The 59125-nt window shown below is 49.4% G+C and overlaps 3 protein-coding genes across 3 annotated transcripts; 1 reads left to right on the top strand and 2 right to left on the bottom strand.

Moving 5' to 3' along the window:
• Positions 1-15645: 15645 nt before the first annotated feature.
• KRT18 (keratin 18) lies at positions 15646-19547 on the bottom strand. The gene is made up of 7 exons (XM_004274284.4): positions 18823-19547; positions 17954-18036; positions 17513-17669; positions 16796-16960; positions 16565-16690; positions 16159-16382; positions 15646-15817 (listed from the first exon to the last, which is right to left on the bottom strand). Exons 1-7 carry the CDS (start codon positions 19234-19236, stop codon positions 15697-15699), a joined length of 1290 nt encoding a protein of 429 aa, XP_004274332.1. The 5' UTR covers positions 19237-19547; the 3' UTR covers positions 15646-15696.
• Positions 19548-28726: 9179 nt separating this feature from the next.
• LOC117202988 (cytochrome c oxidase subunit 6C-like) lies at positions 28727-28998 on the bottom strand. Its single transcript, XM_033436213.2, has one exon. It carries the CDS (start codon positions 28965-28967, stop codon positions 28740-28742), a length of 228 nt encoding a protein of 75 aa, XP_033292104.1. The 5' UTR covers positions 28968-28998; the 3' UTR covers positions 28727-28739.
• A 21735-nt stretch (positions 28999-50733) lies between these two features.
• On the top strand, positions 50734-57864 carry KRT8 (keratin 8). The gene is made up of 9 exons (XM_033436214.2): positions 50734-51168; positions 53537-53745; positions 54357-54417; positions 54909-55004; positions 55590-55754; positions 56030-56155; positions 56738-56958; positions 57097-57155; positions 57451-57864. The coding sequence occupies exons 1-9, from the start codon at positions 50824-50826 to the stop codon at positions 57636-57638; spliced, it is 1470 nt and encodes a 489-aa protein (XP_033292105.1). The 5' UTR covers positions 50734-50823; the 3' UTR covers positions 57639-57864.
• Positions 57865-59125: the final 1261 nt, after the last annotated feature.

The raw sequence follows: 59125 nt of genomic DNA, 5'->3' as shown, positions 1-59125 counted from the left end.
CCAAGAGCAGACTCAGATTCTCTGGGACACTATGAACATGTATTTATTGAATACCTACTATGTGCTAGGCACTCAGTTGACCTTGGGGGCTGTGTTCTTATTATTCTCTCAGCTGGAACGCACACTTCTCCCAGTGCACAAGCCCTAGTATCCCTTGGATTCCACTTGTGCATGAATCATGATCACCGCCTTTCCTCTGAACTCCTGTAGTGTTTACTGCCCTGCCATTCCTTGGCTCTGAATTTAGCTCATGACCTTTCTTGAATCCTTGTCTCATACTTCGTTGCTTGAATTTTTATTTGAACACTTTCTTGTTTTGAATCAGTTAGGGCTAAGGTCTCCACCTGGGTTCAAGCTATCCCCAAAGTAGGAACCTGCCCCTCCTTCCCCTCCCTTGAACATGTGTGGAATGCAGGATTGACCCCAGGGGAGAACTGCAAAGCCCTTCAAAGGAGAGGTGGAAAATGGTGCCTGGGGCCTGTAAACATTTGCACTGAGCATTCCTAAATGACAGCAAGATTTATAGTTTTAGCACTTCCTATTACAAAGGTTGTTTAAGTGACTCAGGGAGGCTGTGTAATTTCTGTACCTGGAAATTTAAAACAATGGTAGCAACTACCTTACATGAGCTTAGTATTCATTCCCCATGCTTTAATATTCACTCTAGGGCTTTTGTAACATACAGGATTTTCCTCTGGCTAGGATGGCTTAGGTTGGGGCCTGTTGGAAAGCCCCTGAGGTTTCCTGAGAGTCTGTGGCTGTGAAGTGGGGCCACAGACTGAGGAAGTTCAACTATTCTCCCACTGGGTTCTATTTCTTTGTACAAAGAGGAGCTACAAAGGGAGAAAGATGACTGTTAACAGCTTAAAAGATCCCCCTACTCTCCTTATTACTCCTTCCCTTGAGTGTTCTGCCTGTAGAGTCCCATCTTGGTAGGTTATTCACTCATTTATTTGTTCATTCATTCACTCATTCATTCAAAAGGTAGTGAGAGGGCAATACTGCATCATTTGGGTGTGTTATGGATGCAGAATCTGAGGCGGAAGCTGGCCTTGGGGCTTTTTCATCTCACAGCATTTTACTCCAATCACATATCCACACAAGTGCTTCTCTTGAGATATCTCGAAAATGGGAGAAGAATAAAATTGTTTATCCTCCACAACTGCCTGGAGAAGCTCAGAGATCAGCTGGACTTCCTTGGTGGTACAGTGGTTAAGAATCCGCCTGCCAGTGCAGGGGACATGGGTTCGAGCCCTGGTCTGGGAAGATCCCATATGCTGTGGAGCAACTAAGCCCGTGCGCCATGACTACTGAGCCTGCGCTCTAGAGCTGGCGAGCCACAACTACTGACCCCGCATGCTGCAACCATTGAAGCCCGCGTGCCTACAGCCCGTGCTCCGCAACCGGAGAAGCCACTGCAATGAGAAGCCCACATACCACAACGAAGAGTAGGCCCCGCTCGCCGCAACTAGAGAAAGTCTGCACACAGCAATGAAGACCCAACGCAGCCAAAAATAAATAAATTCTAAAATTACTGAACTCCAGATTGTTTAAAAAAGAAAACAAAAAAATAAATAAATTTAAATTAATGGAATTAATTATAATAAAAAATATAATTTCCTCAGTCACATTAGCTATATTTCAAGTGTTCAGTAGCCCCGTGTGGTTAGTGGCTACAATATTGGACAACACAGATATAGTATACTTCCGTTACTGCAGAAAGTTCTCTTGGGTACTGTCTAGAGGCAGAAGGAGGAAGAGGAATGGGTAAGGCAGACGGGTCATATATTCAGACCCAGATATATGTCATCAAAATGACAGAACCAACTGCTCTAGGCTGTGGCTTTTAAACTTTTTTGATTAAAATCCAAAGTAATATATATAACAGATCTCTCCCTCTGTCTCCACGTATACATCAAGGGTTTCATGAAACGGTATAACAGTATTCACCCTTACCACATGGGATGCACTCTGATTTAGTTTTTTAACCTATTCTATTAATTTTATTTAAAAAATATATTTAGACTTCCCTGGTGGCGCAGTGGTTAAGAATCCGCCTGGGGATTCTGCAGGGGACACGGGTTCGAGCCCTGGTCCAGGAAGATCCCACATGCCGCGGAGCAACGAAGCCTGTGCGCCACAACTACTGAGCCTGCGCTCTAGAGCCCGCGAGCCACAACTACTGAAGCCCGCGCGTCTAGATCTCCTGCTCTGCAGCAAGAGAAGCCACTGCAATGAGAAGCCCACGTACTGCAAGGAAGAGCAGACCCTGCTCGCCGCAAGTAGAGAAAGCCCCGTGTGCAGCAATGAAGACCCAACACAGCCAAAAATAATTAATTAATTAATTAAAAATATATATATATTTATATGCTGGTTAGTCAACTCTTCTGCTGATACCCTTCCATTTGAAAAATACTGCTTTAGATGTTAGTGAGGGTAGGGCAAGGTGATGGGGATAGAGACGTTTAGACATCAGTCAGGGTAGGGCAGGGTGATTGGGATAGAGAAGAGTGAGGAAGGTTTCCTGGAAGAGACTGTAGTGGCTTTTGGAAGAAGAGGGAAAGGAGCGATATGTCTGGCCAAGGGAACTAACTTGGGGTGTAGGACATGGGCCACAAGGGACTGTAATTCATTCCCCAAACCTAGAAGGCTTCAAAGCCTCTCCCTGCTTCCCTCCCTTCCCCCTGGCCTCCCAAGCCCTTTCATCTGGCCTTGAGTATAAATCATTAGCTCTAGCTGGGGACACAAAGCAGGACTCTAACACAGGTATGTGTGGGAAAGGCCTGGAGGAAGTTCAACAGTGTAAATGAATGTCTTCAGATCCTGACAGGTTGGGTGGTGGAGAAAGGTCAGTTAATTTGGCAGGCACCCACTCAACCCTGCTGCTTGGGGTGGGGTGGGGGAGAGCTCTGTGTGCTTTAGGCCCAGGGCATTGCAACGCCTGAGAATCCCTAGCAGCTTACCCTAAATCCCTCCTGTTGCAGCACCCGCCACTTCATCCTGTTCTGATCAGGGCCTTTGGGAGAAACAGCTTCCCAAGACCTGAGGATCACTAAAACCATTCATTCATTCATCCATTCATTCAGATTCCTTGAGTTGTTCTTTTGTAGAACAGTGCTTCCCCAGTTCAGCCCCAGGCAGGTGGGGCTGAGGCCAGCAGTGGAGCTAAATCTGTACACAGTGCTTGGGGCTCCCTCTACACAGGTTAAGAGAATAATAATCACTCACAGATAAAATCTCATGGAGGAGGGAGTTCTGTGTAACTTCAGCAGGCAGAGCTGTGTCTAGAAAGTTGGAAGGAGGTAGATTTCAGCCCAGTATAAGTAGAAATAATATTTTTGGAATCAGAGTGCGCAACAGGGGCACTATCTTAATGTCACTTACAGGCTATCTTTAAAAAATTTTTTTTAATTCAAGTGTAGTTGATTTACAATATTGTGTTAGTTTCAGGTATACAGCAAAGTGATTCAGTTATATATATATATATATATATATAATTTTTTTTTTCAGATACTTATAGGCTATCTTAAAGTCTTCACACTGAAGCCAGATGTCCGGAGGGCTACAAAGAAGATTCCTACCCTGAGAGGCCAAATTTGAACATTCATTCATTCAAACATTTATTGGCCACCTATTATGTGCACTGTACTAGGTGGCTGGGGTCATTTCTGAGGACAAAGCAGATCAAAATCCCTAATCTCCTGGAGCTGACATGGCTGGGATGTGGGAGGAGCGGGAAGTCAGGCACTGTGTGACCTGGCAGGCCTCCTATAATTCCAGGACTGTAGAATGTGTGGAACTCTATGGAACCTCATGACTCACTTCCGCCTGTATCATTTCAGGTAATCCTCACCACAACCTTTAAAGTTGTTAGGGCAGGCCAGGCCAGTGTCTACCTCATAAACGCGTACTCAAAAAAGCAATATCTTTATTCCACTCAGGAAAAAAATCAGGCCCGGAGGGTGGCTGACTCAAGGTCATGGAGGTAATCTGGTTGGGACAAGGATTCAGATTTTAGAACCTCCCAGCTTTTCACACTCTGGTCCGTGACCCAGACCAGGTGGGGCTCGAAAACCTCCCTCCTTACCCCCCTTTCCCAAGGAGAGCTGAGGCTTTCCCTAGGGTGGGGAGAGGGGAGAGGGACCTGGGCCGGGGTGAGGGGACTGACTGGGGGGGTGTGTGTGCGGGCGTCTGTGCACCACCCTTCTCATTCCTGGTGACAGTAGGCATAAGTAGATTGTGACAGGCCTTCCAGAGAGGGAAAGGGCAGGGGCAATTATGGAACCTGAGAAGAGGACATGGGAATTCTGGTGCTCAACTACCTGTAATAATATCAAGCCTTACATAACGCTTACTATGGGCTGGGCAGGGTCCTACAAGCTTTACACCTGTTGATTCATTTATTCCCACCACAACCCCAAGAAGCATGCACTACCCTTAGCCCTATTTTAGGAACAAGGAAACTAAGGCATTGACATAAGGAAACTGCCCAGGGTCACCCAGCGAGTGAGTGGTTCTCCTGGGGTTCGTGGCTGGGCAGCCCAGCTGGAGGGCTAACCTGGGTCCGGAGCCGTCCTTGCTCCCGATCTCCGTCAGCGGGCACCTGGCCAACACGCTGCCCTGGCACCCGCTGGCCCTGCTCAAACCAGACCACATCCAAGGCCTCCTCCAAGGTGGCAGTCCTCGTGGGCGGGGCTGAGGGGCAAAGAGGAACTGGGAGAACAAAAAGAAGCTTTGTGTCTGGGGTGGGGGGATTCCCCTTAAAGCCACAGGCCTGGTGGAACAGATGGGGATGCCGGGAGAGATGGAGAGGTGGCGCCAGAGCCCGGGACGGCGGGGAGCGAGGGGCGTGCGGACGGGCGGCGAGGGGTGGGAAGCGGGACCCTAACTCTCAAAAATTCGCCCTAAAGGACTCTCTGGAGCTGGGAGAGCTGCTTCCCGGCTCTGCGCCGCCCGCCGTCTCGGGTCGTGTCCCGAGCAAACCGCGTGGGGAAGTCGCATTCCGGCCCGCGCCCTCCTTTCTCTCGCTCAGTCCCCACATCCTCGGGTCTGCCTCTCCCGCCCCCCTCGCGTCCCCCGTCCCCAGTGGAGTCAGCGGGGGGCGCCTGGGTGTCTGCAGCCCCGAGAGCTCAGGGCAGTGCCGCCTGTCCCGTGGCCCCGCCGAGGCTGGGTTCGCACCTGGGGCAGGGTCGCCGCGCTTCCTGCCGCCGCTTCCCCAGCACCCCCCCCCCCCGCCCCGGGAGAGTCTCCTGGTTTCCAGTTTGTCCTGGGGCTCCTGGGAGCAAGTCCCAGGGCGAGTCCTGTGGCACCTGCAACCAACCCTCAGTCTCCTAAGATAAGAAGGAGGAGAACTTTCCTATCGTAACACATAACACTCAAAGGGAAAAAAATCTCGTGTGTGTGTGTGTGTGTGTGTGTGTGTGTGTGTGTGTATTCGCGCGCGCGCGCTGAACGCACGTAAATGTTTAGGATAAGGATTGAATATTAAAAAGCAACCTTAATTTTTTGGGGGGAGAAAATAAATGCGAAACATTTTACATACCCATTTTTTAAAAATTAAACTTTTTAGTTTGAGATAATTGTACACACGTGCAGTTGTCAGAAATAACACAGAGAAATCCCATGTACCCTTTACCCAGTTTCCCCCAAGGGTAGCATCTTACCAAACTATAGTACTATAGTACTATGTCACAGACAAGATTTTGACATTGATAAAGTAAAGATACAGGACATTTCCATCACCACAAGGATCTCTAGTGTCGTCTTTGTTTGGCCACGCACACTTCCCTCTGGCCCCATTTCCCCCTTAACCACCGCCCCCCCGCCCCCATCCCATCCCCCGCAGTTACTAAGCTGTTCTCCATTTCTATAACTTTGCCATTTCAGGAGGGACTTGCCTGGCGGTCCAGTGGTTAAGACTCCGTGCTGCCAATGGAGGGGGCCTGGGTTCTAGCCCTGGTCAGGGAACTAGATTCTGCATGCCGCAACAAAGACTCAGCACAGCCAAATAAATAAATATTAAACAAACAAACAAAAAGGAATGGAATAGAAATGGAATCATATAATATGTGACCTTTTGGGATTGGCTTTTCTTAGCATAATTCCCTGGAGATTCATCTGGGCTATTTCATATGTAGCTGAGAAGTATTCTACCACATGGATGTGGTACCCCAATTTAACCATTTACCTGTTGAAGGACATCAGTATTTCTTCTAGTTTTTAGCTATTTTAAGTTTATTTTTAAAATAAATTTATTTATTTTATTTATTTATTTTTGGCTGTGTTGGGTCTTTGTTGCTGTGAGTGGGCTTTCTCTAGCTGCAGCGAGCAGGGGCTACTCTTCGTTGCAGTGCGCAGTCTTCTCATTGCAGTAGCTTCTCCAGTTGTGGAGCACGGGCTCTAGGCACGCAGGCTTCAGTAGCTGTGGCACACGGGCTCAGTAATTGTGGCTCGCGGCCTCTAGAGTACAGGCTCAGTAGTTGTGGCGCACGGGCTTAGTTGCTCCGTGGTATGTGGGATCTTCCCGGACCAGAGCTCGAACCCGTGTCCCCTGCATTGGCAGGTGGATCCTCAACCACTGCGCCACCAGGGAAGCCCTTAAGTTTATTCTTTGTTGTTGGTTTTCCTATACAGGTTCTTGTATGAAGATAAAGTTTTTATTTCTCTAGAATAAATGCCCAAGAGTGCAAATGCTGGGTTGTGTGTTTAGATTCTTTTAAAAATTAATTTATTTTATTTATTTATTTTTGGCTGCTGGGTCTTCATTGCTGCGTGCGGGCTTTCTCTAGTTGTGGTGAGTGGAAGCTACTCTTTGTTGTGGTGCAGGCTTCTCATTGTGGTGGCTTGTCTTGTTGCAGAGCACGGACTCTAGGTGCGTGGGCTTCAGTAATTGTGGCATGCAGGCTCAGTAGTTGTGGCTCACGGGCTCTAGAGCACAGGCTCAGTAGTTGTGGCCCACGGGCTTAGATGCTCTGTGGCATGTGGGATCTTCCCGGACCAGGGCTCGAACCCGTGTCCCCTGCATTGGCAGGCGGATTCTTAACCACTGCGCCACCAGGGAAGCCCCCGTGTGTTTAGATTTTTAAGGAACTGCCAAACTGTATTTCAAAGCAGCTGTGCCATTTTGCATTCCCACCAGCAATGTATGAGTGTTCCAGTTTCTCCACATCTGCTCCAGCTTTTGGTGTTGTCCATTTTTAAATTTTAGTCATTCTAATAGGTGTGTCGTGATCTCTTATTGTGATTTTAATTTGCATTTCCCTAATAGTGACATTGAACATCTTTTCATGTGCTTATTTGCCATCTGTATATCCCCTTCAGGGAACTGTTTCTTCTGGTCTTTAACCCTTTTTCTAAGTGGATTGTTTATTTTTCACTGTTGAGTTTGAGAACTCTTTATATATTATAGACACTGGTACCTGTAGGATGTATGGTTTGCAAATATTTTCTCCTAGTCTGTTTTTTCATCCTCTGAACAGCTTCTTTCACAGAGTAAACACTTTTAATTTTGATGAAGTCCAACTTAGCAATTTTTTCCTTTTATAGAGCATGCTGTTGACGTCAAGTCTATGAGCTCTGCCTAGCTCTGGATCTCAAACATTTTCTCCTATGTTTTTTTCCTTATAGTTTTATGTCTTCCACTTAAGTTTGTGATCAATTTTGAGTTAATTTTTGTATAAGGTGTAAGACATGGGTCAAGACGGTTGTTGTTGTTTTTTGTTTGTAATTGTCTAGTTGCTCCAGTACTGCTTGTTGAAAAGACTATTTTTTTCTCTATTGATTTATTTTAATGCTTTTGTCAAAAATTTGGGCCTATTTGTGTGGATCTATTTCTGGGTTCTCTATGGTGTTCCATTGATCTGTGTGTCTGTCCCTCCACCGATACCACACAATCTTGATTACTATAGTGATAATAATGTCTTCAAATCATGTAGACTGATTTTTCCCACTTTTATGTAATTGTTTTAGCTATTCTTGTTTCTTTGCCTTTCCATATAAATTTTAGCATAATCTTGTCTCTGTCTACAAAAAAAAAAAAATCCCATTTCATTGTTGTTGTTGGCAATTTGTTTCTTCTTTCTTTTTTAATTTGTCTGTCTTGCTAGAAGTTTGTAATTTTATTCATCTTTTCAAAGAAGTAGTTCTTTGTTTCACTGATTTTCTCCATTGCTTTTCTGTTTTCTGTGTCACTGTTTTCAAAATTTCTGCTCTCCTTATTATGTTCTTCTTTCTGCTTGCTAAGGGTTTATTTTGCTCTTCTTTTTCTAGGTTCTCGAAATGGAAGCTGAGCATAAATTTCTCTCTCAACATTGGTTCAGCTGTATCCTACCACTTTTAATTTAATTTTTCATCTGTATCCTACCATTTGTAAATTTTCATTCACTTCAATGTGTTTTTAAGTTTCCTTTGAGACTTCTTTGACCCATGGATTACTTAGAAGTGTGTTGTTTAGTTTCCAAGTGTTTGGAGATTTTCCTGTTTTCTTTCTGCTGTTGATTTCTAGTTTGATTCCATTGTGGTCAGAGAAAACATTCTCTATTATTTAAATTCTTTTCAATTTTTTGAGGTTTGTTTTGTGGCCCAGGATATGGCCTGTCTTGGTATATGTCCAGTGGGCACTTGAAAAAAATGTGTATTCTGCTGTTGTTGGTGGAGTGTTTTATAAATGACAATGAGGTCTTGGTTCATGCTGTTTTTGAGTTCCTCTATAGCTTTGCAGATTTTCTGTCTAGTCGTTCTATTAATTAATAAGAGAGGGGTGTTGAAGTCTCCAACTATAATCATGGATTTGTCTATTTCTCCTTTCAGTTCAATCAATTTTTTTACTTCACAAATTTTACAGCTCTGTTGTTTGGTGCATACACATTAGGATTGCTATATCTTCTTGGTGAATTGACTTTTCATCATTATGTAATGTCTCTTTCTATCTCTGGCAAGGTTTCTTTGCTCTGAAGTCTACTTTATCTGATATTTATATTGCCACTTCTGCTTTCTCTCGATTGATATTTCATGATATATCTTCTTTTTTCATTCTTTTACTTTTATATCCTTGACTTGAAGCGAATTTCTTATAGGCACATTTATAAGAGAAAAACAAAAGATGACTTTAATAGACCGCCTACTTATTTTAGAACTAGAATCCTATGACCAGGTAATTACTGCCGAAGATTCCTGTGGGTCAGACCATTCTGATTATTATGCTGGCCCGGTTGCCTTTTAAGGTAACCAAACCTACCTTGCCTCTGGTGGTCAACTGCTGCCCCTGGCTGTTCCATGCTGGGATCCATCATTGCTATCGAAATCAGGAAGCCCATTTCCATAGCAGCCCGTCCATCTTCATTCCTGAGTGCAGAGAAAAATCAGCACAGCCCTTTTTAAGCATGCTGTGCTTCTCTTACCAGTATATTTCTCAATGCCTCAGTGAAGGACTTTTCCCCTAGGCCCTCTTGGGGGAATTATTTAGGGATGAGTGAGTGGATTGTACATGATAAATCCGCTTCAACATTCCTCTCTCTTTAAGTCTTTGGATTCCTTTCTCTGCATTATGCAACAGAATTTCTTGCATTGCAGCTTCATTTGTTGTACACCACTCCTGAATCCAGATTTTAACAAATTAACTAAGGAAAGAGATAAAATCATTCCTAACTGCTGGAGTTAGCACACCGAGCTTGGAATCTCTGAACCCATATTAAAAACTTCAGCCCAGGGAATTCCCTGGTGGCCCAGTGGTTAGGACTCTGTGCTTTCACTGCCAAGGGCCTGGGTTCAATCCCTGGTCAGGGAACTAAGATCCCGCAAACTGCGAGGCGAGGCCCCCCCTGCAAAAAAAAAAAAAAAAAAAAATCAGCCCGATTCTAAAACTGTGTTCCTTCCTCTCTGGTTTAGCATCTTTAGAATCCCACCCCACCCATATTCCCCAAGTTTATGTTTAATAATATAGCAAAAATCTTTGTTAATCTTGTGAGTCTTTTCCTCTAGGGTCAGATTTTGTACTTGTCCCCCTAGTTACGTGTCTGAGGCGCCCATTGCACATTGACCACCTCAGGTGAGCCTTTTACAGAGTCTCCAAGCAAGACAGGACCAGCCTCGTTAGACGGAGAAGGAAGGGCTGCCTCTGCCAGACAGTGAGATTGAGTGGGGCCTGGGCGTTCAGCATCCTCACACAGATCCCAAAGCCCCTTTGCGCATTCTTAGGATTCCTCCTTAATCTCTCGGCTTTTCCCATGAGACCTGGTAAGGTTTCAGCGGCATCAGCCCTGTGGCTACGGGAGTTAAGAGATTCATCTGGGAAGTCTTTCTTAGGAGCAGCCCGGTCCTCTTCAGACAAGAATTTAAAATTTAAATTTAAAAAGAATTTAAAATGTCAAGCTTGCCATTTCCTTTTCTTAGGCTCAAAGCAGCCAGACCACACCAGAGTCCTCGATCTCCTTTTTCCTTTCTGTGAGGAAAGGAGGGAAGGCCATGGTGCTGACCCTCGGTACAACTTGGGTCTGACTCTCAACACTGCTTGCCCAATGGAATCACCTAGGGGCTCTTTTAACGTTTGCCTGGAGGCCTGCACCCCAACCTCAGAACAACTGAGTCAGGATCTCTGGAGATGGGACCTGGCCTTGGTATTGTTTATAAATCTCGCCAGGTGATTCAAATGTACATCCAGGGCTGAGAACCCCTGGGTTAAGTTGTAATCCACACAGGAAAGAGTTTGGGACTGGGAATCTGGAGATGTGTTTTCCTGCGTTAAGCTTCTCGCTCTGTAGCTTTGGACAAGTCACATGATCTCTGCGAACCTCTACGCCCACGTCTCTGGGCCAGAGCCAGTAATAACCACTGCCTTGCCTACCTCACAGGACTGTGATGAGGATCAAATGCATAAGGGCCCTGGGAACTGTGAGACATTGTCCAGTGGGAGAGCTAGTCATACCCCACGCATCATCTCGGGTTACTTCGATCAACTTAGTTGCAAACGCTGCTCAGCCTCTGCCAGGGACTTTCTGCTTCATCCTCGGGCAGGTACACATCCCATAATGTTGGCCGGGGTCAGTCTAGTCTCAGGCCTGTCTGCTCACCGTACCACATCAGTCTCTCCTGGCTAAGGGCCCGGGTAGATAGATTCCTCCTGGCTAAATTCCAGTGGTGGCCAGCCAGGGCAGCGCAACCCTTTGTAGGGGCTCATCAGACTTCCGGGGCACCTATGTGGTCAGAGGGAGCACATGCCATGTCATACTTACACATTTGGAAAATGGTATGGCAGATGGGGCAAGAATACTACCTCGATGGCTTTCCTAAAACAAACGTCAGAAAGTAAAGCTCTACCATCTTGCCCCAAGGATTCATATCCTGTAGACTCCTGCAAAGACTGGGGTCGGGGACAAAGTAGGGGTTGAAGAGAGATTGGGAAGGAAGGAGCGGGATAGGTGATTGTTATGTTTATTCAGGGAAGGTAGGTTTAAGAAGGATGAGACGCGCCTCACTAGGGCGCCTTGCTTTCAGGTAGGAAGTTTTCCTCCAGGTAGTAGAACCCAGGCACCCAGAGGCAGTGGGGTTCCCTGCCTGCAGAAGCTCCCAGGTGACCTCTCGTGGGGCTCAGGAAGAGCAGCCCTTGCTCTGCTCGCTTTGCAGCCTCTCTGACTCATCTTCTCTTCGGGCCTCACAGTGATAAAGACGCCCACCCCCTCCCTCTGGGGGCTTCCCTGCACCCTTAGGGGCTGCCTGTCCTGGCCTCATCCTCCTCTGGATCTCTCAAGAACAAAGGGGCTTGAACAATGCTGTCTTTAGCTTTTCTCCAAGGACCCTCATGTTTTTAGAGACTGCAGAATAGACACACTGTATTTTTTAAGTAAAAACTCAGTTTTCCATTAGTTGAAGATTCATTATCCTGGGATCATCACCTTTTCACTTTCCTGACTACAATTCTCCCTTCCTGCTCTATCCAACTTATAACACTTGTCATCTGTTAACATGCTATATCACATTTATTATCTGTCTCCTGTCACCAGAATATAAACTCCATGAGGATAGGAATTTTGTCTGTTTTGTTCACTGAAAATCCCTAGTGCCTAGAAGAGTGGCTGGTGCATAATAGAGGCTCATTAAGTTTTTGTGTGAGGAATGAATAAAAACGCAAATACTTTTGACCATTAGGCTGTGACCTCCACGAGGTAGAGGCAATACCAATTTTCTTTACCACGTATATAATCACAGGGCCTGGCACAAAGTAAGCACTTCATAAATATTTGTTAATATGGCAGTCCAGCATACCATTTTAGGAATTTATAGATAAATTCCTAGATATGCTCACACAGGGCATATTAATTAACATTAATTGCAGCATTTTTGCGAAAGCAAAACTACTAGAGACCAAGACGTGCATCGCTAGAAGACCTTGGTTAAGTGAATTTGCACTCCACACACCAGGCAGCTATTAAAAAGAATGAGGTATATGTGAAATTAAATATAATAGCTCCCTTCCCACCAAACAACAGTTTTCTTTTTGGTTGTTGTTGCCGAGACCTGAGAGAAAATTATTGAAGTTCCTTCTAAAATAATAATCCTAGGGAATTCCCTGGCGGTCCAGTGGTTAGGATTCTGTGCTCCCATTGCAGGGGCATGGGTTTGATCCCTGTTCTGGGAGCTAAGATCCCGCATGCCACATGGCGCGGCCAAAAAATAATAATAACAACAAAAAAAATAAAATAGGGACTTCCCTGGTGGCACAGTGGTTAAGAATCCTCCTGCCAATTCAGGGGACACGGGTTCGAGCCCTGGTCGGGGAAGATCCCACATGCGGCGGAGCAACAAAGCCTGTGCGCCACAACTACTGAGCCTGCGCACCTAGATCCCGTGCTCCACAACAAGAGGAACCACCGCAGTGAGAAGCCCGCGCACCGCAATGAAGAGTAGCTTCTGCTCGCCACGACTAGAGAAAGCCCGTGCGCAGCAAAGAAGACCCAACACGGCCGAAACTAAACAAATAAAATAAATAAATTTAAAAAAAGTAATTATTAAAAGTAAATAAATAAATAAAATAATGATCCCAACATCATTCCTATACAGATGCAATAGAAATTTTATGTAAAATTATATCATATATATTTTAAAAATAAATTTATTTATTTATTTATATTTTTGGCTGCATTGGGTCTTCGTTGCTGTGTGTGGGCTTTCTCTAGTTGCGGTGAGCGGGGGCTACTCTTCGTTGCGGTGCACGGGCTTCTCATTTCAGTGGCTTCTCTTGTTGTGGAGCAAGGGCCCTAGAGTGCATGGATTTCAGTAATTGTGGCACGCGGGCTCAGTAGTTGTGGCTTGCGGGTTCTAGAGCGCAGGCTCAGTAGTTGTGGCGCACAGGCTTAGTTGCTCTGCGGCATGTGGGATCTTCCTGGACCAGGGCTCAAACCCACGTCTCCTGCGTTGGCAGGCGGATTCTTAACCACTGCGCCACCAGGTAAGCCGATATATTTTGTATGATGTTTCTCAAACTAGATGGTTGACAAATTACTAAGGCGAGGGTCAGGAAAGACCTAGATATGATTTCTCAAATTGGTCTGTGGAGCATGATTGGACATTACACAGATCAAGGTTCTGATGTTTAGAAAGAATTTGTAGAGTGTAGTAGTTATCCTTTATTGCAGATTAAGAGCAGATTTATGTGTTATAAACATTCAGCTGGACAATGGGTAGGAAAAAATTAATTGAAATTGGCACTGAAACAGGGGAGGTGACAGAATGCATAGTCACTACAATTCTGCATTTCCCCCCCTCAGTATTGGGCTAAGGATATCCTTATAGTAAATGGAATATGCATATGGATTCCACATGAAGGTAGAAGAAATTCCAAATTCATTCATCTGGGTAAAATAAAAAAAGCAAGTCTGCATATTTTGATTCAGAAAGGTGTCCAAATTATACTGTGAAATGAAGAAAGCAGAGTTTAAGAAATCAAGATGAACAGTATGAGCCTGCATACCTACAATAAAATGTGTTTGTATATGTCTAGTTTAGGAAATTATTTTACAGTGGTTACCTCTGGGGAGTGGAATGGGACATATTTTTCTTTCCTTCTTTCTGCTTGTATTTTGTGCTTGTTTTTTATACTTTTTAACTTAAAAAGGTAAATTATCATTCCAATCAAAGCGTATTAGTTTTAGACATCCTTTGTTTTCACTACTAGATGACACACTTCCAATCAAAAGCACAGAACTGTGCAACTAGGGATTATCATACTAAGTGGAGTAAATCAGAAAGAGAAAGACAAATACCATATGATATAACTTATATGTGGAATCTAAAATATGGCACAGATGAATCTATCTACAAAACAGAAACAGACTCACAGACATAGAGAACACACTTGTGGTTGCCAAGGCGGGGGTTGGGGGATGGCGGGTGAGAGATGGATTGGGAGTGTGGGATTAGCAGATGTAAACTATTATATACAGGATGGATAAACAACAAGGTCCTACTGTATAGCACAGGGAACTATATTCAATATCCTGTGATAAACCATAATGGGAAAGAATATGAAAAAATAATGTCTAGGGCTTCCCTGGTGGCTCAGTGGTTAAGAATCTGCCTGCCAATGCAGGGGACGCGGGTTCGTGCCCCGGTCCGGGAGGATCCCACGTGCCGCGGAGCAGCTGGGCCCGTGAGCCATGGCCGCTGAGCCTGTGCGTCCGGAGCCTGTACTGCGCAACGGGAGAGGTCACAACAGTGAGAGGCCCGCGTACCGCAAAAAAAAAAAAAATAAAAATAAAAATATATATATATATATATAATGTCTATATAATGTAAAAAAAAATGAGATAATACCTACTCCATCGGGATGATCATGAGCATTACATGAAATAACCTGGCCAAGGACCAAGCAAGAAGCAAACTTTCAATGCATAGTAGCAATTAACAGGATAATAATTATTACTGCAATTGTTTACAAGAGAACCACTTACACACACACACACACACACACACACACACACAAGCACAGAACTGGAAGTGTTCATTATTACCCAATTGGGTGGTTACTTAAGGGGACCACTTACTTAGACGGGAACCACTGGTGTAGACTAGTCCTTCACCTGCCATGATTGCATTTACTCCAATTCTAGCCAGACCTCTAGGACTCTTAAAAATCATATCCCATTCTCAATTAAGTGAATGAGCAGAGCATAGGGGACCACTGATTTGGGGCTGAGTGTAGGAAGGGTGTGTGGGGAGAAGCAGTGGGCCGTGGGTCGTGGATGCAGGGTGACAGGGATGGGGAGGGCCAGTTGTGCTCTGGTCTCGCCTCTTCCCCTTTCCTTTGCCCTCCGTCCTTGGCTCCACTTCCTTCTCAGGCTCAGATTTCTACTAAGGAGCACCTGTCAGGTGGGGGCCTTATGATCAGTTTTCTTTAAGGTTAAGATTCACAATTCTATTGTAAATTTCCCCACTGCCATTGGCCCATCCTATCTACTGGCTCCCTTCTTTTTCTCTCAGAAGGTGTTTCCAAGAACCCAGACCCTTCTTCTGCCCACTCCCCGACCCGTATGAAACCTCTGGGCTCAGAGGCGATTTCTGCCTGGTCAGAGAGATAGGACTATGGAGTCAGGGCATTCGTACGCTCGCAGTAGGAAATGAGCCACGGAAGACACAAAGTGATATGCAGTAACGTCTCAACTTTTATTGGCCTCTTGCTCCCCAGGGCACCCTGCTTCTGCTGACTCAATGCCTCAGAACTTTGGTGTCTGAGGTCTCAGACACCACTTTGCCGTCCACGAACTTCAGGGTGGTGGTCTTCTGGATGGTTTGCATGGAGTTGCAGCTGTCCACGGCGTCAGCAAGACTGTAACAGAAGACAAAGCCCCAGTTATAACAGCACCGCAGAGAAAAGAGAAACAAGGAAAATGGAGAAAAGAAGGCTCCCGATCCCCGCCTGCATGTCCCAGTGCCCCTTCGCTGCTTCCTCCATAAAAGGAAAACTGAAGGCCAAATTCCACCTGTGCTCCAAGAACGGCTAGGAGCAATATTTAGTCTATTCTCTTCTCGGGGCACGCTCAGAGCACCAGCGCAGTGCTCAGTGGGTACCAATGAACAGGCACATGGGGGGTTTACAAAAGCTCAGGCTTTGGGGAGAAGTGGTAGCTTGACCCCAGCTTATACAGGTAGGAGGAGAGCCCCACTCACCTGAAGTCCTCCCCATCTTCCAGGAGGCGGCGGTAGGTGTTGATCTCAGCCTCTAGCTTGACCTTGATGTTCAGCAGGGCCTCGTACTCCTGGGTCTGGCGTTGCCCCTCCGCCCGGGTCTCGGCCAGCTCCGACTCCAGGTGCAGGAGGACACCATTGAGCTGCTCCATCTGCATGGCATAGCGGGCCTCCACTTCCCTCAGGCTGTTCTCCAGGCTGGCCTTCTGCAGGGGCATAGGGAGAGGGTCGGGTGAGACAGGGTGGAGGGAGAGTCTCTGCAGCTTTCAGCCCTCTTTGAAACTTTGAGTGCCTACTGTTTGCCAGGTACTAGGGTAGTGAGTAGAAGCGGTGGGAAATACAGAGAGAAACAACTCTTTCTGAGCGAAAAGGCATTGAGGGCTCTCACCAGATTTCTCATGGAGTCCAGATCGATCTCCAGGGACTGGAGAGTGCGTCTCAGTTCCGTGAGTGTCATCTCAGCAGCTCCTATCTCAGCGGTCTTCGAGGTGACCACTGTGGTGCTCTCCTCAATCTGCGGGGGGGATATAGTCCTCAGGTCCCTCCTTCTGTCGGCCTCCCTCCCGCACCCTCGTGCCTCTTGTGCTTAGCCTGGCATCCATCCCTCTCCCTCGTGTACCTGCTGGGACCAGTACTTGTCCAGCTCCTCTCGGTTCTTCTGAGCCAGCTCGTCATACTGGGCCCGGATGTCTGCCATGATCTTGCCGAGATCCTGAGCTTTGGGGGCATCCAACTCCACGGTCAACCCAGAGTTGGCAATCTGGTTTTGTAGACCCTTTACTTCCTAAAGGAGAAAGGGACAAAAGCGAGGAGGTGCTCAGGGTCAGAGCTCCAGGAAGCCTCTTCACCTGTGACTGCCTCTTCCAGGAAGCCTACGGGATCAGTTGGAGAACAGAACAGGGGAATCTCTTGACTTTGCTCTCTGGGCGTTGCCAGTTCTGGGCCTTCTACTCCAGATGGCTAAAATGCCAGCTGTCAACGCCATGCTTGTTACTCACAGGTGGTGGTTTCTCTCTCCTCCCTTCACCCTGTCCCTCCATCTACAAACCTGCTCCTTGTACCTTCCTCCCTCACCTCCTCCATCAGGTCTCACTTCTGCTGCTAGCTGTTTCCACTGTGGTCCTCATCTCATCCTCTCACCCATGGCCTTTTGACCTCATCACACTCTAATTCAGGCGACCCACCGAGCGTGGCAACAGTCTGATGAAGAAGCACTCAGGCTGGTAGTTCTAAACTCCCCTGCAAGGCGGCTTGCAGGCGGCCTGCTCCGTCTAGTCCCCGGCCCAGACTCATCTTGGTCCCTTGGTTCCTGGCTTGGCCAGGGTCCCCTGCTTGCCTCCTCGTGGTTCTTCTTCATGAACAGCAGCTCCTCCTTGAGAGCCTCGATCTCAGTCTCCAGCTGCAGCCGGGTGACATTGGTGTCATCAATGACCTTGCGGAGCCCGTGGATGTCAGTCTCCACAGACTGGCGCATGGCCAGCTCTGTCTCATACCTGTGGGAGTGGAGGTGATTGGAAGGGCCCCGTCTCTGATCCTGAACCTTCTCAACCCATGCCACCTACTAAGAGCAGCCCCATGCCCACTGCAAACCAGCCACCTGATTCACAAATCAGGCAGTAATCCTCTGAGCACTGTTCCTGGCACTTGGGGGACAGTGTTCTTACACTGGGTTACGTGAAGAATAAACTGATGGAGCCTCACTCTCATCCACCCAGCTCTACCCACAGCTGAACAAGATCCCCCTAACGGACCCCAGCTTCCTAGCCCCCAGCCTTACTTGACTCTGAAGTCATCAGCAGCAAGACGGGCATTATCAATCTGCAGAACGATGCGGGCATTGTCCACAGAACTTGCAAAAATCTGGGGGGATTGTAGAGAGAGGTCGCTCCATGAATGGGAAGTCAGTGATGGGGTGGGCTGAGTGTGTGGAGGGTGTCATGTGTCTCAGCGAAAAAACCTTCCTAGTCCTTGGAATAACCAGAGGCTTTCCTTGTATACCTATCCCCTTCTACCTGTGCCCCCTCACACTGTTCCCTCCTTTCCTGGAGTCTCAAATCCCAGCGTTCCCAGTCTCCTGCTGCCCTTCCTTCTAGGCCTCTGTTGGCTGGCCAGCCCGGAAGTGAGCAGTTACTAAACCGCCCTCTCCCTGGCCCTCTCCCAGCATTTTTCCTAGTGCACCTGCTCCGCATACCCCCGCCCCACCGGTGGGCCTCCTCTTTACTCCCAGATGACTCAGCCTTATAGCCACATCTGCTTAACCCCTCCAATTGTCCCCTCTCCACCAGAAGCCAGAGTATCTGGGCCCTCTTTATTGAGCCTTGTTTCACTTCCCTCTATGCTGTCCACTCCTCTGCGAAGCTCCCCCCTCCTCTTCCCACTCTGTCCTGGGGAAGGGCGCCCTCCTGTGCCCATTCACCACCCTTGGGGTCCCTGTGACCAGGGGCGATGTCTATGGAAATTAGGGGCATTCCTAACCTTCTGCGGGTGGAGTTGGGGGCGGGGCGGGAGATAGACAAGGGGAAGGAGTGCGTGCACCCCACCCTACTAAAATTCCTATCCTTGGGGGAGGGAGAGGAAGAGGGGAGTGGATAACTGGAGGGTCAAACGTGGCTGGGAGTTGGGGCTGCTCCCTCCATGCCCCCTTACCTGAAGCCTCAGGTCCTCGATGGTCTTCAAGTAGTGCCCCCAGTCTCTGACCTGGGGTCCCTTCTTCTCCAGGTGTTCCCGGATTTTGCTCTCCAGTCTCCTATTATCGGCCTCCAGGCTCCTCACATTCTCCAGGTAGGAGGCCAGGCGGTCATTCAGGTCTTGCATGGTCTCCTTCTCGCCCTGGATGCCCCCTACACCCACCAGACCCCCGGCCATCCCGGCGCCCAGGTTCCCGGACCCCCAGCCGCCCCGGACGCTGGTGGAGCGGGACACGGAGATCCGGGAGCCCGAGCCCCCGGCGCCTGCATAGACGCTGGCAGCGCTGCTGACCGGTCGGACCCCGTGGCCAGGTGACTGCGCGGAGCCCAGGGACCGGTAGCTGGAGAAGGTGGACTGGGCGCTGAAGCTCATGTTTGTTCCGCGAGGAAAGAGCGAGGCCAGGACTCAGGTGCTGGGCCGTGGAGAGTGTGAGGTCCGCAACTCAAGTTATAGCTCTCAGGGAGGGGGTGGGTGGGAACCCGCCCCCCGACAGGCCCCGCCTCCGCCACCAGAGTCGCCGCGGAAGCGCGGAAGCCTGCGCCACAGGTGGACCGCGGGGACTCCGCGCCTCAGGTTCCTGACCCTCTCCAGCCTTTCCCCGCCCCCTCAGCACCGTCCTGCTAAGGTCACCCTCCAGCCCCCAGGGTGGCGGTGAGTGAGTGGGGCCGGGACAGCCGTGGGCAGCAGGTGAAGTTGGCTCTGGCAGCTGGGACTTCAGGGCAGGAAATGACGTCATGGTACCCCCCCTCCCCCAGGTAGGGGAGGTACAGGCCTGGTTGAGAATTTGGGGGATGAGTGTTGGGGTCGGGTGTGAGTCTCCGTCGTTGTCCTCAGCTGCAGCCCAAGTTCCCACCTGCAGGGGGCATCTTGGGGAATCCCGGAACCCTAGGAGTCCTGGGGAAGAAAAGTTGGGGGCTGGAGAAGAGGAAGAGAAACGCGATTCTGAGCCTCAAGTCTGCTGGTTTACACTCGACCGCCCCACACACTTGGTTCCCAATCGTGACCTCCTGCACTTGTTCCCTAGCACACACTCAGCCCCTATCCTATGCACGTGTATCGTCAATTACTCACAGAAACGCTTACTCACCAATTACGTTCACTCTGAACCTTCCCACTCCCTCCCCATCCCTCAGCCCACTGCCGCTGAGGCCTGGCCTTCCTCGAGCACTCTGTGGTTTGAACAGGAGTCCTCACCTCTACACACCTCCGAATCAGCCTTACCCACACCCTGGGTAAACAAATATTTCTGAGCACTTCCAGTTCGACAAATATTTGTTGGGCACCTACTGTGCATCAGGCCCTGTTCTAGTTGCTGGGAGAGCAGCAGTGGAAAGAGACCAATAATCCCTCATGGAGACTGCCATGTGTCCCATTTGTTATGGGGCCTGAGAGGACAGACACGCACACCTCCAAACATTCTGGCTGAGACTCAGCACTGGTGGCCAGCCCTTTCTCCCTCCTTACTAGGACTGTTCGGCAGGCCCCCTCCTTCCCCTGCCTCTCCTCCAAAGGCTCTCTGGATCCCAAGCCTGTCCCCAGGGGGCTGCCTCCTCCAGGAAGCTTATGTCAGGATATGGGTGAGAAGGATGGACGTAGGGAAGTTCCCCCTGCTCCCTTCACCCCTGAAGCTGGATGGTGACCCTCTGCTGAATGAGCTGGAGGAATCCTGAGGTACTGGGCGTTCAAGTCTGTTGCCACCAGCAGCTCATTTGTCTGGCAGGGCCTGGCATTACACACCTGTCTGTGCTCTTTGCTCTGGGGAGGATCTATCGATTCTTATCGAGCTGCCATCTGAACTGAAGAGGTGAAGGCAGATGGGAGAGGAGGAATGGGAAGAGGAGGGGCCCCAGGAGTAGCTAGGTCAACGGACCAGACAGAGGGGAGGCACTGCTCAGATGAGGGGCTTGGCCCTGGATCATCCCAGGCCTGGCACCTTCTGGTGAGGAAAGCCCCTCAGCACCCAAAGGGAGCTGGCTAGGAGCAGGTCAGGGTGGGAGCTGGCCAGGGGAGGGTCAGGGCCTGCTGAAGGTCAAAAGGCAAATGGGATGCAAATTAGCATACAAATGAATGCCCACTAGTTTTGCATGGAGGATTTCTGGGAGCTTAGAAGTGCCCGTCAGTCAAAGGGGTTTCTCCTGCTTTCACCTGCACATTCCCCCATGAAGTTCCAGGATTGTCATGTTGTGCAGAATTGCACAATAAGGTGTAGAGGTTACAGATGTGATGTATTGCCTTTGCTGTTTTTGCTAAACTTGAAGTCAGACAATCTGTGGGCTTTGCCAGCTGTGTGACCTTGGGGAAGTCACTTAATTCTGCATTTCAGTTTCTTCACTGGTAAAAAGAGAAGAAAGCCTGTCCAGTCTATCTCCTTGGGTGGTAATTGATATGAATGTTAATTATTACTCATTTATTCACTGAACAAATGCTAATTACTTACTGGGGAGTAAATCTCCAGGAGGGCAGCTGTGAGGGGGTCAGTGTAATTGTAAAGATGTCTGCATGATATAAGGACTCTTTCTAAGTCACTTAACACCCCTAGGGGACTTTGAATTCCAACAGGGATCAGGCCCAGATCTAAGGATTCTTATCTAAACTCCTTTCCAGGTCTTTCTCTGACTCCTGCCCCACTCCAACTGCTTGGGACATTTTGGGGCCTGGGGAGGGAGGCACTGTCTGGGGCTGGAGGAGGAGAGCTGCCAGCCAGGTCTTATCTCCCATAGCTGATGTTAGTGGCCACATTCCTGACCTCTTGCAGCACCGGGGCAAATACCGACCTCAGGTTTCCAGCACCAGCTGCCCTTTTCCACCACATCCAGATTCCTCTGTGATTCAGGGCCTTTTCACTCTTCTGAGAGCCTCTGGGAGAGCTGGGGAGGGGGTGTGAGGGGGGAGTTTCGGGCCCCCAGGTTCCCAGCACTGGGGCTCTGGGGTGGTGGTGGGATGGGCGATGGTGAGGCCGGTCCCTGGAGTAGGAGGAACAGGAAGGGTCCCGGTGAGAGGCCGGAACAAAGACAGATGAGAAGGCGAGTGGAGTAAAGGAGCTCAGCAGAGGGGGGTCCTGAAGGAGGGGAAATGGTCCCCCACCCCCATCCTGCCCTGTGTTCCGGTGTCCTGCTGAGGGGGAGCTGGGAACCTGAGAGACAGGTTTAACTACTGAGTAAACTCCGAGATGACCCTGATAAGAGGGGGCGGGTCAGCTCTTTCCTCCCCCTTCCCTACACTCTCCCTTGGAGAGCTGGAGCCACAGCCCTGGGAGAACTAGATAGTGGGGAGATTAAGGGATTGGGGGATCATGGGGGCCTGGAGCCCTTTAGGCTTTGCTTTATCATTTAGTCTGTAAATTTTGTACCCAACCCTGAGGAGGGGGGTGTTTAGAATAGCAACTGAAGTGTGACGGTTGGGATCTATAGACCAGACAGCAGGGGGCGGGGGAGGGCGGGGGCGGGAGTCGGATTCTCACCATCATCTCCAAGGATTGAAGGATTGAGAACGACTCCGGAAAGGGCCTTCCAAAGGTGTGAGTGTCTTGGGGGCAGTGAGAGGTCTTTTTAGTGGGAACAGTAGGGGGCAGCAAGGCGGGTGAGAGGTTGGCCTGGGAGGCTCCCCTCAGCTCCCCTCAGTGCAGGGCCCAGCGTGCCAGCGGACCTCCCACAGGAGGACCCCAAGGGCTACTGAATTAGGGGCAGAGCCTCCGAGGAAGAGAACACACAGAGGGAGGAAAGGGGCGAGACCCAAGGGAAGGGAGTCTGGGTTCTGGGTGGGAATTCCTCTTGCTCAGCCCTGAGTCTGGCATGTAGCGGGAGCTCCATAAATGATTTTGATTTAAACAATTAATGAAAAGGGGGGCCGAGGAGTGTGGTTAGGTAGGCTGTGGAGGCAGGTGGGATGATGGGGGTGGCAGCTGGGTTGGGAGCGAGGCCCAGTCTGAATCCCTCAAGACTTTTGGGAATGTCCCTGCCCCATTTGGAGAACCTGGACCTGCCTGTCTAGTGTAGACTGGGGGAGGGGTTCTGGGGCCAGGTCCTTTCCCCCAGGGTTGGGAAGGTCAAAGAATGCTCTGGTACTTTTATACCATTGCTTCAGCTGGGCTTGTATCCTGGGTTATTTTCCAGGGATAAAGGAAGGAAAGATCATGAAGAACATGTAGCTGCCCAGGAATCTCCAGCGATAAAGCTCAGAGAGGGTTCCAGGAAATCTGGCCCTTCCAGAGTCCCCTCAGCTCCCTGGAGTCCCCTGCAGTCTCCTCTGGCAAAGCCAGCTCTCACCCACCAGGCGTGGCCTCTCCTATTCTTATGACCCCTTCCCCTTCCCCCATCTGACCCTGGTACTCCTGGTCCCTCCTCTGGTACAGCCCCGTTACCTCAATGCCATCCCCCAGCCCATCACCTCTTTCCAATCTGCCAAGAGGTGTGTGGCGCACAGGGATGAGTGTGGCACTTGGTGTCAAAAGACCTGGGTTCAAGGTCCCACTGCTGGCTGGGTGACCTTGGGCAAATTTACTTGCCTTGGTCTCCTCAGCTGTAGAATAAGGATAATAGTTACATCTACTCCGAGAGCTTTCATGAGAACCAAATGAGACAATCTGCCTGGAAGGGCTTTGACAGCTGAAGAAGTCAGTTCATTTCCTCTCTTGTCTGGTTTGCCGCCATCTACTCTTTGCCTTCCCAGGTCCCTTATTTTGCTCTCACTACCCTCTAGCCTTGTGCTCCCTCCTCATCACTATTTCTTTACTTTCAATTTGGGCACAGGGCAGGGGCAGCTAAAACTGAGACTATGGAAAAGGGGGCGAAATGCAAAAGTAGAGTGGCTGAAAACCCATCTCAAAATCATCCCATCAATGGCCACGTCTCTACCAGTCCCTCTCCTTTTGGCTTTGAACTCGGCAGATCTACTAGCAATGTCTGGGGAAACTGTCCTGTGAGCAGCTAGACAGGCAAGGCTACAGCTCGAGAGAGGCATGGGGTATGGAATGCAGCTTGTGGAGCCAAGGCTAGCCCTCAGGGCCTTGGCAAAAACTGGACAAAGTCAGCCTCCTCCTTGTCTCCTTGGCCTGTGCACTGACCGACCTGCACAGGCAGATGCGGTAGCCCTGTCTGGAGCCATCCCCCTAGAGGATCTGGGGGAAAGCCTGGTGTGGATGAGATGGCCTAAGGAAAAAGATCAGACAAAAAAAGTGGGCAGAATCTGCATAGAGGGACCCAAGGCAAGAAGAGGAGGAAGAGACAGAGGGAAAAGAGAGGAGAGAGGAGAGGAGGTCCAGACTCCTGCCAGCTCCCAAAAGAGACCAGGAGAGAGGGCTGTCATGAAAGCCAAGGAGAAGAAATTTCAAGGAGGGGCAGATGAACACAGAGATCAAGGAGGCTGTGGAGAAGCAGAGCACTTCCAGTAAAGTGATGGAGACCAAAGCCAGATGCTGAAAGGCCAAGGAGTCAGTGGTTAGTGCTAAGTGGAAGCAGAATGTAAACTTTTCTTTTACGAAGTTTGGGGGAATGCCCTCGCAGTCCAGTGGTTAGGACTCTGCGCCCTCACGGCTGAGGGTTCGGGTTCAGTCCTTGTGGTCCAGTGGTTAGGACTCCATGCTTCCACTGCTGGGAGCATGGGTTCGATCCCCGGTCGGGGAACTAACATCCTGAAAGCCGCATGGCATGGCAAAGAAAAAAAATTAAAAATTAAAAAAAAAGGTTTGTCAGGGAAGGAAAGGAGAAAATGGGGTGATACCCTGTTGTAGGGAGCAAGGTTGATGGAAGGTGTCCTCAGGATGATACTGTTTAGCCAGGCTGATCAGTGATTAAACAAGCAATGACCACGGAGTGAGGTTGGTGCTGGGCCAGGGCAAGTCCAGGGCCCAATGGAAGCCCATAGCAGCAACTGCTAACCCAGCCTAAGAGCCTGGGGAAGTGACATTTCAGTGGAAACCTGAAGAGTGCTAGTACTAGTAGGTGGCAGACCTGGGATTTGTCATACATAACCTCTACATGCTTCTGCCTCTACCAATGGGAAGAGCAGGACAGAGGCAGAAGGAGCCTGCAGCACGCGTGATGAGGTAACATGGTGTACCCGTGGTGCATGAGGCTATGTGAATGGTTCTGAGGTCCCAGTGAAGGTCACACAGCATGGCTCCATGATGAGACCAACCACATGAGAATCTGTATCCTGGGGGAATCTCTTGCTGAGAGATGAGCGGGAGGGAGTGGTGGAAACTCAGAGGCAAAGGAATCTAGATTTACAACATTGTTGAAATAGACTCTTGGGGTGGGTTGAGTGGGAAAGCAAAGACAACCAGAAGAACTCAGAGGAAAAGGAGTCCAGGGCTTGGGAGCTGATATGATGGATGGCAGTCTAGAAAACAAGGGAGCACGAGATGTGGCATGTCAGAGAGGGGATTGTCGGAGTTTGGGGTCAGAGCAGACGATATCATTTAAGGGTGGCTGAAATCATGGAGTTAAGGATCTTAAGGAAAAGAAAGGATAGGAAAAGAGCATAGATTTTGGAGTCAGGCAGATCTGAGTCTGTGTTCTAGCTCTGTTGTTTGCCTGCTGAGTGACCTCGTTCAAGTCGGGTGCCCAAGTTAGTAAGCTTCTCTGAGCTACAGTTTCCTCATCTGTTGTTGCAGGAATTAAATGTGCATGATAGGGCCTGGAGCATAGCAGTGCTCCCCTGCCTTCTTCTGCTGCAATAATCATCAGCATGGAGGTTCAAGTCTCTCAGTTTAGTTCAGTTCTACAGTGAGCTGGGGATACAGAGATAAATAAAAATAAACAATAATAATCAAGGAGATGATTATTAGAGGGGAAGATAACCAGACCAAAAAAATACAGTGTGATAGGTGCTATGGAAAGTTCTAAAGTAGTTTCAGAGGAGGGAATAATTCATCCATTCATTAACAATTTGTAAGGGAGCTGTTATGTGCCAGCCATGTTCTAGGCTCTGGGGATACAGCAAAGAAAAGCCAGATAAGGTTGTTGTTCTTGCGGAGCTCACATTTTAGGTGGAAGGGTTGGGATCGTGGAGAACCTCAAGAAGGAGGGAATGCTCTGGCAGAGCTTCAAGAAAATGAACAAGAACTTGTTAGAGAGACAAGGGGGTCAAGGAGAAGTCTTTGCAGATAGAACGGTATTGTGATCTGTTACAGTATCCAACAGAGTCCCCTCCTCTGAGTTTCAGATATGTATCTCCTGCCCATCACTGGATATTGTCCCCAGTTGGAGTTTTCAAAGAAATCTTTTTTATTTAAAATTTTCTTTTGGCTGTGCCGTGCAGCTTGTGGGATCTTAGTTCCCAGACCAGGGGTTGAACCTGTATCCTTGGTGGTGAAAGAGTGATCTCCTAACCACTGGACTGCTGGGGAATTCCCAAAGAAGTCAAGCTTATTAGATGTAAGGCTGGATCTTCCTGCATCTTTTTTTTTTTTCTTTAAAAAAATTCAGATTTATTGAGGTACAATTTGCATAGAGAAATGTTCACTCTTTTCAGGGATACGGTTCAGTGGGTTTGGACAGATGGATACAGTTGTAGACCTGCCACCATAAACCAAGATAGAAAACATTTAATCACCTCAGAAAGTCCTATTGCATTCCTTCATAGTCAGTCTCCCTCACCCACCCCCAGCTCTGGCAGCCATCAATCTGCCCCAATGATTTTTCCTTTTTCGGAATGCCACGTAGATTGAATCATAGACTACGTTACCTTTTGTCTCTGGCTTCTGTCACTTAGCATAATGCTTTTGCGTTTCACCCATGTTATTGCATGTATCAGCACTTCGTTCCTCTTTATTGCTGTATAGTATTCTACTGTATGGCGGTATCACAATTAGTTTATTCATTCACCAGTACGTGGGTATTTGAGTTGTTTCCAGTTTTTAGTAATTATGAATAAAGATGTTATAAACATTTGTGCACAGTTCTTTGTGTGGATATAAGTTTTCATTTTTCTTGGATAAAATAGCTAGGAATGGGATGATGTGTTGTATGATAAATATATGTTTAACTTTATAAGAAACTGCTAAACTGTTTTTCAGTTGAAGTTTAGTTAATTTATAATATTGTGTTCAAACTATTTTCTAAAGTAACTGTACCATTTTGCATTCCCACCACTAATGTATGAGGGTTCCAATTGCTCTTCACCCTCACCAGCACTTTCTATTGTTTTTCTTTTTTTAAATTATAGCTTTACTGGTGGGTGCATAGTAATATCTCATTGTCGTTTTTTTTTTTTTTTTTTTATCATTGTCGTTTTAATTTGTATTTTCGTAATGACTAACGATGTTGAGCAACTTTTTTATGTGCTTTTGTTGCCATCTGTATCTCTTCTTTGATGAAGTGTCAGTGCAAATCTTTTGCCCATTAAAAAATATTGGGTTGTCCATAAAAAAACGAAAAGACAACCTATGGAATGGGAGAAAACATTTGCAAATGATAAGACAGAAAAGGGCTTAATCTCCAAAATATACAAACAGCTCATACAACTCAAGAAAAAAACAAATAACCCAATCAAAAAATGGACAGAAGACCTTAATAGATATTTCTCCAAAGAAGACATACAGATAGCCAGGAGACACATGAAAAGATGCTCAACATCACTAATTATTAGAGAAATGCGGCTCAAAACTACAATGAGGTACCATCTCACACTGGTCAGAATGGCCATCATTAAAAAGTCTACAAATAACAAATGCTGGAGAGGATGTGGAGAAAAGGGAGCCCTCCTACACTGTTGGTGGGAGTGTAAGTTGGTGCAGCCACAACAGAAAACAGTGTGGAGGTTCCTCAGAAAACTAAAAATAGAACTACCATATGATCCAGCAATCCCACTCCTGGGCATATAACCAGACAAAACTGTAATTCAAAAAGACATGTACCCCTATGTTCATAGCAGCACTATTCACAATAGCCAAAACATGGAAACAACCTAAACGTCCATCAACAGATGAATGGATAAAGATGTGGTACATATGCACAATGGAATACTACTCAGCCATAAAAAAGAACGAAATAATTACCATTTGCAGCAACATGGATGAAACTAGAGATTATCATACTGAGTGAAGTAAGTCAGAAAGAGAAAGACAAATACTGTATGATATCACTTATATGTGGAATCTAAAATATGGCAAAATGAACCTATTTACAAAACAGAAACAGGCTCACAGACATAGAGAACAGACTTGTGGTTGCCAAGGGGGTAGGGGGCTGGGGGAGGGAAGGACTGGGAGTGTTGGATTAGCAGATATAAACTATTACATATAGGATGGATAAACAAGGTTCTACTGTATAGCACAGGGAACTATTTTCAATCTCCTGTGATAAACCATAATGGAAAAGAATATATAAAAAAAGAATGTCTCTATGTATATAACTGAGTCACTTTGCTGTATAGCAGAGACTGGCACAACATTGTAAATATACTATACTTCAATAAAAAAATTAAATTAAAAAATATTGGGTTGTCTTTTTTATTATTTATTTATGAGAGTTTTAAAAAATATATCTAGATTTAAGTTTTTCATCATATATGTGATTTACAACTATTTTCTTCCAGTCTGTAGTTGTCTTTCCATTTTCTTAATGGTGTCTCTTGTGGAGAAGCTATTGGTTTTGAAGAAGTCCATTTTATCAAGTTTTTAGTTTAAGGATCATGCCCTGGTGCTGTATTTGAGAAATCTTTGCTTATGTGAAAGTCACAAAGATTTTTTTCTGTTTTCTTCTAGAAGATTTATGGTTTTAGATTTTTTTTGTTTGTTTGTTAATCGTTTATTTATCATGAGAAACTGTTCCTTAGCCCAGATATTAGTAGTGCATAGTTCAGGAACACAGGTGACAAACTTCCATGGAACTCAACCCAAACTTCCATGGAACTCAATTCTTTATATTCCAAAATCACTTTGCACTCTGAAAGATACCAGCCTTCCTCATCTCCTCAAAATCTTTTATGGAATCATAAGTTTTGTAGAAATCTGCATATGCCTTCTTTCTTGGTTCAGTCATAGCAAACTTACAGAAAGCTGCAACTCCCAAGGGGACAAAGAATGCTCCAACAATATGAAATCGCAGACGCTTGGCCAGAAGGCCACGCATCTGAGGTTTTGTCAAAGAACTGGAAGCCATGGTAGTTTTTCTCCTTGACAGCGGACTATTTCAAGGTCACGCAATCAAGAACACTCCAGCAGGTCCCACAGGGCCCACTTTGTGACCCGGACCTGAAGGCCGCGGCGCGCGGGCCAGCCTCCCGACTTTCGGCGAGCGCGGCCCGGGCAGGGGCCTATGGTTCTAGATTTTACATTTTGGCCTAAGATTCATTTGAGTTAATGTGTTTGGCAAATATTTTCTCCCAATCTGTGGCTTACTTTTGTATTTTCTTTCTTTTTTTTAATAAATTTATTTTTTGGCTGCGTTGGGTTTTCGTTGCTGGGTGAGGGCTTTCTCTAGTTGGGTCCAGCGGGGTCTACTCTTGGTTGTGGTGTGTGGGCTTCTCATTGCGGTGGCTGCTCTTGTTGCGGAGCATGGGCTCTAGGCGCAGGCTCAGTAGTTGTGGCGCACGGGCTTAGGTGCTCCATGGCTTGTGGGATCTTCGCGGACCAGGGCTTGAACCTGTGTCCCCTGCATTGGCAGGTGGATTCTTAACCACTGTGCCACCAAGGAAGTCCCTACTTTTGTATTTTCTTAACAGTGTCATTAGAATAGATGACATTTTTAATTTTGGTAAAATTCCATTGTCAAATTTTTCTTTAATGGTTTATTTTTGTGTGTGTGTGTTCTAAGAAATCTTTACCTAACCTAAGATCACTAAGTTTTTTTTCTTATGTTTTCTTCTAGAAGTTGTATATTTTTAGGTTTTTTGTTTTGAGTTGATTCTTGTCTATGACATGAAGTATGGGTTGAGGTTAACTTCTTTTTTTGCATGCGGATGTCCAATTGTTCCAGCACTATTTGTCGAAAAGACTATCTTTTCTGCAATGATTTACCTTGGTACCATCGTGTGAGTCTATTTCTGAGCTCTTACGTTCCACTGATGTATATATCTATCCTTATGTTAATACCCCACTGTCTTGATTACTATAGCTTTATGGTAAGTCTTGAAACCAGGTAGTGTGAGTTCTTCAACTTTCTTCTTTTTCAAAATTGTTTTGGCTAGTCTAGGCCCTTTGTTTTTTTATATAAATTTTTAGAATCAGTTTGTCAATCTCTAAATGAAAGCTTACTGGAATTTTGATTGGGACTGCATTAAATGCATGAACTTTGTATATCTCACCATTCTAGATCTTCTTTAATTTCTTTCATTAATGTTTTGTGGTTTTCAGCACACACATCTTGCACTTGTTTTGTTTGATTGGAAGGTATTTTATGTTTTAAGTCTGATTGTTAATGATATTGTGTTTTCAATTTCAGTATCCAATTGTTCATTACTAGTATACAGAAATATGATTGATTTTGTATATTGATCATTTAGCCTGCAACTTTGCTAAACTCTCTTACACCAGTAGCTTTTTTTTTTTTCTTTTTTCTTTTTTTTGCGGTGCGCGGACCTCTCACTGTTGTGGCCTCTCCCGTTGCGGAGCACAGGCTCCGGATGCGCAGACTCAGCGGCCATGGCTTAGGGGCCCAGCTGCTCCGCGGCACGTGGGATCTTCCCGGACCGGGGCACGAACCCGTGTCCCCTGCATTGGCAGGCAGGCGGACTCCCAACCACTGCGCCACCAGGGAAGCCCACCAGTAGCTTTTTTGTAGATTGAAACCTTTTACATAGAATATCATTTCATTTGTGAATAAAGGCAGCTTTATTTCTTCTTTTCCAATCTGTATGCCTTACTTTCTTTTTCTTGACTTACTGCACTAGCTAACACGTCCATTACAATGTTAAATAGAAGTGGTGAGGCAGCAAATACCTTTGCTTTAGTCCTGATCTTGTGGGGAGAACATTCATTCTTTCACTATTAAAAATTATGTTAGCCCTAAGTTTTTTGTAAATGTTCTTCATCAGGTCAAAGAAATTCCCTTCTATTCATAGTTTGCTGAGAGTTTTTCTTTTCTTTTTTTTTAGATTTTTTTAATGTGGACCATTTTTAAAGTCTTTATTGAGTTTGCTGCAATATTGTTTCTGTTTTATGTTTTGTTTTTTTTGCCCCGAGGCATGTGGGATCTTAGCTCCCCAACCAGGGATTGAACCCACACCCCCTGCACCGGAAGGTGAAGTCTTAACCACTGGACCACCAGGAAAGTCCCAAGAGAGTTCTTAATCATAAATGGATGTTGAACTTTGTTAAATGTTTTTTCTGCATCAATTGAGATGGACATATGATTTTTCTTATTTAGTCTATGAATAAAATGAATTACATTAATTGATTTTAAATATTCAACCAATCTGCCATACCAGGGAGAAATCCTATTTGATTATGATCTATTGTTCTTCTTATCTGTTGTTGGATTTGATTTGTTGATATTTTGGTAAGGGTTTTGAATTAATGTTCATGGAGGATATTGATCTATATTTTTCTTGTATTGTGTTTTTTTTTTTTTTTTTTTTTTTTTGCGGTACGCAGGCCTCTCACTGTTGTGGCCTCTCCTGCTGCGGAGCACAGGCTCCGGATATGCAGGCTCAGCAGCCATGGCTCACGGGCCCAGTCGCTCCGCCGCATGTGGGATCTTCCCGGACCGGGGCACGAACCCATGTTCCCTGCATCGGCAGGCGGACTCTCAACCACTGCGCCACCAGGGAAGCCCTTTACTGATTTTCTATTTGTCTTATTAATTATTGAGAAAGGAATATTGATGCCTCCAAGCATAATTTTGGATTAATCTACTTTCCTTTCAGTTCTTTTAATTTCTATTTTATGTTTTTTTCAAATTAATTAATTAATTAATTTGGCTGCGCCGTGATTTAGCCGTGGCACGCGGGATTTTTGTTGCTGAGTGTGAGCTCTTAGATGCGGCATGTGGGCTCTTAGTTGTGGCATGCGGGCTCTTAGTTGCAGCATGTGGGATCTAGTTCCCTGACTAGAGATCGAACCCAGGCACCCTGCACTGGGAGCTTGGAGTCTTAGCCACTGGACAACCAGGGAAGTCCCTCTATTTTATGTTTTTAAAAACTCTGTTGTTGGGTGCATACACATTTAGGATTCTTATAGCTTCCTGATGAATTGGCCCCTTTGTCATTCTGCAATGTCCCTCCATATCCCAGATATATTCTTTGTTTTGAAGTCCATTTTGTCTGATATTCGTGTGACCTTCTTCTAATTTCCCCCTTCTCATGGAATGGCATCACCATCCAAAGAGGTGTCTAGGGCAAAAACTGGGTTGTCATCCTTGACACTTCCCACCCTCCACCACCATATCAGCCCATTATCAAATCTTGTCCATTTACCTCCTAAATGACTCTTGAATCTTTCAGCTCCTCTCTAGCTCTATAATCATCACCCTAGTCTAAGTTATCGTTATCTCTTGCTTAGCCTACTCTCTTAGTTTACTGATGTCCTTGAATCCACTTTGGTCTAATGTGCTCTCCACATGGCAAGCAGGCACGATTAAAAAAAACACACACAAATGAAGTCACCCCTCTAAAGCTAATTAGATCTAACTAGGTCCAATTATTCTTAGGGTAAAGACCCCAAGTCTTAAAGTGGCTGATGAAGCCCTGCATGGTCTGGCCCTCTCAACCTCTGCAGCCTCCCTCTGTACCTTTTCTCCCTCTTAATATGGCTACACTGACCTTCTTTCTGTTTGTGGAACATGTTGTACTCCTGCTTACCCAGGGCCTTTGCACATGCAATTCTCTATAACTAGATCACTCTCTTCTCCTTTTTCAGCCTTTTCTATTAATTTACTCATCTCTCATATCTCAGTTCAAGTATTGCTTCCTCAGCGAAGTTTCCCTAACTCCTTCAAATTTAGGTCAGGTTGCTCTACAATATACTCTCTTAGGATTGTGTTCCTCTCGTTAAAATAATGTATAGCAGTTTATATTTACATTTTCATGAGTGTGATTATTAGGTTACTATCATTCTCTCCAACTAGATTATAAGCTCCAGGGGCCATGTCTATTTTGCTCACCCTTGTGTCCTTAGTGCCTGCACTTATTAGGTGCTCAATAAATACTTGTCGAATATGTAAAGAGTCAATGGGTAGCAGAGAAAAGGAAGAGGCAGAAGATGAAATGGGAAAGGTTGCTGAGGGCTGGGTCAAGGAGGACCTTGCAGGCCTTGTAGAGTTTTTCCTTCCTTGCTTCTCAATTCTATTTTGCACCAGATACATCAGGAAATGTGCTATGATCACATGTGCCAAGGTACCACCCACGTCTGCAGGGGGTTGGGCTCTGAGCCTCTATTATAACAAGTTCCCTAGGGATGCACCAGTGGCTGTGGGCTACTGGGATGACATTGAAGCTTGAAGAAGGGAAGTGTCATGGTCAGAATTGCATTTTGGCAAGACCATTCTAGCTGTATGTCTTGGAAAGACAGGAAGGGACAAGACTGGAGATTACTGCCATCATCTAGGCAAGTGACATGAATGCCTGGACTAGGGGAGAATCAGTGGAAAAACAGGGAAGAAAATAGACTCAAGGGAAATTTAGAAGTTAGAAGTTAGGTCTTGGTGTCTAATTGGATATAAGGGGAAAGAACAAGGAAGAATAGCAACCACAATAATTAACAATTACTGAGTACCTATGATGTGCCAGGCATGAGCCTATGTGCTTTACACATATCACATTATTTAGGCTCATAACAACCATGTGAGGCAGGTTATAGTACCATCCCCGGGGCTTCAGGTGACTCCTAGCTTTCTCGCTTTGGAGGCAGTGAGGCTGTCCACCAGGTAATGATTATGAGAGGAAGGAAGGCCAGAAGGGTGGTGTTAGACAATGACTTCTGTTTGGAACCTACTGACTTTGCGACTTGGGTGAGACATCCAGGTGGCAATTGGAAATATGGGTCTGAAACTCTCCTGAGAGTTGGGAGATGTGGGTCCAAGAGCCATCATCCCTGGGAGTGGATGGGATTGTTCAGAAGAGGTTAAGGCACCCGTCCCAGGGCTACTAACTTTCAAGGCCGAGGTTCTTAATCTGGCCTCTGTGATGGTTTCCTGAGTACATGAATCCCTTGAGGCATATGAGAGATGCTGGCAATCTGTGATGGTGCCTTAGAGTCTCAAAAGTGTGCATGGTCCACCAAAAAGATTAAGGGCTATGGATACAAGTGGTGGGTAGATGAAGAGGATTCAGGAGTGAATCAGTAGCGTCCAGTCCAATATTGCAGGGAGGTCAGATAAGAGAAAGCTTGAAAAGGTCGACCAGATTCGGCTCTTAGTTGATCACGGGTGGTTTTAAATTTCCATGGCTGGTGGCTGGGGTGGGAGTAGGTAGGATGAGGTGAAAATTGAGAACAAACATGACCTCTTTATTGGGAAGAGGAGAGAGGGGGGTCAAGGGTCAAGGGTAATTTCCCTCCCTCCTTCCCTCTCTCCCTCCCTCCCTTCTTTCCTTCCTTTCTTCCTTGCTTTTTTAAAGTAGAAAAGCCCTTGAGCAGGGATACAGGTAGAGGGGAAAAGTCCCTCCAGGGATGGGGCTGGGGGGAGCAGGACCAGAGAGAGATGGTCCTTGATGCAGCGAGGTTCTGAGGGGATAGAGTTCAGAGTGCAGGTGGCGGGCCTGGCTCTGAGCACAGTGAGGGACACCTCCATCTCCAAGAGGGAGGAAAGGGTGGGGAGGGATACAGACAACGGATGAGGGGGGCATTGTTAAGGATGGTGGTGGCAGCCATGAGGGCCCCTTTGGGTACCAAGAGTTTACGATTCTGGTGACTAGCAGAGGGGAAAGAGTGATGGTGCATCTGGTCTCACACTAGCTGAGGAGACACTGTCTTTTCCTTAGCCTGGACACCCTCCTCCTTATGTTTGGCCTTGTCCTCCTCCAGGAAGCCTTCCTTGACTGATAACTCCATTCTGCCCCTTCCCAGCAGCTGCCTCAGCTCCCTGTTCCCTCTTTGTCTCAGCACAGAGGCCAAGAGCTCCCCTTGGTTCAGTGTCTGCCTGTCTGTCTGTCTCTGGTCTCCAGAGAGAAGGCTCAAGGAAGGAGGTGAGGAGGGGATGGGAGCATTTGTGTATCTGTAAAATGGGTGGCTACTTCCTCAGGACGTTCCCTCCCCAGCTCTCAAGACAGGCTGTGCCCACAAGGGGGTGTTCAGCCAGAGAAGGCCTGCTTCACATGATCTGGGCAAACAGCCCAATTGGCAGGCTGTCAGCAGGGCCCTCACCTTTGCTCCCTGCTCAAATGGCCCTGGCCTCCGTTGCCATGGTTGCCCCTTAGTTTGGGGTAAACAGAGCTCTCCCTCTCCCTATCCAGACACCTAAGTGTCTCTCTGGGGAGGGGTTGGAATTTCCAGCGTCCAGGTATCCCTCACCCTGCTTCCCAGAAGGCACAAGGATGGTGAGTCACAGCATTTAGGCCCCTTTCCACCCAGTCACTGCTCTCTGGCTGGCCCTGAGGCTCCCTTCTGCTCCACCTGTGTCCTGTGAGAATTGGGGAGGGATAGGGAGAGGGCTGGAACTCACTGTCAAGCTGGGTGGTGGGTATAGGGAAGAGCCTTCCTGTCTTCCTTTGGGCTGTTTCTCCTGGGGCCTAGATCCAATCCCTGGAATCAGTGAGAACGATTACAGCTTCTGTCCTCGTTTCTCCTGGATCCTTAGGGCCTAGGGTGAGAGAGAGGAGAAGATAGAAATAACAAATGTGAAGGAGAAGAATACGGATCAGAGTGGAGAAGATGATTCATCTGGATAGAAGTGAATCTTAGAACCATCCTTCCTTCCTTCATTCATTCATTCTGTGAATCAAACAAATTCCCGTGCTGGGTACTGAGGGAAACAGAAACATGTAAGACACAAGCCTGCTTTTGAGGAGGTGCCTTGGTGCTGGTGTGAGGGCCCTGGATTTGGAAACTGGGGACCCTGGTATGAGCCCTAACTACCACTTGATGGACAAGTCACTTCTCTAAGCCTTGGGTTCCTCATCTGTAAATAAGGATAATGATACTTAACTCCCAAGGTTATTGTGCGGATCAAATGAGATGAACATTGACCACTGCCTCATTTGCCGGTGTTGGATGCCTGTGGCTCAAGTTTGCAGTCAGGGCGGAGCGCTCAGACAAATATGACCCAGCCCAGGGTGTAACGAGGCCAGTTCTTGGGGTCTCTGTGGGAGAGGCCACTTCCCACAGCGGTGACGGCGGCAGGGAGGTGCTGCTGGGTGGTTTTCGTTCAGTAAATGTTTGCAGAGTGCACACGGTGCGCTGCAAGGGTAACTGTAGGCAGGATGGGCAGAACCCCGGGGCTGGGGCAGGGAGGCAGCTAGTGCCAGGCAGGAAAGCTCAGCTCCATCATCGTGAGGAGCTTGACCTTTACTCTGGAGGCAAAGGGAAGTGCTCAGCTGGGGAGTGACAGGATCCAAGTGGTGTTCATAGAAGATCAGTCTGCCTGGGCCCTGGGGGAAAACACCTTGGAGCAAAGTAAAGCGAGTCCATCGTGGAGGTAGAGGGGGGCGCTGGGCCAGAGGGAGACAGCGTACATGTCTAGGAGCCTCAGGCGGGCAGTGAGGTCACCTCCCCTGCAACTCTGCAGGGAGGGGGGCATTCACAGCAGCACGTCTCTTTCTCTGGGGGCCCTTCTCACTTGCCTGCGAGAAGGAGGGAGGGAACATCACAGGGAGGTGGAGAATTTCTCGGGAACACTGCCCCCTTCCGCCTCCTCCCTCCACGGGACCCAGGGCCTGGCTCAGAGGTGGGAGGGGGAGAGGGGGACAGGATCGGGGTCCCATCTGGGTCCCTTCTGGGTCCTGCTCCTGTCCTCTAAGAGAGAGGGTGAGTCAACTGCGGTTTTTAAAGCTGGAGAAGTAGTTCATGGTGGCAGAGAGATCGAAACCCCACAGGTCACAAGAACTTCACTGTCTTGAACCCCAGAGAGCTACCTGGAATACGGTGCTGTCCAGCCCCGGGACATAACTTTCTTGGGAGGGAAATTTCTGGCCGGGGGGAGCTGGTTGATAGGAATCGAGGCCCTCAGCCTTTGGTGGTACCAGTGATCCTGGCCCCCCTTAGCTCCCACCTCATTTCCGGATGGACCACCCACGCTGGGGTGACTCAGGTATGCGGCTCAGGCCCGAAATCCTCCCAACCCGCTGGGCTGACTCAGCCTGAGCTCCCGGGAATGGTGAGATCGTTCCCCCAGCTCTCCCGAGGTGGGCAGATAAGGTTTACGGCTCATTATCTGTGAGATGGTGGGCTGTGCAGACATACCTGCAACTGCATTCCTCCTGGGCCTGACCCTGCCTTACACAGTCTTTTCCAGGAATTTCAGGCGTCTGAGCACCATTTATTTTCAGAAACCTGCTTCTCAGCACCTCCTCCCCCGGAGGGGGTCTCCTCCCACCCAGGCCTCGCCGCCTTGCTCTTGTCCCCCTGAGGCCTGCCGCTCCCACTCTCCTCTGGGCCTTGGCTTCTGGGCCGGCCTGCCCCACTCGAGGTCCGAGTGAAAAGAGATCCAGCACAGCTCCTTTTGCAAAGAAGCATATCCCCTTCCCTTTTCCCTCATTTCTACTACTACTCCTTGCCTTAGCCGGTCCTTCCTTCAGTCTAGCCTTTTCTCCCTTTCAATTCTTAAATTAAACTTCCACTTAATTTAATACTTATTTTCATTTTATATCCAGGTCACATTTTCTACATTAAAATATAACCATATAATAACTATAAATGGAGTATAACGTTTTAACATCGTGACCCACTATATTGTACACCTGTAACATATGATATTGTACAGCAACTATACTTCAATTAAAAAAGACTGTGGATATTGACACAAATTTTGGATTTGGGGAAAAAATATATATATATTCATGCTGACTTCCCCCACCCCCTACACCCTCAGAGAAAAAAGTGAACTTTACACACCTTGAAAGATGGGATGCACAGAGAAAGATGGAATTGCACCCAAGTAACAAAGAACACAAAGAGACCCAATCGTAGACATGTCAGAAGCTCATAGGTGACAGCTCAGGGCTTGAGGGCTTGCAGCAGGAAGGAGGAGGCATGAAAAGGCTAAAGTTTTGAAATGCTATCGCTGGTGCCACATTGAAAGGGAGAAAAGGCTAGACAGAAGGGAGGACTGGCTAATCCAAGGAACAGAATAATAGGAGTAGAGATGAGTGAAGAGGGAAGGGGGACTGCTCCTTTGAAAGGAATGCATTCCTTAAAGGAGCTGATGCTGTTTTGTTCATGGGTTGGTATCCAGTGAGGTAGACTCTGGAGAGCAGGTGAGGGTGGACTTATCATAGGAGCCCTTTAATGGAGGAGAGGGAGGTAAAAGACAGGGGGAAGGGTGAATTCTTGGAGAAGAGTTTATCGTTTTCACCCATCACAGCAATAGTCCTATATGGGGACTGCACAGGGGCAAAGAAAATCCCTTGCAAATATTATCATCATATAATTGATTTTATAGAGGAGAGAACAAAAGCTGTTCAAATCAAATCAGTGTGATATCAAGCTTAATGCTTTCCCCAAGACATTGCAATCACTTTGGGAAGTTCAAAGTTCTAAAAATGGAATGAATTTAAATGTCATTAATAATAAAATGTAATTTCAAGGAATTTTAGAAATAAATGGGACTGTTCCTTCACTGTACAGATGAGACAGCTGTAGCTCTGAGAGGGGATGTGACCTGTCCAAGGTCACACAGCAATTTAGAGACTGAGTTGAGAGGAGAGCACAGGTTATTTGATTCCCCAGTTTTTGTTTTCCTGCTAGTCCGTATTGTTCCAAGAATTGCTGAAAACAATTCTCAAAAAGAAAATGAATTCTCACGACAAAACCTAGAGCACTTTGGAGGTGGTGATAGGAATTTGCAGAAGTGAAAGGGCTTGAGGGTGTGTCAACTCACAGGATTCGTGGGAAGTGTGGGGAGCCAGGAAGTCAGCTGGCCAGTGAGCCAGCTTTCAGCTGTCCTGGGATTCCTAGGCCTCCCCAGATCAGCAGGGCAACTTCTGCAGGCCTTCTGGAAGTCATCTTCCTTTATCAGAGGTGCTGGCTGATGTGAGTCAAAGCTTTCATGCTGGCCTGGAGAATTTGCCTTCCTATCTCCAGCGTCTTTCAGTCTGTGTCTGGTTAGACTCAGGACTGGGAAACCCAGTGGGACTGGGAAACCTAACTGGGTTCTGGGGCTTGAAGAGTTGGGTTGAATTCTGTTCCTGACATTTAGGTGCCGTGTGACCTTACAAAATGGGTCGAAAGTTTCTAAACCTCCATACCCTAATGTGTAAATAAGACTAACTGTACTTTCCTCATGGGTTTAATTGTGAGGATTAAATGGGATTATAAAAGGTCTATGGGGGCTTCCCTGGTGGCGCAGTGGTTAAGAATCTGCCTGCCAATGCAGGAGACACGGGTTCGAGCCCTGGTCCGGGAAGATCTCACATGCTGTGGAGCAACTAAGCCCGTGTGCCTCAACTACTGAGCCTGCGTGCCACAACTACTGAAGCCTGCGTGCCACAACTACTGAAGCCTGCGTGCCTAGAGCTGGTGCTCTGCAACAAGAGAAGCCACTGCAATGAGAAGCCCACGCACCGCAAGGAAGACTAGCCCCTGCTCACCGCAACTAGAGAAAGCCCGTGTGCAGCAACGAAGACCCAACACAGACAAAAATAAATAAATAAATAAATTTATTAAGAAAAAAGTCTGTGGTGCAGGGAGTGCCTGGCATTATGGTACTATCCTGAAGGGATACAGAGAGAGGGAGGTGTACCACAGGGAGGCGAGACCCAGCTTTGGGGGCAGACAGGGCCCAATTCTACTGTTGGAGCACAAGCTATTCTTAACCTTGATGCTCAGTTTCCTCAGCTCTAAAATGGAGATATTGCTTATTTCATAGTTTCTGTAAGGATTAAAAGCTGTCATGACTGCCTTAAGGAAACTCCTAAATCATTGGGGGTACTTGGACCCATGCCAAACTCTGGGAGACCAGGTGAGAGTCCAGGCTGGGAGACTGGGGGAGAAGCCAGGAGGGGAAAGTCTGGGAGGGTTTCCTGTAGGAGGTATTTGGAGTGCAACCAGGCTGGAGTGACAGAGAGAGAGGAGGAGGGTCTGGTGAAGAAACCAGGTGGAGAGTTTGTGTAGGAGCTGGCTACCAAGTGAACAGGGTCAGGCCATGGTGGGAGAGGCGTAGTTGGGGGCAGAGGGTTCATGTGGGGGCCATGGCTCCCATGGCCCCATGGGTGTAGGAGGAGGCCTGGGGAGTTTGACTTCTGCAGCGGGATACTTCTGAACCAGAAGCTCTGGAGCTCTGGTCTGGTAGGGAAATGGCCCTCTCCTCTGCCTCCCATGTTCTGGAGGCTGCTTCTGCCGTTCAAGCTTCTCTTAGCTTCCCGAGATGATCACCTGGGAAACCTGGGGAGGCAAGGAAGGAGAGGGCAGCACTTGTGTGACACCTTGGGGAATCCTGGCCTCAGGCTGGAATTCCGTTGGGAATGCAGGAGCACACAGTGGGTTGTGTTGCCGTGGGAGCTTGCCGAACACTTCCCTGAGGCTAAATTGGCTCCAGCTGGCCCAGACCAAGCCCAGTCCCACCTTCCAGGTCAGCAGCTTTGTCATTAGACCTATGATTGTGACACTGTGTCCTGCTTTGGGGTCGTCTTAGCCCTTAGACACCTGGGGATCCCAGAAGAAATGTTGATTATTGGGTGGTTGGTAGCAGGGCTTTCCTTGACCTGAGCTGGTCTCCCACTCTCCCTTTTACTTCCTTTCTAATAGATACACACACACACACACACACACGATGGCAGAGGCTCTAATGCTGTAGATACGGTAGTTAGCAAGGCAGTTAAGGTCGTTGCTCTCAGGAGCTTTCCCTGAGGTCGGGAGGTCTGTCTGGATCACTGAGTAGGAGAGGTCATTGAATGTTCAATGAATGCATGTAATATTTATTTTTTGGATTGCTAAATAAAATGAGAAAAATGTTTTGGGGACATTTCTTCTGGGTTATCCACAATGACTCTATATGAAAGCATCACTGGAAACAGCATGCCCGGGCTTTTGGGCTTACACCAGACTTGAGGTCAAGTCTTGAAGGACTTTTAGTTTCCTTATCTGTAAAATGGGATAATGTTACCTTCCTCCTGGGTTATTTTGTGATTATAAATATGTAAGAGATCTGACACTTTGACCTTTAGTGGGAACCCAGCAAATGAAAGCTGCCGTCATCATCACCATCATTCATTCCCTACATCACCACCACTACCACCACCATCATGGTCGGCAGGGAAAGGAACCCTGGGTTGGGAGATGGGGAAGCAGAGGGCGTGTCAATAGGCAGAGCTCAGTTTACATGGCTGGCTCCCTGGGAATTGGATTTGCAAACTTCTGTTTTGCATAGTGGCAGAGTTTTGCTTGTTATCCCTTTATTACTATCCCAGAGACTCCTTCTTTTTTTTTTTTTTTTGCGGTACGCGGGCCTCTCACTGTTGTGGCCTCTCCCGTTGCGGAGCACAGGCTCCGGACGCGCAGGCCCAGCGGCCATGGCTCACGGGCCCAGCCGCTCCACGGCATGTGGGATCTTCCCGGACCGGGGCACGAACCTGTGTCCCCTGCATCGGCAGGCGGACTCTCAACCACTGCGTCACCTGGGAAACCCCAGAGACTCCTTCTTATCATCCCAATTGCCACCTCTCTCTAGTTAGCCTCAGTCCTTCCGAACCAGCGCTCTCTCCCACTTGAGCACCTCCTGTGGGCTGAGTGGACACTGCAGAGGACACAGAGATGCATGAGACATGGTCCCATCCTGCAAGGACTTCAATTCTCACAAGGCAAATGAGTCAAAGCGGGTGTGAACACAAGTTCCATGGGGTGATGATCTCAAAGACAGTGAAGGGATGGGTGAGAGTCGAGCTAACGTTGATTGACAACCTACAACTGTCAGGCACTGTTCCCTTACCTGATGTTCAGACCGGTCCTCTTAGGTAGTTGCATTTTCAGCTGAGGAAAAGGAACATCAGAGAGATTAAGTAGAGTGTCCAGCTTCACACCGTTGGGAAGTGGCTCCAAAGTTCTTTTGATTGCATTCACTATCCTTTGGCCTTCAGTCACACCTGGCTGCAGAGCCGATGAACATGCATTAACAGGCTTGGTGAGTTCCACCAGTGAGGAGTCCACGGGGTTCAGATTCCAGTGCTCTTCACAGCTGTGTGGACCTGGGCACGTACCCATCCCTGCCCGGAGAGGTCTTTATAAGCCTGCATGAGCTGAAGTTTGCAGTGCACATAGTTGGCCTTAGGATGTGTGTCTGGGGCTCCGCCAACCCATCTATTGACCCTCTGCCACAGCCTCCCAGATGACGATGCACATGGCACTTGCACAAAGCTTGAGCTTTGGGAGTTCCTTACTTACAGTGAGCAGAAGTCTCTCTCTGGGGGCTTCTTCCTGCTGGTGCTGGACGTATCCCTTGGGCCACAGGGATGAATGTCGCTTCTTCTTCCTGGCAGTTCATGTCTCTTCTCCAGGGAACATACTCAGTGCCAGCTGAAAATGCAACTATTTAAGAGGTCTGTGGAATGTGGTTCCCATTCATCTCCTTATCCCAGACATCTCCTTGCATCAGCTCCCATTTGTCCAGGTCCCTTGTAAGAGTCAGACAAGAGCCAAACCCTGTTCTCCAAGCATGGCACGATCAGAGGGGAGGAAATGGCCTTTCCCATGCTTGGATCTGTTGCCGAGGACCACGGAGGGTTTCACGGCGGCCTCGTCATGCTGTTGCTGGCATGAAGGTGTGCATGTGCACGCGTGTGTGATGAACAAAGGTAAGGTGATGGGTGTAAACTGTGTGTTCAGGGGAGGGTCTACACATTCCCTCTGTGGCATGTACTCTGGGTCAGGGCCCTGCCAGGCAGAGGCTGGCAAAAGAGTTGGGAACTATACTCAGACACTAGAGGATGCTGTCCTGTCTGCAAGAAGCTATGGTCTGACGTCACTGAGAGGAATGTGATGGCAGAGGAAAGTCCAGCAGCTCATGACAAGTGTGTGCAGCAATGTGGCTGGAGCAGAAGGTGCTAAGGTTCAGAAGGGAGCTGCGGGAAGTGCCTGTGTTGGACTCGGCCATGCAATCAACTGCCGTAGGTTCTTTCTTCTTACCGTCTTCTCTCCGCATGGCTCCTGGCACCCCACAAGCCTTCTCGCTTGTGTGCTGCAATAGCCCCCTTTCTAGTCTCCTGCCAGTTTTTGCCCCTACCATCTAACCTACACATCTCAGCCCCCTGAATCTTCTTAAAGCACCACTTTAACCGTGTCCCCTCCTGCCCCACACCTTCCTTGGCCCCCATGACCACCTTCACGTTCCACAGGAATCCTGTTCTCATCCAATAACTTATTGCATTTCCATACCTTTCTTTTCTAAGCTCAATTCCATCAAGCCCAAGCTCATTTATTTTTATTTTTTTGATTATTAATTAATTACTTTTTGGCTGCGTTGGGTCTTCATTGCTGCACGCGGGCTTCCTCTAGCTGTGGTGAGCAGGGGCTGCTCTTCATTGCGGTGTGTGGGCTTCTCATTTGGTGGCTTCTCTTGTTGTGGAGCACAGGCTCTAGGGCGTGGGCCTCAGTAGTTGTGGCACGTGGGCGCAGTAGTTGTGGCTCGCGGGCTCTAGAGCGCAGGCTCAGCAGTGGTGGCGCACGGGCTTAGTTGCTCCACAGCATGTGGGATCTTCCCAGACCAGGGCTCGAACCCATGTCCCTGCATTGGCAGGTGGATTCTTAATCACTGTGCCACCTGGGCTTCTCTCCAAGGTGGGCTGGGCCTTAGCTGTTTGCATCCCATTCCTTCCTGTTTCAACCTCAGCTCTTCACTTCATCAGAACAGAATGGTCTCCCCAAACCAGAGCTTCCCCGCCAGGGTGCCTGGTCACACCATTTGTGCCGAGAGTGGGCTATACTTGTGTGATACATTGGGCCCACCAGCCCTCTGAGTGTCAGAGGGAGGCCTTGGGTGGCCAGAGCCTCTGGCCTGACCACAACTAGTCCCAAGCAGACCTTTTCATTTACCCCAGCTTGCCATATACGAATGATCATTTCCTGTAAGTCACGACACGACCGTGGAGAAGGCTGGGAATGGCCTAAGCAGTGGCCGTTTCCTGGGGTGAGGTGGAATGAGATCCAGATACCCGGAGAACTCTCAGAGGACCACGCCTTGCCCGTAACTTTTCATGACCCCACCAATGTTGTGCAACTTTCTCTTCCGTACTAGGTGTGGAAGGGTCACTGCTCCTGTATGTCAGGAGAGCAAGAAAGGGCCCCTCCTCTTCACCCAGGGCTGGGAGGGGTGCCTGAGCTACTGTGTGAGAGTGGGCCCTACCCTGGGACCCTGGCAAGTACAGGGTATCAGGGCGTTCAAAGGTTCTTTTTTTTAATTGAAATATGGTTGATCTACAGTGTTGTGTTAGTCTCAGGTATACGGCAAAGTGATTCAGTTATACATACATATATATATGTATATTCTTTTTCAGATTCTTTTCCATTATAGGTTATTGCAAGGTATTGAATACAGTTCCCTGTGCTATACAGTAGGTCCTCGTTGTTTATTTATTTTATATACAGTAGTATCTGTTAATTCCAAACTCCTAATTTATCCCTCCCCAAAGGTTCTTGTCCAACCACACTAGTTATAGTTTTTAAAAAATGTTTATTTTAATTAATTAAATTAATTAATTAGGTTGTGCCTGGTCTTAGTTGTGACAGGCGTGCTCCTTAGTTGTGGCTTGTGGGCTCCTTAGTTGTGGCATGCAAACTCTTAGTTGCGGCATGTGGGATCTAGTTCCCTGACCAGGGATCGTACCTGGGCCCCCTGCACTGGGATCGCGGAGTCTTAACAACTGCGCCAGCAGGGAAGTCCCTAGTTATGGGTTTTTAAGGGGGTGCCGGGTGGGTGTTTTTCAGACCACAAAGAGCTCCCCTTTTCAAGCAGACCCCTAGATTTCTCTGAGGCTGGGGGGTGTGGGCTGAAAAATGGACAATCAGAAGTGCATCCCGGACAAGACCAACTTCAGGCAATGTGGCGGTGAGGGAGCTCACTTCAGCATGCTTCTCCACCTCACCAGTCCTCCTGCCTCCTTGGAGGACCCTTGGACCCAACTCTGACACTCTGGTCCTCTTTTCATCAAGGTATGCCCCCCATCTCTCAAGCCCTGCCCCTGATAGTGCCAGTTTGCTGATCTGAGGACAGTCTCTGGGCTGCTAAACGCCCACACCACTCTTCTTGCTTCTCATCATTATACAGGAAGTGTGATATAGTGGTTAGGGCCTTGGAGAAAGAGCCACACTGCTGTGTGAGTCTGGGTATGTTTCTTAACCTCTCTGTGGCTCATCAGGTAAAAATGGTATTATAGCACTTACTTTATAGGGTTCTTACGTAGTGTAAATGAGTTAATACTTGGAAGACATTTTTGTACCATATCAGTATTATTATTACCCTATTAGAATAAGTGGCATTATGTGTCTGTCTCTCTCTCCCTGCACACAGTGAAGACCATTGGGGACCCAGTTCCCTCAGAGCCTTCCCAGCACGTGCCCAATGTATAGCCAGCCACCAATATACTGAATTAATGAAGAAGGACTCCTAATATTCACCTTTCAACAGAAGCCTTCAGGCCACACCTTGCTTTGGTCATAGGAGGCTCCTACCTGTACTGAACTGGTGTGAAGGGAACCAAAAAACTATCTCACCATACTTTTTAGGCTACTGCCTGATAAGTAAATGAGTGGACAAGTGAATGAATGAGTGAACAAAACCAGGACGGAATAAAGGCCTGGGGTCCCTGCCCCTGACTCCCCACCTTGGTCCTCAGGTTGCTGGGCAGGAAATTCAGAACAAAAAACCTCTGGACAATAGCTCCATTGCCCAGCAGCCCAGGCCATGGGTAATTCTCAGTGCTGGAGCGGGTGGTGGTGTGTGTGTGTGGGGTGCTGTAGCTGAGGCCCAGGTCCTTGCTGTTCCTTTTTCCCTCCTGCGCTCCTGTCTGGTTACCTGACACACCTTTAGGAAAGCTTTCTTGCAGTGGAGCTGTGTAGTGGGGCTGGGCTGTGTGATTACTTCCTTAGGGTCCCATCCTCCTGGGGAGCCTTCTTCAGTGACTCCCTGCTTCCCACTTCCCATCACTCAGGCCTCTTGCATGCTGTCCTCCCCTCCATGAGTGGGACCCATTCGGGTCCTCTCTCCATCTCTGTCTAGGTCCCTGACCACCCCAGTGGAGTGTCAGGCTCTGGGGACTGGCCACTCTCTATTTCATCCCCTGAGGCACAGGTGTATCATCCTTTCTGAGCAGGGACCCTGCAGTGCACTGGACTTGGGCTCTAACCTATTCTTCCAGGGGGAAGAGAAGAGTGTGTTCCTGGAGGTCTTGGTGTGAGAGCAGAGCCAAAGCCAGGTGCTCAACCCTGGCGGCACCAAGGAAGCTTTATAAAACATGCAGGTGCAGCCTGGGTGATTTTGGTGTGCAAGTCCAGACAGACAATCAGAATGAAGGGGAAGGACTCTAACAGCTGAGCTAGGCTTGACTGCCCATCCAACGGATGGCCTCTTCTGGTTTGGTGTCAGTGGAAGCGAGGATGTGAGGATGGGAAGGTGAGTGGGAGACCTCATCATCTCCAGGCTGTCAGACTTGTCTCCTTTCCTCCCTAAGAAGGTTTACCTCACAGGGAAGGTTCTCCCCATGCTTGTTCTAATAATTTCTAACCACATCTTCTATCAAAATCAACATTTCGGTTCGGAGAGCATTCGTGGATGCCTAATCAAAGCGTAAAGCTCTGTGATGGTAGAATATGGATCAAGGCTCTCAGAGTGGAGAGGATTGTGATGTTCTCGTCCAAACCCTTACCTGATTTAGGAATCCTCCTACAGTGAGCCCAGTGGACAGCTGGTTAGCACACCTTGGGCTCGAGACTTCTAGGGACAGGAGACTGCTTCCTCTCTAGGCAGTCCATTCCCATTTGGGCTGGCTTTAATCATCAGAGCCGTGTTTATCACGAAGACAAATAGTCGCCATTTACCGAGCATCGACTATGACCAATTTTGGCCTTGAGGCACATGGCACAAAAATCAACAATCAAATCAACTTTATTATATTCATGATGTGGCTTACTGATGGGTGCTCCCACCATCTGTGGCTTCCCACTTAAATGAACTATTCTTGCTGCCTTGGTGCTAAACTCAGCTATTTCCATGCCAACAATAAGATTTTAAATTGCTCGTCTTTTAAACTGATTTCAGTGCTTTGGAGATGCTGCCCTGGTTACTAACCTAGCGGCAGGGAATCTACCTTCCCTTCTATCCCCTGACCCGTCTGCTGGCCCACCAAGTCCGTACTTTACATATGTGGCTAATTTATGCTTTTTCTTTTTTGTAACAGCTTTATTGAGCTATAATTCACATACTGTACAATTCAACCATTTAAAGTGTACAATTCGATGTTTTTGTACTATTTTCACAGGCTTGTACAACGATCACCATAATTAGGTTTAGAACATTTTCATCACTCCAGAAAGAAACCCCATACTTTACCAGTTACCTCCATTCTCCCCAGCCTGGAGGTGGTTTGGCAACCTCAGATCTGCTTTCTGTCTCTACAGATTTGCCTCTTCTGGACGTTTCATATAAATAGAATCATGCAATATGTGATCTTGCATTGTAGCATGTATCGGCGATTCATTCCTTTTTACTGAGAATGATATACCATCGTATGGATACGTTGCATTTTGTTTTTCCATTCATCAGTTGGTGGACATTTGTGTTGTTTCCATTTTGGCTGCTGTGAATAGCGCGGCTGCGAATGTGGTGTCTTTGTGTCACCATTCCTGATCACTGAGAAGAACGTGTTCAGACCATCTTTTCCGATGATTGTGAGTGATGTAGTGATAAGGGCTACCCTGCTCACCCATCTAAGCCCTCAGCCTTGACACAACTGCTCAGGGATTCAGGGCCTCCTCGGTGTCCTCCTGTGCATCACCATCGGGGTGGAGGGGGCACGCGTCTCCTCTTTCCCTCTTCTGATCTCCAGGAAAGGCAGTTTGGAGCAGAATCGTCTGGGTTGGGCAGTCACCAGAAACACTTTCCCTTTCAATGGGTAGGCAGCAGTGTGCAGACCACAGTGGCCAGAGACAGTCTTACAAGGAGTTGTCCCCACGGGCCACCTTAGTGCAGTTTTCTGTTCCCTCACCACTAGGCCCTTGTCCTGGGGCCTCCCCCTATTGCCTCCATCCAGGAATCCCAGGCAGAGGCCACTGGAGAGGGCAGCTTTGGTCTCTTCTCTTGCACCAAGGCTGGGCTTGGGGCATGGGGGAGGGGTTGGCTGGGGTCTCTGGGCAATAGGGTGGTGACAAGTGAGATGCAAACACTTCCGGCCCTGCAGTGTTCTGGGCTGCCCCAGCAAAGAGGGACTCCCCCTGGGTGAGATCTGGGCCGCCCTACAGCCTGAAAACCACAGGGTCCCTTGTAGCCGGCTTTGTCCTCACCTTAAACAAAAGGCAGTCCTGGAACCAGGGAACCAGGTGAGTTCGGGTGGAGGGGCTGAGATTTCAGGGAGGGCTCTGGGCTGCAGTTCTGTGCTCAGGACTTCAGGTGAGGTCTCTCCCCTCCAAGTCTGCCCAGGTGTACTCTGTTGGGGAGGAGAAGTGGGGAGCTGGTCGTCCTCCCTCCCCAGGGCTGCCATACCTGTCTGACCAGCCCCTCCCTCTCTCCTTCCGCCTTCTCTGCGTCTGATTTGGCACCGAGCCCATATCCCTCCCTTTGGTCTCAGGAAGGTGAAGTCTCTCTTTCCTGCACGGTGTGGGAGTCTGTTGGGGAAGGGGTAGCTTGCATTCAAATCACTCCTTGGAAAATTAAGCATTGTTTAAAGGGGCTGAGAGAGGGCCTGGTACAAACAGGTACTGCCTGGTTCTGTGTGGCAGGAGGCCAGGGCTGGGGAGGGTGGGGAGGAGAAAAGAGGGGTGGGGAGAAAGGGATGTGGTCTCTGCGTCCCCTCTAAGAGTCTTTGTCTTTGTCTTTCCGGAAGGGACTTCAAAGTGTGTCCTTTTGTGTGTACGTGTGTGTGATCTGGTGTGTGTGATCCGAGGGGAGCTTATCAGTGTGTCTGTCTTTTTGGATTTGTCTCTCTTCCAAGGAGGGGGCTTCTGGTCTCGCTGTCCCTCTGTAGGGGTCTCTATGCCTGTCCTCTGGAACCCTGGGTGTCTTTACTGGAGAAGGATAGGGAGGCATCTGCACATCTGCCCCCCGTGATAGGTGGTCAGGGTAGCAGTCACCCTCTCCCCTGGGTTGGGGGTTGGGGGCTGTGGGCCACCTGTCCCTCTACCCCCAGGGGATCTGTTGGTCTCTAGTTAACAGCTATCCAGTCCCCACTTCATGCCCTGCAGGATCTTTCAGAGAATCTAGCCCCAGCCATTAGAGAATCGAAGCTGGAATCTCTGCCTCGGGGACCCAAACCTCCTGTTTTCCACCCACAGCCTGCCCCACCCAGGCCTGGGGTGCCTTACTCAGCTCCCCATTCTCCAGCCTTCTGCAGGTGCGTGCTGTGCCCCAGCCCACTCTCCTGACTCATTCTCATAACGGGTTTGTGGAGACAGGTGCAGGGACTCTTCCCCTTCTCCTCTGGCCATCTGGGGGCCTGGGAAGAGAAAGAGAAGGAGGGCCCAGGTGGCTGCAGGTTGACTCACCATCGGTGCCCCCCACTCCACAGTTCTGCCTCCTTTCCTGTGATTCACCCACTGGGAGCTATGGGAATGACTCCCCAAGCAGCAAGGAGAGCGATGAGATGAAGTCCCCGCCGACGTAGCTGCCTGCTCTCCTGCGCTCTCCCAGCCTGCTCACTGGCTCTTGTTCACCCTCCTCTGTGCCTTTCAGCCCGGCCCAGGGAATCCCGTGATCTTTTTATTTTTTATTTATTTATTTTTTTGCGGTACGTGGGCCTCTCACTGTTGTGGCCTCTCCCGTCACGGAGCACAGGCTCCGGACGCGCAGGCTCAGCGGCCATGGCTCACGGGCCCAGCCGCTCCGCGGCATGCGGGATCCTCCCGGACCGGGGCACGAACCCGTGTCCCCTGCATCGGCAGGCGGACTCTCAACCACCGTGCCACCAGGGAAACTCAATCCTGTGATCCTGGGAAGAGAGAAAGACACGGGGTTGTGTCCAGGACAAGTGCTGTGTTGGACCTCACGTTAACTTGCATGTACAGCCCCAGAGGGAAGACAGCCTGTGTGTGTGTGTGTGTGTGTGTTCATTCATTCATTTCACAAATGTTTACCCAGCCCCTCTTGGCATTGCACCAAGGGCTGGGGGCACAGCAGTAACTAAGGAGAGACTGGGCAAATGGTTGACCTCGGGTTCAAGGATTCGGAATCCAGCCCTGTCCTCCAAACTGGGCAGACCTTCATAATCACTCCAAGTGGAGAGAAGAACACGAAGGACACGGGGTGGTGCCTCTGGGGCGTCAGCTGCTCAGAGGAGACCCAAATGCCACAGATCACTTTCCTGCTCTGCTCCTCAGTCTGTGCATTTATTTCCCACAGCAGGGAAGGAGATAAGACCTAGGATCCAGGGTTGCAGTGGCTGGGCCACCCCGCAAGGCTCTGTTAGGGAACAGGTAGAGGCTGGCAGCCCTTGCACGTCTCACATTCACGGAGTTACCCTTTCCTGGGCTCTGCGGTGGTGCAGGGGTGGGCTCCGGGCGGGCGCAGCTCTCTGCTGCCCCCACCTGAGTCCGGCCTGTAGGTGGCAGGTGTCAGGTTAGGCCCTGCCCCCTCAGGGCCTAGCCACTCAGCTACAAGGCCGATCCCCTCCTCCTGGGCTGGGCTCTTTCTTATAAGAGGCCATCCGGGGAGCTGCACCCCACCTAGGAGCAGCTTCGCAACTCCTCGAGTCTCTGTGTGCTTCAGCCTGCTCGCCTCCTCTCCAGCCTCCACCATGTCCATCAGGGTGACCCAGAAGTCCTACAAGGTGTCCACCTCCGGCCCCCGGTCCTTCAGCAGCCGCTCGTACACCAGTGGGCCGGGCACCCGCATCAGCTCCTCGGCCTTCTCCCGGGTGGGCAGCAGCGGCAGCTTCCGGGGCGGCCTGGGCAGCAGCATGAGTCTGGCTGCAGGTTACAGTGGGGCCCCGGGTCTGGGGGGCATCACAGCTGTCACGGTGAACCAGAGCCTGCTGAGCCCCCTCAAGCTGGAGGTGGACCCCGACATCCAGGCCGTGCGCACCCAGGAGAAGGAGCAGATCAAGACCCTGAACAACAAGTTCGCCTCCTTCATCGACAAGGTGAGGGCTCCCCCTGCGTGGCCCGCGGTGCCTGGGGCCGGACCAGGATCCCAGCCCTTTCTCTTGGTCACCCCACCCTCGGTGGGCACATCTCCAGCCCCTCCCTGGCGTCCTGCTGGGCCCCACCCACTCTGGCACCGCTCCCGCTTCCGACGGATGTCTCGGCGCCCTCCCCCGGCCCCATGCACTTTGGTTTGGGCTGGGGAAGGGATAGAGAGGGGGTCCGGGCGGCTTCGGACTCTAAATCTTGGGGCTCCCTCCCTCACTCGCCCATCTCACCCCAACTCGGGGTCTGATCGTCTGTAAAGCTTTCAGCTCTGGAAGAGTCCCAGCTGTTCAACTGGCGTGTGGGAGGGCAGTTCCTCCCTCAGGTTCACCCTTCTCCCTAGCATGGCCCCAAGGGCTTCTCAACAGTGCTCCCGTGCTTTAAATTTTTTTTTTTTTAAATAGGAGATTGATAGGATTCTGGGAGAAGAAAGCGGCTGTCTTGATTCAAACAGGCAAATATTGATCCAGGCCTTCGGCGTACCGGGGCCCAAGTGTTGGGGGCATCAAGATGAGTCATAACTTGGCCAGGGCCCCGGGAGCCGGCCGTGTGGGCGGCGCCGGGCGGGGCCGAGGCCCGCGGTACTGGGGACCCGCTCCTCTGCCTGGGGGCGTGTATCGGTGTGGGGTGGACGCCAGGGCCTGGCTTCAGAAAAGCCCATCCAGGATTCAAAGTCTGCGGGCTTGCGACACCCCACCTGCGTTTCACGTCCTGTTAAACCCCACGATTTACGGCTTTAGATAAGGCGTCTGTCCGCTAACGCCCCTCTCCCCGCTCGGCCCTGGTCCCCTCTCACTCTTCCCTACTACCCCGGCTCCGCTCCAACGAACTGGCTCTGCTTTCCCATGGAAGGCGCCAGGCCGGGTTTTGCAGCCTCGGGGGTTTGCCTCCTCAGGGGCCCCAGGGCCCCCAGCGCGCTGGAGGCTCAGCCCCTCCCTGCTGACTAGCTCCTGGGAGGCATTTTGGGAGCGGAAGGAGGGAAATCCTGGGGCAGATTAGCGCCTTTAGGAATTGGAGTCCCCCGGGAAACCGGCGCTCCCCAGATTTTGGGAAGTGCTTGCTGGTTCCTTGGCTTTAAGCAACCTTCACTTTACTTCTTGACTGCGTTTTGCTAGCGCTGGGGTCCTCCCAGTGAGTAGCTAAGCACAGGCCGAAGGTTCCCAGTGCTCTGCCCTTTCCTTGGATGGACTACCTTGCTAAATCTGATTTCCTCATCTACAAAATGGGCACGCTAATCCCTAAGTCAAAGAGGTTTTGCCTATTCAAGCATAAAATGTAAGAGCTTAGCAGTGTTTGGCCTACATTAAACAGTCTAATAAGGCTAAATGTTATTATCACTTAGTTTTTATAATTTTGGGGCAGAATGAGCTGGGGAAGAAAGAGATTTACAGAGAGAGATTTGCTGGATCTGGACCAGACCCTTAAAATAACCTTCTGAGTCCTCCCAATTTAAAAGAAGTCCAACTTTGGGTTGACTTAAAAAAAAAAAAGAAAGAAAAAAAGTCCTTCCTCTTCTTGGAACCAGTTTATTATTCTTTCTTTTTAAAAATTTCCCTTCCAACGTGCCTTAATTTCATCCTAAAATCTGGATTCCTTGAGCCCCAAGGAACCTAGGACCTTTGTGTTTGGGACAGGAGGACAGGGTTGTGGATTCGGGGTAGGGTAGGGTAGGGTGGGGTTGGATGTTGAGCTCAAAGGAAGGGCTGTGGGGAGGAGGGTCTTCAGTTTGCAGACAGATTTACCTTGTTTCTTGCCTCTTCCCTGGCTAAAAGTGACTTCTGCACAGGGGTGGGGCTCTGGATAGGGCTCGCCTGAGTTCTTCTAAGCCATTGCAGGGCTGAGGAGACCCAGGCTCAGAGAGGGGAAGTAATTCAAGATCAGGTAGCAGTGTTTGGCTAAAACCTAGGTCTTCTGGCGAATGCTCTCCAGGCTGTAGGGCTAAAGTTTCCTTATAGTCAATGAGTCCCTCAAAGCCACTCCAAATAATAATCATGATGATAATATTATTTGCTGTGAACAATCTACATTTTTTTCAATCATATATAAAGTGTTAATTAAAACTTGGCTACTTTTATTGACTGCAATATTACAATCGAAGTCGATAAGAACCATTTGTTTTGCAAATATAGCTTCAACATAAACTGCTAGCTATCCTCTTACAACCATGTATCCCCTTCTTTCCCCCCAACTCAGCACTAATGGGGTTCCGGAGACCCCACTGCTTGGGGATTTGGATGAGGGGAAAAGACAAGAGCTTGCTTCATGCCAGACTTTGAGCCCTGGCCTGATGTGCGATGTGGACCTTTCTGCCTCATCGTGCAGGTGCGGCACCTGGAGCAGCAGAACAAGATTTTGGAGACCAAATGGAACCTCCTGCAGCAGCAGAAGACAGCCCGGAGCAACATAGACAACATGTTTGAGAGCTACATCAACAACCTCCGGCGGCAGCTGGAAACCCTGGCCCAGGAGAAGCTGAAGCTGGAAGTGGAGCTTGGCAACATGCAGGGGCTGGTGGAGGACTTCAAGACCAAGTGAGCCTCTGTCATCCCACCCTGCCCGGCCCCTTGGGACCAGAGGCCTAAAACACCAAGGCCCTCTGCTGGCTGGGCAGTGTAGTCTTATGTAATTAGAGTGACCCCAGGACAGTCTGGGTTTATGCCCATTGTTAATAGCACCTCCCTTGCCCCTTCAGTCTCAGCGCTGTCCCAATTTGGACAACAAATTATCTGCTAATGTTTACACAGTAAACCTAAAATGGGAGACAGAGGTAGCCAACAGGCTCTCTTGTATACTAATAGCCCTAGACTCTATTTCTTCCTTACCCCTGATTTCCAGCACATTCCAGAAAGTTCTGTCTGAGGTTTCATGTCAGTGCCTGTTGCTAATCCTCCTCATATGCCTAATCCAATGTGTATTCGTGGATCTGGAGAGAGATTTCCTGCTCCAGGCCCCCCACTGGCTGATGATAGCATGGAGTAAGGGTGGGGAAACAGTAGCTGGTTGGGGCAGAAGGACCAGACCAGCCATCTCATATCTTCTTGCATTCCCATTAACTGAATTTTCTAGCTATCCTTGTCCCCCTGGAAAGACCCACAGCAACCGCACCTTTGCCTCCATCCTCTGATTATATCTGTCTCACCAGGTATGAGGAAGAGATCCAAAAGCGCACAGACATGGAGAATGAATTTGTCATCATCAAGAAGGTGAGGGAGTACCCATTCCCCCACCAGACACTGGAGGCTGGCGCTTAGAGACTCAGGCTAGAGGCTTTCTGTTCCTAAATGTTTCTAAGTAATGGGACGACATTTGGGTGCCTCCTAGGTATCTAGCATAGAAGGACAGAGAGGTAGTTAGGTGTATTTGGACAGAACTCTGGACATCAATGTTGGAACATGGTTAAGAAAACGGAGCAGTAGAATTTGAGGTCTGGCTATAGAAGGCTTCCTGGAGGGGAAGGAGGGGGGGAGGGGGAGGGGAGTGGGGGAGAGGGAAGGGTGTGTGTAGGAAGCAGAGGTAAGAGTGCTGGGGCTGGGGATGCAGGTGTGATGGGGCAGAGACTGGACTGGGTCAGGCCACACATAGTGAGGTGGGAAAGACAATTCGTTAGAAAGTTCCAAGTCCAGGCCGTTGGGTGCCCCTGGCTTGGCGTCAGGAGTGGGCACTCAGCTCAGGCTCCCCTCCCCCTGCCCCGCAGGATGTGGATGAAGCTTACATGAACAAGGTAGAGCTGGAGTCCCGCCTGGAAGGGCTGACTGACGAGATCAACTTCTACAGGCAACTGTATGAAGAGGTACGTTCTTGGGCACTGGTGACTGAGGTTCCCCAGCCCCATCAGAGGCCCCTCCCAGCCCCCAGCGCACCAACAGACAAGGGCCCACCACTGAATAATTACAGCTGCCAATAGTAGCCCGGCATGGATGTTCTATATGTTCTGTCCCCCTGCATGAGGGAGGGTTTATTATCCCACTTCACAGTTGAGAAAATGGGCTCAGAGAACTGAAATAGCCTGTCCAAGGTCACCATACACAGAGTGGTGACCCAGCTGCAGCTCAGGCCTGCTCTGTCCCCAGGGCCTTAGTTAGATTCTTTGGGCCGAATGAGAGCCCTCTGTGGGCGCCATACTGGTAGCTGAGAGCACGGAAGGGCTCTGCCCCTCTGGTTTCTCGCCCAAAGCCAGATTTCCTTTTATCCTGGCCTCATTTCATCTTTACTTCCCTCCAAGTTCCAGGTCTTTGACCCATTTTCCTTCTTTAGGAACTTTGCCTTCTCTCCAGCCCTAACTCCCGCTGTCTTGTCCTTTATGGAAGGCCCTTCTGCAGAAGGGAACTCCTTGTATGCGGGCCCAGGGCCTCACCACCTCCCTTCCCCACCACAGGAGATCCGTGAGATGCAGTCGCAGATTTCTGACACCTCCGTGGTCCTGTCCATGGACAACAGCCGCTCTCTGGACCTGGATGGCATCATCGCCGAGGTCAAGGCCCAGTATGAGGAGATCGCCAACCGCAGCCGGGCTGAGGCCGAGACCATGTACCAGATGAAGGTGAAGAGCAGCGTCACTATAGGCTGGTGTTCCCCTTCTGGCAGGTTCTGTGCCCTAGTCCTTGAGGAGGGAGCAGGATTTCAAACTGGACTCTGCCTGCTGCGAGCTGGGCTGCCGAGTAGTGCTGGGGGACAGGGACGTCCCTGTGCCCAGAGGTGTAGAGGCGGGTAGGGGAGAGATGACCTGGGTTCTGGTGACTTGGCCGAGAGGGCATTCTCCCTCGGAGGGACCGGGGGGGTCCCCTTTCAACCTCACTCCTTGTCTCACATCTGCAGTACAAGGAGCTGCAGACCTTGGCTGGGAAGCACGGGGATGACCTCCGTCGCACGAAGACGGAGATTTCCGAGATGAACCGGAACATCAACCAACTCCAGGCTGAGATCGAGGGCCTCAAAGGCCAGGTACGGGCTGGGCTGGGGGTGGGAGAGGGTCTTGGGACACCTCCGGGTGAGAGGAGATAATGCAGGAGGAGTGAGGGGTCTGGGGGTTGGGGAAGGAATCCTAGACCAGAGTCAGGAGTTGGAGGGGCAGCTGGAGTCCAGACTGCTCCTGGGAGGCTGAGGGGTGCTGAGGAGGCCCCCGTGTGAGGGGCCGGGCAGGTAGGTTGGGGGTCCAGGATGGGTCCCCCAAGCCTGCTTTATTGTATCTGTCTTATATATCAGGGTGAGATTGGGCTCTGATGCTTTAAGGAAGTTTAGAAAGCAGAGATCTAGTCCAGCTGGGGGTGGGGATAACACCGCACAGCGTCCCAGGTGAGAAGTTTGTGTGGGGAAGTGGCTGGAAGCTGCTCATGTTTCCCCGTTCCGCTTCCTGACTCTCACCCCCCTGTAGCATTTTCTTGGATTGAGCCAGGTGGAGTTGGTTAGTCCAGGTCGGGGAGAGGGGGTCCCTAAAGGAGGGGAAAGGGAGAGCGGGTGCAGGGGGAGGAGGGGAGGAGGCAAGCAGACTCTGCTCTAACTGCTTACCCGTCCCCTCCCCGCCAGAGGGCTTCCCTGGAGGCCGCCATTGCCGATGCGGAGCAGCGTGGGGAGCTGGCCGTCAAGGATGCTCAGGCCAAGCTGGCCGAGCTGGAGGCCGCGCTGAGAACCGCCAAGCAGGACATGGCGCGGCAGCTGCGCGAATACCAGGAGCTGATGAACGTCAAGCTGGCCCTGGACGTGGAGATCGCCACCTACCGCAAGCTGCTGGAGGGCGAGGAGAGCCGGTGGGTGTGGGCGTTCTCTGACCGGCCCTGGCGCCCCATCCCTGGGACCTGGGGTGGGGAGGGGTGGGACTTGAGTCCTGTTGGCCTGGGATAGGGCCAGGGGTTGGTCCTGACATCCCATGTGTCCTCTGGGTACAGGCTGGAATCTGGGATGCAGAACATGAGCATCCACACCAAGACCACCAGCGGGTACTCAGGTGAGTGTCCTGGTCCTGGGGGGGCAGGGCAGGAGGCAGCTCCTATACAGTTCCCTCCGGTATAGCTGAGGAAGCTGGGGCCCAGTTAAATGCCTTGTCCAAGGTCACGTAGCTGATCGCAAAGCTCTCTCCTGCCCTGCTCCTGGTTTTCCCCAACCATCTTGGAGGAGTGAACCAGGGGGGTTCCCTATCCCTGGGGACCACGTCCGGTCCGGAGTAGCAGGGAGAAGGGGGCGTGGCCCCTGATGTGCGCATGGGCTCCTGTGCTCACGTGGCTGCCTCTGTTCCTGACCAGGTGGGCTGACCTCACCCTATGGGAACCCTGGCTTCAACTACGGCCTGAGCTCCTACCAGTCCAGCTTGGGCTCTGGAGGGGGCTCTGGCTCCTTCAGCCGTACCAGTTCCAAGGCTGTGGTTGTGAAGAAGATTGAGACCCGTGATGGGAAGCTGGTGTCCGAGTCCTCTGACATCCTGCCTAAGTGAAAGGCTCCCGCGATCCCTCCCAGCCTCCCCAGCTCACTTGCTCCTGCAAGAAGGAGTTGTGCAGGGGAGTGTTGGAACCAAAGACCTGAGGCTCAGTCCTGTCCTTAGCCCACCCCTGGGGGAGTCAACTGCCTGGGGCTCCCTCTCTTGCCCACGCCCCCCCAAAAGCCAATCCAAGTGTCTTTTTCAGAATAAAGCTTCAGCTGGCTCTGCCAGCACATTTTGCTGTGTGCAGCCCTTGTCTGTCAATGGGGTGGGAGACAGGTGGTCAGGAGGCCTCCCTCTGGGATCAGAAGGCTGGGGTTGGGGGACACGTGGAGGAAAGTCTGACCTCCTCCAGGGAGACTTTGCTGAAAAACCTCGTTGATGCCTTGGTTTCAGATACCCCATTTCATTTGATCTGGGCAACAAACCCTGTTGGGGCACAGAGCAGGTTTTAGATTGGAGTATCAGGAGATTTCCTTTCCCGTAGACCTCACAGGAGGTCGGCCTCAGGACCAGGTCCAGAGAGACCAAGCAATTGGCCTAATTAAAAAGTGGCTGACTGGGATTCGAACCCAGGACCGTCCAGTTCTCCAGCCTGTCCTCCTCCTCAGCCAGGCACATGGCATTTCCTCGGTGGCCAGAGGTGTTTTTGTACATCTTCATTCCTTAGCAGCTGGGGACAAGGAATCCTGGTTTTCCCGTCCCTTCAGAGGCCCAGAGTCCATTCTCAGCAGCTGGGTGTGTCACACCCACAATTTCTAAAAGCCAAGATAGTATAGGATTTGGCATTGACAGATGGCCCCTTCCGTGTTTCACTCACAGTCACGCCCACCCCCATGGTACCTCACCACCCCTTTCCACCCATTTACCTGCAGTGTTTGTACCTTATACAGCTGAGTGTGTAAAGGGTGTGTGCGTTCTGTGTTTGCAGGTGGAGGGCGTGCTGTGTGTATTTGGGTGTGGATGGGTCCTGTGAAGTGTGTAAAGGGTTTTTGCTTGTCTTGTTGGGGCAGGAGCGGGGCTGGGTGGAGCAGTGGCTCCACTGCCACCACCCGTGGACTACCCGGCAGACACGCTGGCCCCTTAGTGCTGAACTAAGTGTGGAACATGCCCTCACTGAGAATGGCTGAGATGGGGGCATTTTCAGACTTTCCCAAACACTAAAGGAGAATGAACAAACCCATGCAGAGGGTCCAGTCATTGGGACAGCCTGGCGCAGGAAGCTCAGGTTCTGGTCCTGCTGTGAGGTCTCCCAGGGCTCCTTTCCCTGGGGTCTAGGCTTCCCAGGCCCTGGGCTCCCACCCAAGGGCCCATCTCACTACCTCCCCTAGCTGCCCACCTCAATGGAGCTGCTTCCAGATCGAGCCCAGGCATTCTACCTCCTCCGCCCCCTCCACCCAGTCCTGGGACCAGGGCCAGGGTTCTGGACTCTGTCACAATAAAGGACTTCACTCTTCCACGATAAAACTTAACAGTACCATTATCTAGAGCAGTGACTCTAA

This window comes from Orcinus orca, chromosome 11, assembly GCF_937001465.1.
Source record: "Orcinus orca chromosome 11, mOrcOrc1.1, whole genome shotgun sequence".
Lineage (NCBI taxonomy): Eukaryota > Metazoa > Chordata > Mammalia > Artiodactyla > Delphinidae > Orcinus > Orcinus orca.
This window is presented reverse-complemented; position numbering and strand designations above follow the sequence as displayed.

Coding starts and splice junctions, on each gene's coding strand:
- KRT18 (XM_004274284.4), bottom strand. CDS start 19,236: ATGAGCTTCAGCGCCCAGTCCACCTTCTCCAGCTACCGGTCCCTGGGC. Junction 17,670..17,953: donor GCTGATGACTTCAGAGTCAA/GTAAGGCTGGGG, acceptor CCACTCCCACAG/GTATGAGACAGAGCTGGCCA. Junction 16,961..17,512: donor TGAAGAAGAACCACGAGGAG/GCAAGCAGGGGA, acceptor TTTCTCCTTTAG/GAAGTAAAGGGTCTACAAAA.
- LOC117202988 (XM_033436213.2), bottom strand. CDS start 28,967: ATGGCTTCCAGTTCTTTGACAAAACCTCAGATGCGTGGCCTTCTGGCC.
- KRT8 (XM_033436214.2), top strand. CDS start 50,824: ATGTCCATCAGGGTGACCCAGAAGTCCTACAAGGTGTCCACCTCCGGC. Junction 51,169..53,536: donor TCGCCTCCTTCATCGACAAG/GTGAGGGCTCCC, acceptor CTCATCGTGCAG/GTGCGGCACCTGGAGCAGCA. Junction 56,959..57,096: donor CTGGAGGGCGAGGAGAGCCG/GTGGGTGTGGGC, acceptor CTCTGGGTACAG/GCTGGAATCTGGGATGCAGA.